The sequence below is a fragment of the Chaetodon trifascialis genome, chromosome 19 (genome assembly GCF_039877785.1).
Source record: "Chaetodon trifascialis isolate fChaTrf1 chromosome 19, fChaTrf1.hap1, whole genome shotgun sequence".
In the NCBI taxonomy this organism is placed as follows: Eukaryota; Metazoa; Chordata; class Actinopteri; order Chaetodontiformes; family Chaetodontidae; genus Chaetodon; species Chaetodon trifascialis.
The window spans coordinates 13,611,028-13,681,849 of NC_092074.1; the positions used below are offsets into that span (position 1 = coordinate 13,611,028).

The 70,822-nt window shown below is 43.2% G+C and overlaps 4 protein-coding genes across 4 annotated transcripts; 3 read left to right on the top strand and 1 right to left on the bottom strand.

Annotated features, from left to right (window-relative positions):
- The first annotated feature begins 1,668 nt into the window (after window positions 1-1,668).
- LOC139347642 (angiopoietin-related protein 7) lies at window positions 1,669-7,922 on the top strand. The gene is made up of 9 exons (XM_070987373.1): window positions 1,669-1,804; window positions 2,230-2,476; window positions 3,716-3,931; window positions 5,681-5,800; window positions 5,902-6,016; window positions 6,133-6,270; window positions 6,426-6,642; window positions 6,771-6,966; window positions 7,040-7,922. The coding sequence occupies exons 2-9, from the start codon at window positions 2,321-2,323 to the stop codon at window positions 7,184-7,186; spliced, it is 1,305 nt and encodes a 434-aa protein (XP_070843474.1). The 5' UTR covers window positions 1,669-1,804; window positions 2,230-2,320; the 3' UTR covers window positions 7,187-7,922.
- A 746-nt stretch (window positions 7,923-8,668) lies between these two features.
- Window positions 8,669-25,106, bottom strand: snx9b (sorting nexin 9b). The gene is made up of 18 exons (XM_070986924.1): window positions 24,794-25,106; window positions 22,653-22,739; window positions 20,907-20,981; window positions 19,770-19,901; window positions 17,820-17,982; window positions 15,201-15,336; window positions 14,585-14,669; window positions 14,328-14,453; window positions 14,105-14,222; window positions 13,865-13,995; window positions 13,522-13,625; window positions 13,300-13,403; window positions 13,046-13,123; window positions 12,765-12,841; window positions 11,279-11,368; window positions 10,500-10,614; window positions 10,311-10,402; window positions 8,669-10,147 (listed from the first exon to the last, which is right to left on the bottom strand). The coding sequence occupies exons 1-18, from the start codon at window positions 24,803-24,805 to the stop codon at window positions 10,100-10,102; spliced, it is 1,773 nt and encodes a 590-aa protein (XP_070843025.1). The 5' UTR covers window positions 24,806-25,106; the 3' UTR covers window positions 8,669-10,099.
- Window positions 25,107-26,672: 1,566 nt separating this feature from the next.
- moxd1l (monooxygenase, DBH-like 1, like) lies at window positions 26,673-32,340 on the top strand. Its single transcript, XM_070987702.1, has 13 exons — window positions 26,673-26,930; window positions 27,079-27,225; window positions 28,104-28,256; window positions 28,491-28,574; window positions 29,426-29,581; window positions 29,673-29,775; window positions 30,048-30,220; window positions 30,343-30,431; window positions 30,693-30,789; window positions 30,924-30,983; window positions 31,238-31,359; window positions 31,470-31,569; window positions 31,794-32,340. Exons 1-13 carry the CDS (start codon window positions 26,673-26,675, stop codon window positions 31,950-31,952), a joined length of 1,701 nt encoding a protein of 566 aa, XP_070843803.1. The 3' UTR covers window positions 31,953-32,340.
- A 324-nt stretch (window positions 32,341-32,664) lies between these two features.
- Window positions 32,665-56,451, top strand: rps6kc1 (ribosomal protein S6 kinase polypeptide 1). Its single transcript, XM_070987230.1, has 16 exons — window positions 32,665-32,839; window positions 33,936-33,971; window positions 35,142-35,262; window positions 35,581-35,696; window positions 35,777-35,870; window positions 35,955-36,008; window positions 36,160-36,582; window positions 37,067-37,191; window positions 38,666-38,764; window positions 40,660-40,707; window positions 41,404-41,536; window positions 43,252-44,910; window positions 46,132-46,221; window positions 51,508-51,590; window positions 53,210-53,305; window positions 54,257-56,451. The coding sequence occupies exons 1-16, from the start codon at window positions 32,738-32,740 to the stop codon at window positions 54,356-54,358; spliced, it is 3,381 nt and encodes a 1,126-aa protein (XP_070843331.1). The 5' UTR covers window positions 32,665-32,737; the 3' UTR covers window positions 54,359-56,451.
- Window positions 56,452-70,822: the final 14,371 nt, after the last annotated feature.

The following is a 70,822-nucleotide window of genomic DNA, read 5'->3' on the forward strand; positions in this document are numbered from 1 at the left end:
CCAAAAGATCGACACTGTGTCACTTTTGAACGGTGAAGAAACACAAATCTTTCTCTTACAAATGTGAAGCAACTTATGTCCGCTAAGGTTAGCTAATGTTACCACTCTTTAGAAAGCTGCTGTTCTCAATATAGATCGTACTGTAGCTACCAATTGCTGTTCAGCAAAGTGGCCTAATTATTTGGTAATGTCACCTAAAAGTTTGTTTAAAGTTCCTTGCACAGTGATTTCTGATGACGCTTCAAACTGCGCCATCAGCAGCTGTTGATCCTTGAGCAGATGTCTTTATGTTAGTGGGTCTGAGCCCGTCAAATGTAACAGCAGTTAGTGCACTGATAAAATGCCTTCAAATGAATGATTGTAATATGGGATTAAATCGATCACCATTTCTTTTTCTGACACAAAAATGCCCAGTTAGCACAATAATTTAGAAATTTGCTTACCTCTTTAAACAGCCTTGGTTCTGGCACTAGAGGACCATCAGGTTAGCAGATTTTCTGCATTAATTCTGCTCTAGTTCTTACTTTAAGCATCCTGCCCATTTCTGGCATCCGTGTCTTCTGTTTGAAATGAGCAGCAAATCGTTTCCCTTCTGGCCATGTGATACAAGCACATGCAGGGAAAGTCGTTACCTGCAGTCAAGGCCAGCAGGTAATTAAGTTGTTCCATGGTGCCACCATGTGGCCTGAACCACACGGTTTCTCTCTCACGCACACAGCAGCAAAACTTTTTCATGAGGGATATTTTACACTCCTGAGAGTTAATATGTAGAATCCAGTTTGCATGCATTTTATCTGCACTGGCCAAGCAAAGCACAGCCCAGCCTTCTGTGTGATGTGCAGAATCCTTTGAAAATAGCAGGAGGGTGGATGCTCAGAAGTCTGTCTCTGTGGGGCCTCTTTAAGGACCAAGTACCGTGGGAAAGAGTTGCCAGGGGCAGTGTTGCAAGATGATTTGTACAGTACAGACATATTAGGAAATATTTATAACGGTGTCTTGAATAGCTTTTGCATTATAGTTCCATCAAATCAAATAATTGTGCTTTCAATAGCATTTAGTTTTTTCTTATAACAAGGAGACCATGCATGCTGAGCCACAGTCGAGGGCAGAAAGATGTAAAGAGCGGCTTGGCTGCTGTAATTGGATCAGCACCCCTCACACTCCCACTCACATCAGCCGTCATTACCACTAGCTTTGAGGAGGATTATTGTGCCTGTAGGTGATGCTTATTTACTGTAAGCGCTGATGTATGTTGATGTTTTGCTGATGCATATATTCAATTCTGCAGCTGGACTCTATCCTTTATTTCCTCTGTTTAAAAAAAAAAGTCTGACTCTTTTATTTCTATGTGTGTGTAAAATGATCAGTTTATTCCTTGCAATATTCAGTAAGAATCAAAAAGCTTTAGAAGCATGAAATCCACTTCAGTACATATTGTCACAGCATTTGACACAATCAATAAAGACTCCCATGAGAGCAGCAGATTTAATGGTAACATTAACAAAGAAATTGTTATTGCAGCATTTCCTCTTGTGTGTTTTACCAATAATTTTATTGTGCTTGCCTCTTTGTCTGCCTCCCTCCATCCCTCAGTCGTGAATCCTCTTAGAGGTGGATTATGGGACTAAGATGTCCACACTGAGAGGGAGAGAGAGGGAAAGAGTGAAGAAGAGCATGAGGCACACAGAGTGAGAGAGACAGCCATACAGGAAGAGAAGAAGACAGCGAGGAGGAGGAGAAAATGGAGAGAGCCCCTCAGCCTGAAATGGGCCGGGAATGGGGTAGAAGGTGGTCTGCAACTGGGGTGAGTACACCAACATTTCTACAAGTGCACGCACACTTCTGTTCCTCCACAGTCCCTCAGTTTGCTGCATGTTGTCATGCTTTGTGCGCTTACATGTGTGCTATGGAATGAGACGGTTATCTTAAGCTGAGCTGAAGTCAGAACATCAGTTTAAGAGCAGGTGACATGTGCAAGCTTGTGTGTGTGTTTGTGTTTATTGAGTTACCGGTGAACAAACTCCAGTAATGTGATAGCTGAGGGGATCACCGTCCTCCTAATTAATCTCACTTTCCTAAGTTTATGTCCTATTAGTTGCACTGAGACAAAGGTGTGTGACAGTGATACAGAGAAAGAGGACAACCGTGTGCTAAAAGGTGTCTTGTTGGCTTAATGAATTGGACAATTGGAGCATAATGCATTACTTTTCTCTGCTTTTCCTCTTGTAGGAAGAGCCAGCAGAGCCTCACATGGTGAAGCACACACTCCAGTGTCCCACCCCAGCTCTCAAGGCAGGAACAGACTAACTAGGCACCAGGCATGTCTCTCCTGTCCTTAACAAACCCTCCCGGCTGGAGCGTGTGCTCTGCTCTCTGTATCCTCATCGTGTTGCTTCCAGAGACCAAAGCAGACAGCCTGAACACTACCACTCAGAGCAATGGCGGGGGATCCCAGTGTGGGGAGTACACTAACCAGGTAATTACTGTAAACATCCAACAGCACAGCGGTGTGATGTTCTCTGAAGAAGCTGCTGCAGGAGAGACTTTTGTTTCCTCCTTTTTTCTCCAGAGATGTGTCATCTGTCCTCTGCAGGGATCAGAGTCATGGTTCAATTCCAACTAGTGCTGAAAAAGTAATGTCATGAATTTAGTGCTCTGCCATCATTAAACATGCAAGACAGCAGTGGAGGAAAACTCAAATAAAAATACCAAGAACCTAGAAGTACTCATGCTGCAGATGATTTGCCCCTGTGACAGATATATTATTATATATTACATTATTACATAGTTAATACTTTATGTACCAAGTAGCGTTTTACAGATGTATTTGGTCAGGATAAATCAGAGGGGTCTTGAGATAACTGATATGGTCCATCTATATTTTATACATTCCTATATTTGGAATTTCTCTAATATTTACTTTACATTTTTCAGTCATTAAAACATGTTCGTATCATAGCTGGTTGATGATGAGCTAATTCTAACTGCTTTATATACCTTTTGGCTGGTTTAGTCTATATCATACTGTACTTTATAAACTGATCATAGTATGTAAATGTAAATATAAATGGACCAATAATTATAGCTGTCAGAATAATGTATTGGAGTAAAAAGTACAATATTCCTTTTTATTATAATTATTTTTAGTATTTCAATACAATATTGCCAAAAAACATTCTTGTTTATAGATTTGCACGCTGGCCCTATACACACAGAGCTATCAAAGGGATGGCCTCTGCATTATCACAGTATGGCAAAGTCTCTGACAGTTCAGGAATCAATAAAGATATATGTACTGTCCTATCGCCAACTGTCCTATTGCACATGATGAATTGTCAGGAGCAAAAATGTTTGGCAGCTTCACTTGAACAAAGAGTGCACAGCCGTGATGCTACTTCGACACAGTGGTGCTTTGAGCTAAATGCTATTAACAAAACTTACATGCCGACTTTATTGGGGGACATGAACATCTGCACCAAATTTTAATGCAATATGTACAATTTCAGTCAAAATCAAAAATGGTGGAACTACAGAAAAACCAAATGGTGATGATGACCAAAGTCAGTCAGACTCGTCCTGTGAGACACATGAATGTCTGCAAACATGACACTGAAGAGAGAAACAATTTGCTTTGGTTAGACTTTGACTCTGGCAGATTCAATTAAATGTATTCATTTCCAAGAAGAAAGTTAAGAAGTCGTTCTCCATCTGACAGGTGATGGAGGATGGGATGTGTCGGCTGGTGGCCACGCTGCCTCAGCTCGATGAGCAGAAGTGCCCGGATATGTTTCGCTGCACAGACGAGGTGTCCTACTGGCTGCACGAGAACGAGGAGAGGAAACAGCAGATCGTGGCGCTGAAGGAGACCATCTCCGAGCTGCAGGAGGAGCTGAGGAACCACCGGCACCGCATCAAGGTCCTCGAGCTGCAGGTGACATTTCCATATGGACTTAGCAGACCTGGGTCAACTATCAGCAGCAATCCTGTCAACTGCTTTGAGTGCTGGCTTTAGTCTTGCCGGAGCTCTGGATGTTCTGTTTCTTTTTAATTGACTAGACATGTAACAGAACTCACTTTTTTGCTCATTTGGAGAGTAAACTCATTCTGCTCCTCTGAGTCAGCGGCATTAAATCAGACTTTTCAAAGCCAGACTTTTACTAGAATATTTGCTTCTTTCATGTATTTACTCTGCTTGAGGAGATGGTTCAGATGAGACAGAAATATTTGATCAGCCTTGAACATCCTTTGATTTAATATTTACTTTCGGTATTCATTTGAAATGAAGGAGTCAACACTCCTAAAACTGTTCTCTGTGTACTCTGGCTGTTAAAAAATGATGGTTTGCAGTTTGGTGGAGCACTCTGTGATTAAAAACACTCTCCTGTGCTGTATTTCAGTGCAGGAAACACATGACTTTAGCTGCGTAGTGTGCTGCACTCTAACGTCATGCCTGGTCATCAAGCTGGCTTCCCCCCAGCATGTCCTTGACCTTAGTCACTAACAGGATTAGCCTGCTACTCTTCCACGTGTTGCCTCATGCGTCTCAAGCAGTGAGCCTCTGCAGACTATCAGCTGGAGCAGCCAGTGGCCAAAGGTTGATGGTGGAAAGGGCACATGTGTTATGTGTGTTGTACCTGGGGACAAGGCAGGGGGAGACGGCTCAAGGGTTTGAGGTAATGGGAGTTACTGTTATCCTCCATGTCCAGGCTAGGAATAGACCACACAGTGAAGAGACTGCCTTTAAATTTCATAAGAGAGGATTCGCCCTTTCTGTACCGAGTGTGTGCACAGAGATGGACTAGAAAAAATGAAGAGTCAATTGTTGGACAAGTGGCTCAAATCTACAAAGACCCTTTACACCAGTGGTCCCAGAGTGGGTCCCAACACACTCATGGGGTTCCTTAAAGAGGAGATTTAGATTTAGAGGAGTAGCAGATTAAAGTAGCATAAAATGGACATACCCCACTAAAGTATCTCAAAACTGCACTGAAGTAAATAATCATTTCACTACCGCATATGAGCACATAACAGAATGTGAAAAGCAGTGAGAAGCTGTCAGAAGCTGCAGCTGGCAGAGTGCATCAGTGCTGCAACATTTAAAGCAGCCAAGAGAGCGAAATGAAACACAGAGTGAATTCATGTCCGTGTTCATTTTAAAATGTAAGATCATTTTATTTTTAAACAAAACTCAAGAAGCACTTTTGACCATTTAGCATATTCATCGTTTATTCCCTTTTTATTTTAAGTTTAGTGTTATTTGCTAATGTGCACAGCAAAATTGCCAAAAACTGCTACTTTTTTATGAATGAATTATTTCACTAAAACTGATGATGGTTCATGTCTTATATGTTACATATGTTACATTAGTGTTACATGTTTGGCTAGATTCTTAAAATCAGTTCTTAGAATGTATCCATTGTGTCATTTATAGCTGTTGTGCAGATGGGTAATAATCTAACTATTTAAGTATTAGAGTAGTACTCTGATTAAATTATTTTTAGATATTAAGGAATAGATGCTTAAACTTATCCAGGGCATCGCCTAATTTAAATACAGGAGAAAGTTTTCTACCCTAACTACATTACTTTAAATGGCATTAAAGCATTTCTTACACAGATCTTAGTTGTTGCCTGTGCTTTTGTGTGTGTGCATGCTTGTGTATTTACATGTATGCTGTCAGAGTGAAGAGAGGAATCATTTGAATATCTCTTTGGAGCATCGTTTCCATGAGCTGGAGGTTCACTATGCTGAAGCCACCACCCTGCTTCACCTACAGGGCACTCTGATCCTTGACCTCCAGGTATACCCATCAGAAGCACTGTTTCATTTTCAGTGTTTTCAGCATGTAAAAACCTGTGTTCACTGGGTGGTTTTGATAGTTTTCTCTTTTTTTCTGTTCAGAACCAACTCCATAATCTGACCCTCTTGGTGGATAAAGTGAAAAGAAGCCCTGGGTGCTTGATAAACATCGTCCGTCCCAACCCTCTGATGAATGCTCAAGAGGCTCTGCACCCAGGTACACTCCCACAGACACACATGCAAGCTCACATACTGCATTCGGCCAGCAGATGGCGCCAAAGTCCTGCTGTTGATTTACTTCCTCTCACCCTGGCTCACACCTTCTTCCCTCAGAGATCCAGCATGTGAGGAACTGTCCCATAGACTGTGCTTCCATCTACTACAATGGAGTGAGGAGATCAGGCCTCTACAGGGTGGTGCCATCACTGGCTGGCACGCCTGTGGAAGTCTACTGTGATATGGACACAGATGGTAAGTCACACACATGCACACAAAAACAAGCTGGCAAGCATACACTCAGCTTTGTGCTCAGCAGCTGTACTCCTCCTTTGGCCAGATGGGAACAAGTAGATATTAGACATGGCATATGCTTCCCCTTCCAGTATGATGCCTTCTTTTTGCTTCAGGTGGTGGCTGGACTGTGATCCAGAGGCGTGTTGACGGCTCAGTGAGCTTTGATCGCAGCTGGAGGGACTACAGAGACGGTTTCGGTGACCTTCACTCAGAGTTCTGGCTGGGCAACGAACACATACATGACCTGAGCACCCAGGGAGACTACAGCCTCCGCATCCACCTGGAGGACTGGAGCAACAAGCACAAACATGCCCTCTACCAGAGCTTCAGGTTGTTGTCACGCACCAGTGCACAAATGGTTGACAAGCACATGAACTTATTTGCACGTCGCAGCAAAACATGCACACCCAGCTGTATCTCTTGCATAATTTCTACTGTTCGTGTATGTGTGTGTGCAGTGTGGAAGATGAGGAGCATCAGTACCGTCTCCATGTGTCTGGCTTCAGTGGGACAGTGCAGGACTCTTTCAGCTGGTACCACGACAAGCAGGGCTTCAGCACCCCCGACAGTGGCAACATCTGCGCAGAGATCTCCCATGGCGGGTGGTGGTACAACCAGTGCTTCTATGCAAACCTCAATGGAGTCTACTACAGGGTAAGTGTGCACTGGCAGCCCTTCAATTTCATCTTTTAAAGCCATGAGTGTTTACTACTTCCTAACCCTGCAGGGAGGCCATTACACCCCTAAAGGCCGGGGGCCGCTTGGTCCTGATGGGATTGTTTGGTACTCCTGGAAAGACTCTGACTATTACTCCCTACGGAAGGTCAGCATGATGATCCGGCCTCGCAACTTCCGAACCCGTTTGTCACCCTGACCCACTGCACCACCAAGGACACAGGAGCATGTGAGCATCTCACCGGGACAGTCCAGTGGTCTTTTTATTGGCTGAGCTCATCAGTAATGTCAGCTGGGACTGTTTTTTTTTTTTTTTAATGAGTGAACCTCCATAGAAACTTGAACATATCCTGTGTGTGACTGGTACGCTCAAACTAGGGACTCATTTTCTCCTGCATATTCTTGAAGAGGCCACCTTTATACTGTTGAGTTCTTTTTGGGACACAGACTTTTTTCATTCAGTCACAGGAAGTGAGTTCTTCCTTATTTTCTACATATATTTTGTACCTTTTAGTTTGATACCTTGAAACACCCAGCCAAAAAAAAAAAAAAAAAAGGGTATGATGTGTTGACAGAGGAGTGAAGGGACTCACAGTCTCTTCTGACCACTGAGAGGAGGCGCGTGCAGCTGGCAGGCAGATCACGTGACTCTTTATTGAATGCTCGGCGTGTGGTGCGTGTGCTCATTGCATATTTATGATTATTATCCAATATTTTGTTTGAATTTCAGCCAACACTGAATTGTGTGAGCTTTAAATTGAATTTTAACTTTTAATATTATTATGCAAACAAGCCAGGACACAAAAACAATTATATTAGACATAAATCCAAAAATTTTAAGTGCAACTGTCTCACAGTCTAGGGTCAGGCAAATATGTGCTACTTGAGGACTGAGTATACATAAATTCTGTATGAAGTGCAGAATAAACAGCATATGTACAAACTGTGACACTTTCATATAAAGACAACGGTTCAAGTTCTGCAAGAGCATTAAGCTGAGAACTAATATTTGACTGGCAGGTGGAAACAAGAGATAACTCTTATCAGACCGTATTCTGTTTATCTGTGGCATCCAGTATGTGTTACTTGCATTCAAATGACTTCACGCTTGGGTTTCCACTGACCTTTAGCCTGTTGCAGGTTTGTGTCAATATGCTGTAGCAGGCATGTGTTGAGCTGCAGTGAAGTCTGCAGGCCAAAGGACACATAAAAAAGGCTGCAGGTTTGCTCTTCAAGTATAAAATCAGAAAATAAAATGATCGTTTCATTGGCAAGAATTTATGGGTGTAGTATGGGAGGAACTATTAAACGGAACTATTATTGCTACTAGCTCCACTGAAGCCCTAAAACAACTGACAAACATGGGACTGAATGTGCCGTCTGCTGTGTAGGACCTCCTCGCCTGGCTACTTCACGTGGTCTGCACATCCAGCTGCACCTGATGGGGGCCAGAGCTGAATGTGGGGTAAAAGGGCTCTTTCACCTCCTCCACAAACACACTCTTTGACCCTTCGCACAGGCTACCAACTCATTCTCATTCCAGTCCTTCTCTACGCAAGAATCTGCTGAGGCAAATAAGGGCTTTACTGTGAGTAAGTCAGAGAGTGCGTCGTGTGTCCTACACCATGCACAGAACAAGACAAGGTTTCTTTCAAACACACACAAAGACACAAAGTCCTGATGAGTACAAATCATTATTTAATAAATCAAACAGAATTTCTGCTCTTCTTTGAGTTACACTGTATTGCAAATACTTCTATACATAAAATAGTATCTCAATGACAAGAAGCACCTGATAGGTCTGATAGAATATATATGTATATATATCTTTCATGTATCAAGTGATAAGAAAACAAAGAGCGAACAAGATTAGAGACTGATTGAAAACTGTGTGGTGAAAAGCAAAATCAAAACTGCATATATTATATACTCCATGGCTCCATCCCAAACTCCTCTTATAGTACAGATTCTCACATTGGTGTTACACCTTCATATAAAACACCAAAACCTGGTCAAAAAAGGGACAAATATTCTTCAGGAGAGTTGGGACAGAAGAGTCACGTTTGGCACCGCCAGCAGGGAGGTATGAATTCACCAAGGCTTAAAATATCATTCATCACACATTTCGCCTTCTCTCCTGAAATGTAAACTGCAGTGTCATGATATACAGGCCGGGGGCCAACTTAGTCAACCATTACTATTTTCCTCAAAGGGCCAAAGGCACGTGAGCGAGTCAGGAAGGAGGTGGAGCTTCCTGTGAGCCTTTGGGGAAGTGCAGGATGAAAAGGGGGCTATGGACTGCCAGCAGTGGACATACAGAGGACACACACTCTGCCTTTGCCAATTCTTCCAAGCCTAGTTCATAAAGGAACGCTGCACTGAAGATGTAAGGACTCTCTCAAATGTTAACGGGACTAATACGATTAATAAAAGGGGCCTAATGTTGGCAGAGAAAAAGAAAGTAAAGCTCTGGTTTGTTGTCAGTGCTGGATTCAGAAATCAACCCCCCCGCTGCCGTCGCTGACTGACAGAGGGGAGGATGGCTTTGGTTTTCGGTGTCAGTACATCACTGCGCAGCCAGCAGTATTGCAACACGTGTAAATCCTTTCATAACATGGAAAAACAGCAGAGTATTGCTTTAAAATAGGCAGATAAAATGCAAGCACGGGTTTGCAGCCATAGCTGAAAAACTGCATCACGTTAGAGAAACTCTGGGGTTTTGACGCATGCAATGTCACGATTCACAGCCACAGACTGCGACTCTGTGATGCCAACTTCCTGTATTACAAGCTGCGGACCTTGGACAGAGGAAAGGGTGTGTGTATATAGTGTGCCTTGTTCTGCTATCATTGCTGGCCCTAAAGAAAAAGCAAACACTGGTGTCAAAGCCTCTTCAGCTGCTGCACAGTAGTTGTTCACAGCCTTCTGAGAGCAGCGGGCGTGAGCTGGCACTGTTGGCATGAGCAGAAGGAAGGAAGAGATGAGGTAAGAGCGAGAGGAAGACAGAAGTGAAGTTTAAATTAAAGGGAGGGAAAAGAATGCAGTGTAAGCAAGAATATTTGGGTGGCTTAACTCTCCTCGTCTTGTAGTGCGAGACTGAAGGTCGTTGCTTTCACATTGTAGTGAACTGACTGTGTGCTTGCCTCAGTTTCTCAGCAATCTGTCGATGCAGAAGGAGAAAAACTCGCATGAGTACAAAAGCAGAGGACGGTCATGTGATGGTTGAGTATCTAAGCGCTGTGCGACTGCTCCCCAGGTAATAAGGCAACGAAAAGGACAGACCGCAATTTACTGTGACAGAGGGTTGATAAAAATGCCTTTACCGTCTCGTAAAACTTGACTTGCTCCTCCAAGTACAACTGCATGATCCTGTTGTAGTCATAGATGCGGTTGCTATGAAAGTGGTTCATCTCAGCTGTGGGAGACAAAGGTGGTGGTGGTGGGGGGGGGGCGTGTGAAACAGATATCACACTAAAATAAAGTCAACACTTGTTTCTGAGTGAGTGTGTTACCTTGTAAAGAGTAAGACATGGTGCTAACTCGTTTAGCCATGGTGACTTTGTCCTGAGGGGTAATTTTACCGGTGGCCACCAGCTTGTCAGCCTCCTTCACCTTGTCTATGGCTGCCTGTGACAATTAAACAACGCAATGAACAACACAGGAGGTCTCAGTCACGCTGTATGAAGACAAAACACTGTTTGGCTCATCTGCATCCAGATAAGGTGAAGGAGTTTAAAAAGAAGCTAAACGAAAACCTGACATTCACAATATTTTGTCTCTTCTGGAGTCTGGTCTCAGCAACTGCTAGCTAGTTTCTAAACTGATTTACTAATCGAGTTGGACTAATAAGACTTCAGGAACGTCTTCAGGAAACATCAGTACTGGTGACAAATCGAATGCCATCAATGTAAACAGGAACTCACTGTAGCAGGATTAGCTAGGACACAACATCGTAGTACAACAGCTTTAGTGCCAAATGATTAAACTTAGCTGTTGATGTTGACAGTCTTTATTTATAAATGCACACATAGAGAAATGTATGTGTGGTTATTAGTTAGTGCAGTTTAGCGTTTTACTCACGTGCCGGGTCAAATATGTTCAATATGTCACATTATCTTTGCTTTGCTTAAGAGGGGACTAAAGGGTCACATGTGTAAGGTGTACATATCCTCTATGTATTAACTGGTTTGTGTGGTGTGACCCCTTTAAATTAGTAATGCATAAATCTCCACTCGGTAAAAGCTTTACAATTAGGCTAGAACAGCAACTTCAAGACTATTTCCTGATGTACCTTATGGACTCCAATGGTGTCTGGGAAGCATCCGAGAAGACCTTTATATTCATTGTTGGTCTCTATGAGGGAGTGGAGGTCTTTCTTGGGCTGTACAGGGAGCAAAGACAGAAACGTAAAAGATAACGCAACCTAAACTTGGAACAAAGTTAAATTCGAGACAGGAAATAACACAGTGATTGGAAAGTGATAAGAGAGAATTCATGGAAACATGACATCACGGGAGCAACTTTTCAAGGTTTGATTTTAACAGCAGCATAATTGAAACAGAAGAAAAACTCAAGTTAATAATAGTGCAGATTCTCATGAAGAGACACGGATTCAGCTGAGCATCACTAAACAAAGAGTTGCTGTAGCACTACAAACAACTGGTACAGTAATTAAGGAGGCAATAATATTTAGCTGATACGGTATATCCACATATCCTGCAGATCATCTGATATTTATAATAGCCACCATTCTTCCCTTACGCCTAAATGTATCCATAGAAAGCTTATGGTTGATGCAACAGATATACTGCTTTGTTTTAGACTCCTAAGATGCACCCATGTGCAGACAGTGGCTCTCATATCACTCTACCATTACCATTCACAGTCATCGCTACACTGAAGCCAAGGACGCTACTGACAAAAAGTGTCTGGAGCAGCACGAGCTTACCAGACGAATCCTCCCTCTGGAAGCTGCCAGGATATCAAAAAAGGCCAAAGTTTGATTTTATTACAAATTGCAAATCAACACGAGCTTCAGGAAACACAAGAGGAAAGTTTTCCTGTAGCTTCTTCCTCCACAGATACAGACTTCGCGAGCAGGACGCCGGGTTAAAGGGCTCATTAAAACACCACAACTGGGACGTAAACACTGACTGCAGGAAGGAAATGTTCACAGACATGGTGAGATATTATTATTACTGTCAGAGTGAACGCACAACAATGTGGTTGATAAACGGGTCTAAAAATAAGACCTTTGAAAAAAAAAACTGTGTAGCATATCCAACACTCCTGCAAGGACCTTTGCTGCATGTTGAGGCAGTGATATTAGGGGCCTCCACAGTATTTTCTACAGCTAAAAATGTGCTCTTCCAAAAACACTGCGAGTACCTAATTACTCAGATAGTTTGTGTTGTAGAGTAGAGTAGGTAGGTAGGTAGAGTACTCGCTCCGGATGAAGGGAAGGCTGGGAGAGAGGGCGCACCCGCTGGACAACGAGGGTTCATGACATTTTGTGGCGAGGAAACATCTCGGTAAGAGCCATTGTGGAGATCGGTTCAAAGAGAACTTTTTGTGTTGCACTACATGTCCCGCCTCTCCTTCACTGTGATTGGACAGCCAAGTGATGGTGACGAGTGCAGCGTTTTAACCAAAGTTGAACATTTTTCTTGGCCACCACGAAAAAAAATAGACATTACTGTAAAGACGCTGCGCTCCCCTTGCAAACAATTAAAAGACACAGGCCCCCTCACAGTATGTTGCACCAGGCTGGTACCCACCTGCTCGGCCACCATCTGAGCGATCTCCTCATATGTCTTTCCTGCTGCTGTCATGGCATCGGTCAGGGTTGACTCGCCTACAGCAGGAGAGCGATTAAAGCATTTTATCACTGTGTTTATTAGCAGTATCTGTGTGTCACTTTGTTTCAAAACAGATATCCACATAACGAATGACTGTGTAGTTCATTGCATCTACTTCAGCTACTACAATCATGAATACATGTGTGTTTTGAACTCCCTCAAAATAACTTCTGATGTCATATCTGTATTCATTGCTGTACCTTGGTATCCGCTGCTGGTGAAGACGGAGGAGAGGTTTTGAAAGGCTTTGCCAATTCTCTGATACTCCTTTGGCAAAGCTGTGGAGGAAACATGAGACATGAACACAAGCGCTCGCACACTGTGTGAATAAATACTTCTTGAGTTGACAAAATACTCGACATAATAAAGCATTCTTTGATACAAACAGTTATTACAGCACTAAGTGAAGGTGTGGCCTGCGTGTGGTAAAACATCATTTAGCTTCAGTACGTACGGCCTGTGCATCTCTTCCAGTGCTCGTGGCCCACGGTGAGGATTTCCTTTACCCCGTCATCCATGGCTTTGGTAAACCTGCTGAACTGCTCACATTTCTGTTCCCTGTCACACAGCAAACCACAAGCAGGTGAACAAACAGCTACTGGCCGCATGATTAATGCCTCTGCTTTCTGAGCCAGGCTCTTCTCTCCCCAGTTTAGAGTAGTTCCATTAAACTCACACTTCCACAGGATCCAGGTCCGCAGCTTCAGGCTCTATTGTGGTGAAGATCATCACTCCCACCGTCTCGTCTTTCTCTGCTTTTCTCTTCCCCGTCTTCCAGTCCTGCATCAATGAATCACTCATTTTAATTAAGCAATAATAAAACTCCCCAACCTGAGCCTCAGTAAGTACAAATCATCTTTACTATATACAGCTGTTGAAGAATAAATCAAATGTGCTTTTCATCAAATGGCTGATTTTAGCAATAAAAGCAGGACCTATCAATCCTTCAGTGACACAATATTAAAAGCACACATTATCCAAAAGCTCAAGGGAGAAGAAGTGGAGGAGGAGGAGCGCACCTTCTCATCCTTGTAGGTGAGGAAAGTCTGGAATACTTCACTGCTGGAAATAATTGGGTGCCTGCACATCCTGGTCATCCAGCCCTGCAACCGCTCCATACGCATCTTAATAAACTCTTCCTCAAATCGCCCTGGAGTGAACGACAGGATGCACAGAGTAGATTCATTTTTCATGTTGCAGCAGCGTTTGATTTTTTTTTTGCATCTTCACACCTGTTGGTCACAGAGTTGGGTGCTTACCTGTCACCTGCTTGTCTGGTAAAGAGGGGATGGGGATGGCTGACCCGAATTTGTCTAGCAGCCTCTCGTACAGCCAATCAAAGTGCTTGTATCTGTGATTGACGGGTCGGTTTGTGGTCTGCAACCCAATAATATGGTGTTATAGACATTGGGACACAACTCCAGCTCGGTTCATTCCTCAGTTAAAAATATCAACAATATAAAATTGCTCCTGAATACTTACACTGGGTGTGATTTGGTACTCGATGTAGCTCTTGAGGCCGTACATCTTTGAGCCTTTCTTGGGATCAGCCACCACACATTCTAGCTGAGTCTCTGGGTAAGACCACACCGGACCAACTTCTCCCACCTGAGCAGAAAACAACGCTGCATCATATGGCATACAAACATGGGTTCACACAAGCAAAGGGAGGAAACCATGTAAAACCACGCTGCGATACTACGACATTTAACATCTGCAAAAATCTAGAGGTAACCTACATAGATTGGCAGCTTCTCTTTGCCCTTAGCAGGCTGCTTGCATAGGAGGTAGAGCTCTGGACCAGACTTGGAGAACCCAGGAAACCTGTTAAAAGAGAGAAGACTTCTTAACTCTGCCTCTCTAGAGAGAGCTTTCTGAGTGGTTGTGGCCATTTATCAACCACAACTATCAAATTACTTCATCATTGTCACAATCATTAAAGGCTTCCTGTGGTTTTCGACTTCTAGTAGCGTTTTAGATTTCCTTATGTGAGGTGAAACACATCCTCGCCATTGCTTTCACACACAGGTTATACTGATGTTCCAAGATATGCAACAATGTGCCATCAAATGCAGGAAAGAATAAGCAAAGTAAACAATGATATTACTCTTGCAGGTTTTAAATTGGGAAAAAACACCTTTGAAAATGTTCAATGAGGAAGGAAATGCATTCAGCATGTTTATTTGACCTCAAGGAGACACACTGTAACACCACAGGGTGCCTTTTACAGTTTATGTAATCATGATTATAAAATATACTCAGCTTTAAAGTATAGCTTGGTCCAAACAAAGACAATTCACCATGTTGTTGTTGTTGTCCGTGAAATTGTGGGAGTGTACTGCCTTATTGTCTTACTTGTTGAGGGAGATTTTCATTGAAGCGTGAGCTCCTCCTCTCTGTATCGCTCCACTGTCTCCAGATTCTGACTCGGCGTAACCTCCAGTAGACTTCATGTCATCCCACTCATCATCCCACTCGTCATCCTCTGCTCCTGAGGGCAGATAGAGACACACATGGTTGTGATTGAAATCACAGACAGAGAAAGTCCATGTTCCGTTCTTTAATAACCTTCTGTGCAACATGTTAATGTACAGGCAAACTGTAGAAGATGAGTGAGAATTCACAGCTGCTGGGGAAGATTCGCTGATACAAATTCTGCTCTATTATATTGATAAAACACCAGCAGGGATGGACATTAAAAGCATTTAATAAAAAGTGTTTGTTAAGTCAATTCTTAAGTCAGACTGATATCATCTAAAGTAGATAATAATGGAGGAGTCTGACTCTGTAGTCCTAAATGCTGATTCGGAGGAGATTTTTCCTGCAGTAACAGATGCAGTTGCACTAGCTTGAGGGAACGCAGCACTCGCTATAAACTACCAGAAACATTCCATTCCTGTAATTTAATGGCGTGCACTGGCAGCAAATGTGTTGAGCATGCACAGAGCACTGCCGCCCATGCTAGAAACAAATGAGTCGCAAAGAGCAAACTTGCAAAATCATCTCCTGCATCTGTAAGTACAGAACAACATGATTCTCTCAACATGAGGCTTGAAAGCACACAGATGCAGTTTGTAGGCTGTGAGGCAGAAGCAGATACTTGGCCTGAAGCAATGAATGAAACTATTTCCACATACACAACAGGCAGGTTAGGAAATCATAAGTGTGTTGCTGCATCTGCCCGACGAAGCCACAATGCAATGACTGCACAGTTGGCCAAAAGTGAGTGAAGAGAATCAGATTTTCTAACATTTGTGTTACCAAATACAGAGAGATGTCAGAGAAAACAGCATGTTAAGTTGGCAAAACTACAAAACACATCATTAAGTTAAAGCTAGCTGGTGAGATATCTGCTTAGCCTTAGCTGAAGCTAAACATTAAATATACTTTCTACGTGTTTCCGGTTGCTGAAACCTGTTCTGTAGCTTAATACTGTATGTTGCATGTATCAAATGTACAATATAATCCTGTCACACATCACAATAACGTGCAAATATAGTGTTAATATCGAGATGCAGAGTGAAAGCCTCACACACATGCTTTTAAGACTCATTCCCTAAAACTATTTGCTGGAGCCTGTCTTCATGAGCACTTATTGCCAGTCCACACAGAAAATGAGGCGTCCACCGGGCGATGCATGCGATACCTGTGTAATCAATAAGGTAAGGATACGGGTAGATGTCTTTGGCAAGAGAGAAAGAAAGGAAAAGTCTGTTAATTCCTCTCGTTGACATTTATTCCCCCCAGTTCTCTTTCTACAATAACAACTGGAGAATTTAAAAAACAGGTCAAGTAATTTGTCCTTCTGAGTCATGCGTGAGGCTAACTTTTCCACAGTCTGGCAAAAACAGATCATGACTCGATCGTCCTGTCCACATGCTGGACCATCTGTTTGGAGGGACTGGCCAGGGACGGAGCAGAAGCACAAATCACTGCAAATCTGGAAGGCCGTGGGTGAAATATTAATAATAAATGCTGGATCAAACTACCTGGAGTTCCACATTAGAGGGTTTGCTATATATTCTGAAGGTATATCTCTTTAAGTATCAGCTTAAGGAGAAGGAGAGGAGACCATATTCTGACCTGAGTATTTTATTTTCTATTATGTAAGTCCCATCTGGAACTCTGAGGAGGTTTATTTCAAGTATATTTTGCCAGGACAACTTGGCCAATATTTCATTATGAGAAACATGGGTTTTGTAATCTTCAGGGCGAACATAAAATGTTGGTTTCGATCAAGATGTTTACGACAGTTGCAGCTAATCTTATTGTTGTCACACACTCAGGATGTCCTCCATTTTTCACCCAAACAGAGACCTCTTACCACTGAATGTGTAGCATCTACATGTGTGAGAATGCAGAACCAAGCATCCCAACAGAAACGCGATTCACAAGCCACATAATCTAACTGCTAATATGAGTTTGCTTAATTGGATTAATGGATGAATTACGCTCAAACCTCCAGAGGTCTGAGCAGGAAGTCTTTCCAGAACAACCCCAGCCATATATATCGACCACACTTACAGCTTAAACAGCAAATTATCTGCAAACAGTGAGCTCAACTGTTCAGCCACATAATGATGCCAGGAGCTAAAAACAGTGTGTGACCTTCGCGTGCCTGCAACAACATTAAGACATCACAGCGTAGAGCCTCTGTCATCTGTTTTTAGCACAACATTTTTTGTATTATCATATGGCACTTCAGAAATCTGGTATTCAAATAAACTTCTATGGTCCTGTTAAACAACATACGGTAAACAAATACAATAACTTGAAAGCAGAAGCACTCAGCAGCACAGACTTCATTTCCTAATTTAAATCGTCCTGAGGTTTTGAATAGCAGCAGTGAGAAGTGCAAGTACAACCACAAGAATGAAACTAAGAATTTCTAAATAACAGGCACTGATTGTACTGTACTGTCACACTAAGTTCCCAAAATCAATTATGGCTGCTAACTGAAAAGCTTTTTCTTACCTGGACCCTGGTAAGCCTGAGGATGGCCCTGTGATACGGAGCTCCAGGGGTCCGCAGCAGTCTTCCCAGTCTGGGTGCCCTCTGGATTGGACGCCCAGTTGTTTGTGGAGCCCCCCGAGGGGTCCGCGTTCCACACCGACCAGGGATCATTACCATTACTAGCCTGGAAGAGACGGAGAGTGAAGATGTGAGGTAGAGACATGAAACAGCGAGTGTGGAGCGGAGAGAGAGAAGAGGCCATCCAGTCTGTTTAATGAGAAGCTGACAGGCGTGTTAGAATAACATGCTTTTCCAAATACATGATGCAGACCTGGCGCCTAACCGGGAATCTGTTCAGACAAATCAACTCGACTCTGACAGTGTAGTAAATGCTGCTCAACATATGCAGTAACAGCAAACATCCGAAAAAAAACAAAAAACACATGCTTACAATAATGAGTGGACACAAACACAAACAAACATTACTGGTCTTAAATCCATACTGTTTTGTTTTTTTTTGAGTACTTACAAACTGAAAGTGCAGCTACATGCCATGCTTGCAAGGCAGATCTCATGTGTAGACTCCTATGAAAACTTGTGGGCATGGGCATGCAATAGAGTGTACGTGTGCCCTTTGTAACTTGCTGTTAGCTTAATGCTAACCAGCGTCACTGAATACACCACATAATGCAAAAAAGACATACAGGAAAATACTGTAAATGAACCAGTAGATTCACAGAAACTTGCTGCAAAGACATCGGCACAATGAACACAGCAGTGCACAAGAAACAGCGTCTTCCAGCACCTTCATATACAGACAGTGTTTACAACAACAGTCAGTAAAAATGTCATTGAGAAAAATTTTACGATTATTTGTGAGATTCTGATCATCATCTGGATGTTTGTACTCTGGTCTGATGATTCATCGTGTGATTAGTCAATTACGTGTGATAAACGAACATCTTTGTCTTTGATCTTCAAGCTTTTGAAGTCTCACTGTGGTGCTGATTCACGCAGTCGAAATAAAGGGTGTGGGAGTCGATTGGTGACATGTGAGCGTGCACGTGTGAACGGAGGTGAACGGAGAGGGTGAGATCATGCTGTCTGCAGGCAGTAGGAGTAGGAGGGGGATTTGTAGGCTTGGGGCAGAGAACGGGTGAGGGTGGAGGCCTCGGTTTCATGCAACTGGCCTCATCCACCAACCCCCCCGAAGTGATGGTTACCTCATCAGGGGACGAAAGGTAGGGGGAAACTGGGGTGTCGGGGGTGTCCGGCGGGGGCGGACTTACGCCTCCCGCATCCACCTTGAGGGGAAAAGAAGGTGACATCATCACAAAGCGCCGGCAGTGAAGGCTCACACTCAGCAGGGGATGGGTTAAGGTGATGTTGGATATACATGTGTGTGTGAGTGGGTGAAAAGAGACAGCATGAGGGATGATGGCTGACACATTTCCTGCTCTGACTCAAACACTTACTGTGCCCAAATTTCTACTGATCCAGCAGTACGCTCACATTCGTGGAACTTCCTGCCTGCTAACGACAGAAGATTTCGCTGCACTCGATTTCCTCTTGACTCTGTTTTGCTCGAGCTGAAGCCTGCGCCGGTTATAAATGACACGACCACGGTGGATATCTTCCACTGCAGCTGCTCTCACTTCTGCATCTCTCGGGTTCACACATGCTGCACGAACGTCAGTAAAACTCTGTCATCGCTCACTTCTGCTTTTGGCTTTTTCTTTAACATCACCGCGTCACACGTACTTTGGAGTGGGGGAACGGGAACATGGCAGACGCGTTGTTCTTGGTACTCCTGCAGGTGTTTACGGTTACTTCCCCAGCACCAGTTTGGGCTGCTGAATTTAAAGAACTTATGGTTGTATATTAACTTACTGTACTGACTAAAGGTCAGTAAACTGCTAACAAACAGGCATCTGATGTGAAACACACACCTTCATTAGCTGAGTGCATTACCTGGTTTTGTGCAGGTGCTGATTGAGGAGCGTAGGCATCAAAGATGGACAGGTCTGAAGACGCAACATTTCCTAAACTAGGGGTAGGTGCTGTTGTTCCTGCTCCTGGGAACGATGGAAACTGCTTACCGAGCTACACATGAAAGAATAAAAGACAAAGGGAGAGACAGAAAACAGTCGTATTAAGAGAACACATCCAGATATCCCAGCGTGATTTAATGGTGCATTCTTCTGTGGTAATGTGATCGTGTCTCCTTGGTATTCCCTGGCTTTGCAAACTGGCTTTTTAACATTCTCCATTTATCTATCTTAAGTGTTGATAGCACTGGCCGGTGACTCTTAAATTTACACTTTTAAATCTGCTTTAAAACTTCTCAATATGAGGACATACACATAATCCTTAATGCTATTTTTTTTTTATAGCTGAGCACCTTGTTTTTGCAGATCTTATTTTTGCCAGTAGAGTGCACTAAAATTGAAAGCAGTTGCATGAGAAACATGTGTCCTGGTGTTTTTCATTCAATATTACATAAGCTGCAAGTGCAATGGTCATCAGTGAGTTTTTATGACTTGGAAATCAAATCAAAACTGTCTGGGGGCAGCTGGAGGCAACTTAAGGTCAGACAAACACCCACAAGCAGATGGAGACGATCAACCTCTCTTGTACACAGAGACGCTAGTTTGTTAGCTGCTGCAGCAACTGTTGTTTAGAGCGACGCTGAACTGTTGGAACAGACTTCACTGACTATACTTTTAATCAAACTCTGGGTCTCTTTCTGAATGTCTTCAGAGTGAATCACATCCTCATGATGAAGTCAGAGTTTCTGGATCAAACTGGACACACACACACCCACACACACACAGACACACACAGACACACACACAAACACCCTCATCAGCAAAACCCTGAAGGAGGCGCATCCTGTTGTGATTTTAGTTTCAAGGCAGCGCCACAGTCTGCAGTGACTGCCGAAACATATCGCTGTCAGTGAAGACAAATATCTAGCTGATAGAGGCACTGAGAGGGTGAAAAGTTAAATATTTGGTTGTACTTTGATATAGACAGTGCATCTTGACCTCGAGGCCGATGGTCTGCGGGGTAATGTGATCGTCACCATAAACTCAGTGACTGTCTTACCTCGATGTAATCTTCTGGCACAAGTCCAACATCTCCTCTGGAGTTCTGTGCTTCAATCCAGCCGCCTCCAATATTCTGAAACACAGCGAGACCCAAGACAGCATGTTAGCACTGATGTCCAGGACTGCAGAGAGAAGGTGTCTGCTCCATATGCACACTAACTGCTTTGCTGTTTTTTGCTCTTTTACTGGTGCTACTGTAAATTGGAATTTCCCCTTGCGGGACAAATAAAGGTATACTGAACTGAATTGAATTAACAACCAGGCAACTGAGGAGAAAAACACATTAAAAGGAGAATGTATTTGAATGCATTGCAGAAACCTGATTAAACCCACATTGGTTATCAGATTTCTCCTCTTGTTTCTACAGTATTTTTACATGATGCTGCAAAAAAAAAATCAATAAATAAAATAAAAAAATCGAGCATTTGGATGATAGTGAGAGGATGGTAAAAATAAGAGAGCCAACTGTTTTTTGTTACTGTGTGCAAATTAGTTCTCCATGGAAACCCAGTTAAATAGACATTAAAAAAAGCAATACTGGTTCTAAGTATGTCCATTTAATTGATTTGTAACCATGCAGTGCAATCAGCTCTTCCATCACACGAACTGCTAAATTTCTCTGCAAACCATTAAATAAGAATTCAGTAAAACTACAACCCTCTGCAAGCACAGTGCATTCTCCAATCACATGAGCAGCCCACACTACTGCCAACACTACCGCACTGTCTGAGCCAAATTATATTATATCATTGGAATAAATATATTTCAGATTGTTATGATATTCTAGCAAACAGTAGCCGAAAGCAAAGCCCACAGTTTCTATGTTCTTCTGCTGGTTCTTGCTAGCTGTTGCCATGTGGGGTGCAGGTTGACTGAGCAGCTAACAGAGGAGTTTCAATTTATTTCCATTCGTTCTTGTTAAATGGGTTTTCAGCGATGCCTGCTTATAATATGATAAAAGGTTTGCTTCTATCTGCATTTGACAGAAACACAGGCTGAGCAAACAAGCCCTGTAGTTCCTCTGTATTCTAATGTATTTCTACCCTTAATATTTCTGTGATTTGCATCTCTAAGCAGTGTTACTGTAACTGTGCTCCTCTTCATTAGTTAATGAAGTTAAGAAAAGCATTCACAAGTCATTTAAGAATTGAGGTCAGAGCAAACAGCTGACAACAACCAGGTTACTCAAGTATCTGTAAACACACTGAAATCTCCCCGGACAAATTCCTCCTCAGTGTATTTAGTGCTGAAAAAAGATTCTGTTTCCCTCATACAGTAGGTCCTGATTGGCTTTAGACCGACGTTGATTAGAAAACTATGTAGGTCAGCACACAGTGAGTGACCTTTGAACCACTGGCGACTGGCTGTAATGACATCATGTTTGCTCCAAGTCTTTTTTTCCCCTTTCATCCTTCCTTCCTCTGTGTGAGTTCATGGCACTTTTTTATGGACAACCTGAGATCATGTGAGTTTTGGACTGTTAGTTTTCGAAGCTGAGGCTTTTTTTAGACAGAAAACAGCACCATTTAAAAATCTACCTTTTAGAAAAAAGATATAATCGTAGTAGGGCTGAACAATTAATCGAGATTATATCAAAATCACAGTATGGCCACGTGCAACATTCAAATCACAGGACCAATTGGGATCAGATTCATTCTGAATAATGCAAACCTCATCAATCCAAATACAAAAAAAAATGGAGCCTGAGATGGAGAGATCCTGCACAGAGCTGGTAGAGATTTACCTGATTGGTGATGGTGACCGTCTCGCCTTCTTTCACCGTCAACTCGTTGTTTCCGGGCTCAGCAGTGAAGTCATACAAAACTTTTGCCTGAACACAATCGAGAACAAAAACACACAAGCCTTGCTGCATGATCCACGGACACGTTCGTGAGACAAGACACACGTGCACACACATTCTCATGTGCACATACACACACAATAGCACCCTCAGTGTTATAAGTCTTATGGAGGGATATCAGTGCACGGTGAAACTGGCCAAACTAGTTCTTCTGGGTATTATGCTGACTCTTAACTAGGCACCAGTATCAAGTAAAAACAAGGCCAGAACCATCAGCTTACTTGGTTCAGTTTAACACAGGAGCAGTTATTCTGACCCACATCTACAAATCTGCCCCCCCCCCCGCCCCCTAAGGCACACACACACACACACACACACACACACACACACACACACACACACACACACACACACACATACATACATACAAATACACACAACACTGAAAGGCAGTAGAGTGAAAACTATTCTATATATGACTTCACCTTTCACAGTTCACTTCATGGCTGGTTTTTATTTGACTATCCAAATTCACTTGGATTGTCTGTTCTTATCAGCACGTCACGTGTTATCAAAACAGCGGCCAACTAACTATCTAACTAACTTGTTCATTAACCAGTGAGATGGAATGCAAGGTTTTCTTGTCCTTCCCTGAACAGAGATCTATTTTAGCGTTACCTCCCAGGAGGCAAGGAAGCTGGGGGACGATTTCAAACAGGAACTCGTGAATGTTTCTGGCCACAGCCTCTGCTCTGCTGGCTCAGATGTTATTTTTACGTAGTGAAAGCATTTTGTTTCTCTTGTGAAGTCAGCCAGGGCCAAGATGATCTACACCTTCCTCGATTGATGGCATGGTGTGGTGTGATCTGTCGTCTGCAGGAGGAGGAGTGGGGGGGGGGTTGTCTGTGGCCACCTGAATTTTGACTTTTGTGCACCAATGAGCATGATTTTGTGACATTAAAACAAGTCTGGAGGTCAATCATGGTCCAACACAGGGCCGCAACTACGATTATCTTCACTGTTGAATATTTCCTCGATTAATCGATTAGTTATTTGGTCTACAAAACGCCAGAAAAGTGTGATCAGTTTCTCAAAGCTGAAGAAGACTTGATCAAATCCTCAAATCAAATCCTCTTTAGTCCACAACCCAAAGACATTCAGTATACCGTAACAGTTGACAAGTAATTGATTAATCACTGCAGCTCTAATCCAGTATGGAAACTTAAAACCTCCAGTACGCATACACCGAGAACGCAGTTTCCAGTAAAGTAGGAGACATCTTGCGTGAAGCAGTGAAACATCTGACACGAACAATGTTTGCATATTCATAGATTCTGTATGTTTCAAAGACGGAGGAGGCGTGAAGGTAATTTTAAGAAAACATGTTTTTGTGTGTGGAAAAACCATGTCACACAAAAACTGGTATTGCAAACAGAATATTTTTACATGTCATAAAAACATGTTTGGAGGGGGATGTTAAACTTAAACGTGTAGGAATCTGGAAACACAAACACAAAATTAAATCACAATAAGCCTGAGACCCACCCACCTATTTCCTGTTACTATAATGGTAGTACTCATAGTTTGCTAGTAGCAATAAATACTACAGTAACTCATATTAAAACTATATGTATTAATAATGATTATTAATGAAGACAATTACTCGTGCACACCGTACTGTAGCAGCGAGCCGTGAACACTACATTTCCCAGCATTCCGCGGAGGTAGAGCTGACCCGCACTGGGAAAGGTAGTAAAATGTCACAAGACACTTTCTTAATGAGACACATTTTCCATGTACAAAACGAAAACACTCGTGTGACATTTACTGAATACGAATGACTTATAAGCGTCCGTAAAACGTCTCTGAAGCAGAGTATTAAATGTTTTTGACTCTTAATGTGAAGCTTTTCGAGCGAAGTGTTCACTGTGAACTTAACGTTACTGCGAGAGACTCTGAACTCCGTCCGAGCTCCTACAACCATAACCCGCATTATTCACAAAACAACAGCTGTCAGTGGAAACTGCTAGAGGTTAAACACCCAAGTAGACGTTAAATCGGCCTAGAAAAGCTGTGTGACTTACCTTTACCGCCATTGTAGAAGCATTGATCAATCATTACAAAAACAGGCCCTGCGGTTTTCAGGATTTCCAATCCTCAGCTGGACATTTCCCCCCGCTGCTTTTCCACTAAAAGCGAAGAAAACTCGGTAATAACTCCTCCCGCTGTAGAGCCGCCGAGCAGCGCACTTTAACACATCACTAAAAACGGTTTGCCACTTAAAAGCTGAAAAAAACAAACACACAAACAAACACAGCAGGAAAAGACTCTGCTCAAAAGAGGCGGTGGGAACAGACTAGCTCCAGTGCGACTGTAAGTTTGCGGCGCGTGAAGAGCCGCTGACAGCGCGGAGGGAGTGACCTCATCCGCGGGGAGAAACCGGAAAGGTAGGCTCGGTCCGGTACGGCCCTCCAAGACCTGACGAGTTATGGAGAAAAATAACATGGACTCAGAAACTTAATAATAAAAACTTAACTTAATAATAAAAAAAACGTAATAATAAAAAAAGTAAGAAAAAAAACCCCGCAATTAGGAAGTAATTTACTATTAACTAATCAATTTAATAAACCAGGAAAAAACACAGCTAGAAAACAGTTAATTATGATGATAATTACTGAAACAATAGCAGCAGTCAAGTCAAGCAATCAGTGCAAATATGCCTTGTCAAACAATATCAGTTTAACGAAACAAAAAAGTTTCACTTAAAATCCTAATCTTAAGATTTTTTTTTTTTTTTTTTAACTTTAATTAATCTCCTAATTATTTCTTTGATGGTTTGTCGGATGTTTTTCAAAGTACATAAACTACGGTCAGCGCGAGTTTTCGTCCACATTAGGCTTATTTGGTTTTATTTTGATGCCAAACAATAGTTAAAATGCCGGTGTATTATTCTAATTACAAGGCAGCTTCTGTGGTGTGTTTACTGACAACGTTGTTAACAACTGGCTGAAGGGAGTGACCCTGGGTTTATTTATTATGCTGCAGTCGGCCTCTGCTGGGATCAACGTGCTATTACATGACAAGCAAAGGCCCACACTGGCCAGGAGTGGATGCATGCACCTCTCAGTGTTGCTGATATCTTTCTAATAAACCTTAAAATGTTACTTGTTTGCATTTGAGAAACTAATGGAAGTTGAAGCACTCGGAGCAGTTCAAGCTGAAGCGCTTGAAAGTCACTGAAGTGCGATAATAATAATAATATATTACAGAAAATGAGTGTATCAATGAAGGCAATGCTGAATTACAAAAATCCTAGTTTTCCTTTTAGTGCTGAGCATCTGAGTAAAACGCTAATCACACTATTCACATTCCTATAAAATTGTTTTGGATGTGTTTGATATACGAGAAGGTGGCAAAGAGAGAGACAGGGGACAAGAGGTATTTCATTTTGGCTGGAGTCAATATATCGACAAGCTTGACTCTGGCCAGAATGAGAGGTACACCTTCATTCCTGCTCCCTCCTCGTGACCTCCTCATATATCAAACACCTGAAGCTGGCAGTGGTCTCACAAGAACCGGTGGAGCAGGTTGATCTCAATGGGGGGGGGGGCGTATGAATGTGTAATCATATGAAAATACTTTGAGTGGGAGACTGGAGGCTTCCTCTGCTCTCACATCAAGGACAGTGACTTTGCAGATTTAACACTGCGAATAAGCTTTTGAAGAAATCCTTGAATTTGAAAGCGGAGTTTAGCAGAAAAATGAACGTGATTAAGGTCACAGCAAAGTGATAAACGCTATTTGCTGCTCGACAAGGGCAAATGCTACATGACTGAGCACTTTTTGCCTGTATCACCTGAGTTCATCTAGCAACGCAGGTGTGTCGGTGGAGGGTGGGAGGGTATTTGGCTGCTCTGCAAACACTGAGCTCAGTTTGAAGATCTTCGCCTTCACAGAGACATCATGCGCTCTCTGATTCCTCTCCTCTACCTGTTCTTCTTTGCAGGTGCATCGGACCACGCCATGCCCTTCATGGAGTACCTGGACCAGAACCATTTGGTCTGCCTGAAGTGGGGCTTTGATAAGCTGGAAGGGAACATTACATTCAAGCTGACAGTCAACACAACAGGCTGGGTGGGCTTTGGCTTCAGTCCGAACGGAGGCATGAAGGGCTCAGATATCATCATGGGGGGACTTGGACCTGGTGGAACCTACTTCACAGTAAGCCATCACCAGATATTAACTACTACATGTGCAGCAGCTTGTTTAATGTCTCCCCCATACCTGCATTGCTTTAGATATAACACGAAAAATGTCTCGTGCTGAATTATTCTGTTTGACAGCAAACATGTGTCTCACTGTCCATAAGGATTATTATGCCACAGGGAACTCCATGCCTTTGGTGGACATGCAGCAGAGCTACACTCTCCTCTCTCTGAATGAAAGTGACGGTCAAACCATCGTGACCTTTCAGAGGGCCATCCAGTCCTGTGATGACCAAGACGTCCACATCACTGTAAGACATTCGGATAGTATCTCCCAACTTTTTACAGGATATTCTGTGGTATTATATGCAAAGCTGATGAGCAGCTGCAGCAGTATTGCACGCATAAAATATTAACTTCATTTTAAGTAAAGATAATTTAGCAGGAGTTACCACTGATACAAAAAATTACTTGAATATTCAGCATTATATCCAGTCTTTTATTTCACGCTAAATCAAGCTAAAAAATTAAGAGACTGGAAATTACTTCAATGTACAATGGCAGAAAAATCGATCTGGAAAACAAATGTTAAAACAAACAATATCAAACCGATGAACCGTGTCCTGTAAAAATGGTGGACCATCACCTCGTCTTGGTTGTTGATGTTGCCATGGCAACAATAACACACCTGTAGAATAACATCCCTCATCAATTCATCGCACCTCAATAAAACTCTGTTTGGCGTTTCACACCATGGAGCTTGGGCCTTAATCTTAATCCACTCTTCAGTGCATGGCTCATTATTTGTAATGCTACCGTCTTTTGTGTTGCTGATGTGATTCTCCACGCAAAGCTCATGTTTCCTGCTTGTATCCAGGTAAACTCTATTATTTGGATCTTTTGTTAGGGTCCTTTATCTTGAATTCAATTGTTTTCAGATATGAAGACAATGGAAGCAACAGAAAGAGGCACACGAGATTTTGTTTTGCATTGAACACCTGAAATGCTTTATGTTACTGGACATAAAACCCGACTAAGAACATTGAAGTTTAGGAAATAGCTAGTTTTTTAAAGTAAACAGTGGCCTGATTTTTCAGTTTTGGTAGTAGAGTAACATACATTTTCTTCCAATAAAGGCCCTTTCATGCTGTGTTTTGTATTCCATGAGTAAATATGTATTCTTTTATAGGCTCAGCCCATTAAACTGATCTATGCCTACGGACCAACAGATGACATCTCTTACCATCAGGCCCGTCGAGGCACCAAGGAAGTCAACCTGCTGAACTACATGACCAGGACGACCTTAACCAACTTCAGCTATCTCAATGCCACCGCGGACAATGTAAGAGTGACTCAAACCAATTATTACAGCATGTGTTTGTGGAAATTGGGGGAAAATTAATAGATTTTTTTATTTTTTCACCTAGTAGCTCACTCTGACAGGAGCTGGAACACCTTGTAGTTTTTAGTTTTATTGTTTTCAATGTACAGTTTGGATGAATGGATGGATGGAAAGAAATGTAAAGATTAACTCAATTCTGACACCTTTATTTAGTTTTCTGTCTATTTTTTACAGATCACTGTTCCTCCCAGTCATACCTACTACCACTGCAAGGTCATGAAGTTTCCGACCTTAAATACAAAACATCATATATATCTGGTAATCATCCTTTCTTCTAGTATCTTATTAACAGTCTGGTATGTTTATCAGAGGCTGTGGCTTAAAACTCTGTCTTGCATAGCTTGTGTATATTACTATTTTACAGACCCAAAACTACATCTTTCAACATTTTTAAAGAGTAGTGTAACAATTTATTTTTTTATTTTTTTAATTAATGCTACTGTTTATTGCTGCACTGCATGACCGTGGTGCTGAGCTGTGTGTTGCTCTATATGCTGAAATGGTGTTTGGTGTGTTACTGACCTGGTGTTTTACTGTGCCCTCTTGCTCTGCATGGTCTGTGTCCTGCCTTGAGAATTCCTGTCTTGCAGTTGTTGCTGTCTTTATGGCATCTTATTGTCTTTGTTATGCACGTTCTAGCACTTTATAGATTTCAGAACATCGCTCCGAACGACCAGTGCTGCAAATTAGCCAGCTGGCTGACACTGGCACAGTTACAGAAATGTGGATCATGTGTGTTGTCCTTATGAATAAATAAAAGCAAAGAAATAAAACCCTTTTTTTCTTTCGCTCTTCAGTCACCTTTAATCGAAAGCATTAAGTAAATGATTTTCCTTACATGGGATGTTTGATTTACACACCATAATACTGTCAGGTCTTGAGTGGATTGGGGTTTCTAAGAAAAGTACTTAGAACAAAAATCATTGATGCTGTAAATGTAAGGGTTATATATTAAAACAGAAGTAAGAATAATCTAATCCTAAACTAGTCCCATACCTAAAAAGTGAACGTAATAACGAACATGAGCATCGTGATTTTCATATTCATTTCAACCTTAATTCATCATTATTTAAGCCCTCTGTACCAACTCTCCTCTCACCTTCCCTCAGGTTGAACCGGTGATTGAGCACCACGACATTGTTCATCACATGCTTCTCTACCGCTGCCCTTCCTTTGTGACGCAGCCCTACGACAAGCCGTGCTACATGGGTGACATCGGGGATGCCTGCTTCAATGTGATTGCTGCGTGGGGAGTGGGAGGAGGGGTGAGGGAGAAAGCATCCACCTCTGTTGATTCATTTTGTTGTCTGTCATCTTCAGCGTGTATCCATGTCAGTGTTGTGCTTTAAACCTCAGGTGTTTGAGCTGCCAGAAAATGCAGGTGTTCCTGTCGGAGGTGAGGACAGCGATACCTTCTATAGGCTGGAAATCCACTACAATAATCCCAATATGGAAACAGGTAAATACTGTACATCCTTTTCATACTGTACCTCATATATATATGCACCTCTGTTTCTGGAATTGGGATATTATAAAGTATATAATATTGGTTAAAGTCTAGGCATTTATTCAAATTCTATGAGGGCTTTAACTGTTTAAGGAATGGCTCAAAATCAAAGGGATAATACCAACACAGTGTTACATACTGTATGAACAAAGTACTGGAGTATATGCATTCTTTTCTTTAGTCTGTACACTCTGTACATTCAGTATCTGTCTCTCTCTGTATAGGCAGAACAGACAGCTCAGGACTGAGACTGTACTATACAGCCCAACTCCGGCAGCATGATGTGGGCGTCATGTCCACAGGTCTGCTGCTATTCAATCATATGCAGTACAACATCCCTCCAAAAGCCTCTCAGTTCCACACCTATGGAGTGTGTAATACCAGTATGATTTCTCAGGTCTGTAGTGGTTCAGTATTGATTTCAAACTGCAGCAGTGGTGATTACAGAAAACTCAAGAGATCTTTTTATAATTGTTGTTTATGACTGTGTTCCTCATGGTCTTTGCTTTCCACCCCTAGTTTGTGAATCCTTTGCCTGACTTACAAGTATTCGCTGTGCTGTTGCATACTCACCTGGCTGGGAGGAAAGTCAGAGTTGGCCACTACAGGTAACAGAGGGATTGGGGATTTGGGGGCTCTTTCAAATATCTGGCCACTTTTTCCAAAATATGAATGTTGTTGTCCTTGAACGAGTGTCCCTTATCTTTCAAAGGGTAGGTAAACTGCTGAGTCTTGACCTGAGGGGTTGGCCCTCCTATGCTGAGCCATGCATTTCCTTAATGGTTGTTTAGTTTCAGCATTAGGGACTTCATACACTGGATTGCTTTTCTTGCTTTTGGTTGTTTATTTCATAAATCTTCTCTATGTAGAAATGGAACACAGATTGACTTCTTGAGCTACGATGAAAACTATGATTTTGAGATACAGCAGATCGTTAATTTGGGAAACATCAAGACCATCAAGCAGGTACATCTGCATTACCTCCATGCCCATATATTATACCCATATGTTACAAGGCTGTTGTTTGGGAACTTATGAGTTGTTTGGGCTCTATAGTGCTCTATAATTTATGATGCCACATTACCTGTCTCCCATTACAGGGTGATGAAATTGCAGTAGAGTGCACCTACGATACTACAGATCGCACTAAAGTCACCAGGGTGAGTAAATACTGTGTGATCTAATGTCATTGCACGTGTAATGTGCTTTAAATCAAATCAGCCCTGCCCAAGAAAAACCTAAAAAGAAATGCAAGTAACATGAAGACTGCTGAAGATGTGTGAAATTCAATGTAAACCTAATGGAGGTGGACACATTAACATAAGCGCTTGTATTGTTCAGTGTTATCCAACTGAGAAGACTTGAGAATCTTGTGTCTTTAATACCTGCCATGTTTCTTGTTTTCCTCCTTCAGATGGGGTTAGCGACCACTGATGAGATGTGCCTGGCCTTCCTCCTCTACTACCCTGCAATCAAGATCTCTTCATGTATTAGCCACCCAAATACAACGCACCCATTGTTGAACAAAAGCTCCCGGTAAGAACAGATGCAGCCCTCCATAGATTAGCATTATTATATCTGTGTTTCATACAGATATAGTGTCATAATATGCTCTCATGAAGTAGCTCTCTTCTAATCTGGGACAGGACATCTGTGGTGACCACCACATCAGACCAGGATGAAATTGCTGAGTATGAGAGTTTGTTGAAGGCCGTTCCACAAATCCAAATGGCCTGTGATGACAGTGTAAGTAAGACTTCGAGTTGTTTGATTGTGTACTTGCTTTTCTACCTCCAATCAACTTCACCATCTAGTTAAGCATCGTGGACACAAGGGTAAAGTATTTGTCTTTCGATGCAGTGTGTGACGTTTAAGCTCAAGTCAGTGACAACAAAAGAGGCTTTTCATTGTCTCATGCTTTGTTTCTGCAGTGTCATAAAAGACATTATGCCATCTTTTCTTTTTCACAGAGCCGCATCTTATTTTACGAAACTGGCTTTGTCAGGGAGATGATGAAGACACCCACTGTCACTTGTCAGAACAACAAAGCGTCAAGCACACTTGGCACCTCCTGGATTGTGAACCCAGCAGGAATCATACTTTTGCTGCTCTGGATTGCAGTAATGTAACGTGGTTGTAGTTGCATCAGATCCAAGCCACTGAAATCTTGATAAAGGGAGGCACAGTTGATAAAATCTCTGTTGAATCCAACTGGGTGCATTCAACTTTACAGGACCGGGTGTGTAATGTTTTTTATGTTATCATTTTCTCTAGTCATAGCATATCCTTTGTCTTTGCTATTAACTGTTAATCACAGATTGGATGTCATATTATTGAGCAACAGTCATCTTGATTATCACATTAAGATTTATGTTGCTGTCTTACTTTGAACTCATGAAAGCACAAAATGCTTGGTCATATGTGTTTGGAGACAAGTCAGCACACTCAATTTATACAGTCTCAAGGTAGTTTGATTTCAGCATATATAACCAAGTGTGAACCTTAATTATACCTTAGTACCTATAGCACTATAACTTGAACATAAAGATAGAAATTCAGATATCAGTAGCTTTATTATTTCCATGTTTGTTACAAAATGAAAGACTGTGATAGAGGATTTTATCAATATCGCCCTACTCTACATTAAATTATATATTTCTCATGTATTCTCTATGCATATTCCATGGTTATGTAATAAAGCATATATCACTCAATTTTTGTTGTATGGTGTTAATTGCATGCACTAAATAGAACTGGTGTTATCGATCTCAATCAAAGTGGTTGAGGCACGTAGTTTCACTGACTTTCCTCAAGGGGGAGCTCTAATACATTTGCTTACCTGTCATTGTGCTATCAGGGTATGAATGTGTACGGCTAGCCGGCTGGTATCTTTGGCAATGTTGTCATTATCAGAATGATATCGCAGCGGGACAGAGGAGAACTCGCTCGGTTTTATACTGTCACGGATCCTAAAAAGCACCAGAAAGGCTATACTGTGTACAAAGTCACCGCAAGGGTAAGTGAATGGAGGATGACAGCAAGGCTAATGCTAGATGTTGTTAGCTGTGGCTAGCTGTGTAGCTTGAGCTATGCTAACTAAGCTAATATGATGCAAACACAAGTAACGTTTTTTTTTACCTCTTGAGGATTAGCTGGCAATGGTAACAGCTTTTGTAAACGCCATAGACACATTCAGACTTGCTAATAGTTTTAAATGTTTTCTTTATTTTACCCACAGGGGTTGTCTTCCTGCTAACTTACATTAGCCAGATTAATTGAATCCGACCTAAACGCTGTGTTAACCTGGTGTTAACCACTAGATAGCTAACTAGCTAGCGTAGTTAGTCGCATATGTAGCGTTACGATAGACGAACATTAAGGGCGTAATGTTAAACATCTTTAAGTACGACAAAAATCTGTCCAAACTTTAACATTAAATAGAGAGCTGGTTCATATTGACATTCTGTTTTGAGGCAAGTTTCCCAGAGAAATGCCTTGAAGTAAGTAATGGAAGTTGTGAGGCATCCTAATGGCCAAATCAGACCGTTTAAGCTGGCATGGAGAAGTCTCAAAGCCTGGGTTAACTTCATAACCTAAGTTACACATCAGTGTCTTAAATACCCTTTATCTATCTCACAGGGTAAGGTGCTGCCAGAGTCTGAAAATAATTCAAGTTAGGCGAAAAAACCAAGACATATTCATCAGCGGTTTTGCATAATTAGGCTTAAATCTGTAAGCATGCCCCCCCGTTCCATTTTGATTATGAAATGAACAGACATATTCAATTATTCATCCACACTTCTGTCAGATCTCCAGTTAATCAGTGTGTGGAATGATTTTACAGATATATAGGAGCGCTCCAAGTTTCATAGGTCTGGATAGACAGACTGCTTGCCTTCCTGCCTGTTATGAATGTTGGTGATGTCTCGTTCTTACACTCAAGCCTTCCGTCATTCCCTGTATAATGCACTCATTGTCGCACTTGGAGCTGTGTCCCCGCTCATGCTTGTCCCAGCCTCACAAGAAAGTTTTTGCAGCAAAGCAGCATTAACATACTTTTAGATAGGAATCATTCACGTGTCCTTGAGTTTACTTCTCCCTCCTCCACACAGATCATCTCCAGGAAGAACCCAGAGGATGTCCAAGAGGTAAGACATGCAGCTGTTATTTTTATATCGTGACCTTGTGAGAGTGCAAAGCATTTGCAGACTTTTGATTTTGTTGAAAGAAAGGAGTTTGATGGAATATTTTGGAGTTTTTCCTGACAAGGTCAGAAGATAAACGCTGCTGTTATGTATATAGTGTAAGTTCTCTATTATCACAGACAAGTTGGTTTAGACCACCAACCACCAGTATAATTAGACACTTCAAAATATGCAGTTTTATAAATTGACTTATATATAAGTTGAAAGTGGCATATTAAATTTGTGGTAAGAGGCTGTGTGAGCTGTGTGTGACTCGATGTTTCTAAGATTTTATAAAGCAAAGCTTTGTTTTTCTTGTTCACTGTTTTTCTGTCAGAATACTGACACCGAGGTTTTTTATAAAAATCAATGCATGACTGTTGTATCTTCGCTCAAAACAAGCGTTTTGTCTTTTACAGAACATTTAACTATTCATATTTCACATAACTTACCCATGAACATGTGGTATTAAACACATGTATTGGACACACACTGAGGAATGCAGTGTAGCCTGGAAACAGCGCTAATGCAGAAAGGATGATGTCAATTACTGCATGTCTAAGAGACAGTTAAAGAGTTTGGCCTGGAAACACATACCTCCATTCTTGAGCAGTGCTCTTGCTTGGGAGTGGTGCTCAGTCCAGTTTTTCCAGCAGCAGCTGGCTTTTAGCAAACAGTTTGCATCTCAACATTGGGCCATTATGCTTTGCTTTATCCCACTGAGTAAGGAACTACTTCATCCAGGTTTGTGAGTGAATGTTGTGACTTATTGTAAGTTCTTATGCACAAGATGGCCTGACATGATTTAGCTTGTCATATAAGTAAGGTTGATGTATGTGTTGCATTAGAGCAAAAGCTAACATTTGACTCATGATAGTTTCAGGCTATGGAGCTCTATAGTTAAAGTTTTTAAGCCTTTAACAAAACCTAATGAACATTTGAACGATTCAGATATTTTAAGATGTAAAAAGTGATCGTGAGAATCTTTTACAGACAAGTACAAAATCAGGTGACTCCTTGAAGCAGTGTTTGTTCTGATCCATTTGGTGAAGCTTCATTCATCCTCAAACACTAAACAACAGATTCCCCATGTCTTCCTCCTCCCTATCTTCATCCGTCTCTCTCTTTCTGTAGATAACAGTATGGAAGAGGTACAGTGATTTCCGGAAGCTTCATCAAAACCTCTGGCAGCTGCACAAGAATGTTTGTAGCCAGTCGGAGCTGTTTCCTCCCTTTGCCAGGGCCAAAGTTTTTGGTAAGAAAGTGATTGATTCCCCCAAAACACATTTAATTGAAGCCCTGATAAAGATAAAGAGACCAAAGGCATGTCTTTTTTTTAGGTGTATTGAGCCTTCTCCCCTTGTTTGATTTATTCATATATTTAATGGTCTTCTGGTACTTTAACATGTGGCTGTTAGTGTTAAAAAAATCTTCTCTATAAGAGTAGAAATCCTTGACATTTGAACCCTGGAGAGGTAGTGATGACTCTGCCCTCTGAAGGCAGCTCAGTGTTACCGCTCAGTCACCTTGACTTGGTGTGTATGCATCTTTATGTCCACGTATGGATGTGCAGGACGTTTTGATGACTCAGTAATTGAGGAAAGAAGACAGTGCTCTGAGGATCTGCTGCAGTTTTCTGCCAATATCCCTGCTCTCTACAGTAGTCAGCACATCCAAGATTTCTTCAAGGTACCCTGACACACGCATACACAAACACAAACATACTCCCAGAGAGACTATGAGCTGCAGTGTTTTTAATTGCTTTCAAGGGGGGTGAGGTCCACGACGGCTCGGAGCTCATTGGACCAGCTGAGCCCTTTTCTGACTTCCTGGCAGACAGTTTATCAGACTGCAGCTCTGACGGTAATGTGACACAAAATCTCTTACCCTTAAATTACAATGACTGTTAATTTACACTCGCTCACAGATGTTCGCTTGTTTTTTCAGTTCAAAGAGACATCAGTGGTGCAGATGATTTGACGATCACTTCTGAGTATGGAGGTAAAGTTTGTTCATGCGTGAAACAACACCCAAATACATTAGCTCTTATATTTTACAAATCATATATAGACTTATTATGGGGTGAGTTTATTCTGTACTCTACTACTACTGTATCTGTGTGTTTTGACCCTAGTATTGTTTTTCTCTTCAGGCCCATCCAGTGACAGCGACCTGACCTCCCTGGCTGTGGATACAGACTCATTGGCTGGGCTGGATGATGGCATGGCCTCAGGCCGCACCTCCCCAAACCAGCCACAGGGGGGAGCCACCAACATTAGCAGCAGCTGCAGTCCTCGCTTGCCCTCCCTGCATGAACGCCGCACCCCATCTCCTGCCCCCGTCCCTGCCTCCTCAGCCCCTAACCCAGAGGTCAGCTGGCCAGGCCGAACGCCGCTCTTCTCTGGCAGCCTGAAGAAAGCCAGTGGTGGCAGTTCTAAGGACGTGAAGTCTGACTATCTAGACAGAGCAAGTGAGCTCATCCATTTGGCTGTACAGAAGGAGAAAGAGCAGGACTTCCAGGCAGCTTTCTCTTGCTACCGCAGCGGAGTGGATCTGCTGCTGCAAGGAGTGCAAGGTCAGTTTGGGACAGACTAATGTTTCTCTTAGGCCAGTCATCTCCACTTAAGTGCCATTTCAAGAATAAAACAAAAATACATCTATACCTACAAGAGCTGTTTTCAAATCTTTCTTTACTCTGGTTCCCAAAGTTAAAGAAAGGAGGGACAGTTTTTGTAAGTGCACATGCAGTATAGCCAGAATCATTCAGTTCTGTTTTAAAATTCCTATACTTGATGAAGTAAGCTAAAAATAAATACATTTAACTCCACCTCGAAAGTAAGCAGACTCCCTGGGTAGCTCAGTGTTTCACAGGCAATACATCTGTATGAGGTATGGGGTGGTGGAGGGAGTGGATAGATTATCAGATTATCAGCACCCCAATCTCTAAGAATCTCTGCCAGTGACCGGGACCTTGCACTTTATTACAGAAACTTTTAACCCCGCACTTATAAAAGCTGCTTCGTAAAGAAAAATCATTGATCTCGCCCACCACTTTTCAGGTGAGCCCAGTCCCACGCGGCGAGAGGCGGTGAAAAAGAAGACTGCAGAGTATCTGATGCGTGCAGAACAGATATCCAGTCAGCATCTGAGAAGCAACATGGGTCAAGGATCAACACAGACAGTGGTGAGTGGGAGGGAAATGTTGTTGGCCTGCATGCTGTCTGTGTTAGATTATGCAAATGTACTTTATACATATGGATCCACCAGGGTCCTCAAACCACTTGAGGCCGTATATCAGGGTGCTTTTGTGTTTATTGCTGATGAAAACATCACAGCAAGCCTGCACTGAAAACTGTTAAACCTATCTTTTCATCATGGACTTGGCAGTCCAAAGTAATTGATATTTTTATAATACAATTTATAAAATGACACTGAGAACAATGTAAAAGTGTGATTAACCTACAGAGACTTATCATCTGAATCTGCAGCTCCGCTCTTCTTCACAGAGCTTTATTGTGCCTTTCAGCTTATTGTTTAGCTGTCTGGCCTGCAACTTTACTGTTCTGGTTCACTCTCACCCCAAATGGTAGTGAAAGTTGTGGAGCATTTAGCAGCTAAAAACCCAGATGTGTTCTCAGACCCCGTTTACATTTAGGGAAAATGCATATGTTTTCATGCGGTTTGGCCTCTTGTTTACACGCAAACAGTTTTTTTTTTTTTTTAATTTTTAAAAACTCCGGCCAAAGTGGAGATTTTATTTGTCGGAGTGTAAACTGGGTTACACGGCGTTTTAGGTTCCGAAACGTCACAACATGCGACGGAATACTTAACATCATGTGAGCGACCTTGTTTATGCTCGTGCTCATAGGTTTGGCATAGTTATGATGCGCTCAACGGCGTGTTTATCTGGGTTCATGTAAACGACAACATTTTTGAAAACGATGTTGTGTGCACGATGTTATTTTTGAAAATGGAGGGGCCAAAATATCCGTTTTCCAAAATACCCTGCTACGTGTAAACGTAGGCTTGTGTTTACCACTATATGGTACCACAATATGGTAATTTGGTGTGTAGCTTTGCCGATTTGATTCCCGGGTCGGGCCTTTCTGTGTGAAGTTTGCATGTTCTTCCCGTGCATGCGTGGGTTCTCTCTGGGCACTCCAGCTTCCTCCCACAGACCAAAAACATGCTCATTAGGTTAATTGGTGACTGTAAAATTGCCCCTAGGTGTGAGTGTGAGTGTGAATGGTTGTGTGTTTGTGCCCTGCGATTGACTGGCGACCGGTCCAGGGTGTAGCCCGCCTCTTGCCCGTTGACGGCTGGGATAGGCTCCAGCACCCCCCGCAACCCCGAAAGGGATACGCGGTATCAAAAATGGATGGATGGATGGTGTGTAGCTTGTGTCTGCTGCCCTTAGGTGGCCAATAAAAGGCTATTGTAGGTTTAGAGAAACAGATGTGAGTTAGTGCTTTCCTGAAAGAACAATTTAGTTCTTAGTTTGTATGAAACATCATCTGCCTGGTGATAGTCAGACTGTTTTGACTATTACACAGACTGTTGCTCTTTTTCACGTGTTCCTTGGGTCACATGTTTTAAGAGGTCACAACACATACAATAATGAATATGATCATATTTTAATGATGCTTTTTTCCTCCAAGGCTTTGGGGGCGCAGTGCTGTCCGTCCACCAGCAGAGGAGGCCAGCAGAGTCCATCTGAGGAGCTGAGAGCTTACAGAGTGTTGGGGGTCATAGATAAGGTAAGTTGACTGTTGAAAAGTCTGGAAGTTCTTAAATGTATTACATTTATAATCATAATCAATATTTTGTCTTTTTTGCTGAGAGTGAGTAAAAGATATGAGAAGACAAAAATTGATCAGTGTTAAATTTTTCACCTTATTTGATCAGAATTTTCCCCTTGAATGCTATAGTACATTCAGAAAAGAAGAATCCTTCAGATAAAACCTTCATTTAATCAGGGTCCTATCAAATAGTTCCACTTAGGTCCGACAGGCACTCGTTTATTTAATGATTGCCCTGGACCAGATAAATGCGGACAGCATTCATCTTCAGATTTCTCCTCCTTGTGTCCTTTCCTTCTTCAACCATCTCGTTTATCTGAGGCAATAAAAACATAATGGATTTACTGGATGGTATGGTAAGGGCTGAGTGTGTGTATGTTTAGCGTCAGTTATGACTACCACAAGGTCAGTTTAGGTTGCTGGTCCTCTCAACCAGCTGCCGGCGAAGCAACTTCACCACTCAGCCATGAAATGACTTGGCAAGCAGCTCATAGAGCGGCACACAACATTGAATCGATGATGCTCGTCCTCCACACACACACAAAACCCCAAGGAAAATGTTGACACCATACCAGCATGTGTTACTCCGCAGAGGTGCGTACAAAATCCGCAATATGTCAGAAACAAATCAGACACAGCAAAAAAAAAAAAAAAAATACACAGAAGCTATGCTATCCAGAAATGACCCGCCTCTCCTCTCCTGTCTCCTCCTCCTCCTCCTCCTTCCTCCTTTCACTTTTAATGGGGACAGAGGGGACAGATGGAGAGAGATCCTCACCCTACTGCCCCCCCTCTGCCCCTCTTCCCCACCTCCCCCCTTCCCTGATGTTTGTGTCTTAATTATATTAGCGCCCTGGCTAGCACTGCCACTCTGTTTACTCACAGCTCCATTCATATCCATTTAGCCTGCACCTGTTTGGTCCCTGCCAGGGTCACATGGAGAGAATGCACCCACAAAACGTACGCAGTACGCACAAACACAGCCTGGCTCGCACACACATATGCTCAAGCTCTCCCCTGAGACGGGGGGGGAGCAGAAGAGCAATGGAGATGTCAGAGGGAAGGAGGGAGGAAATAAAGATATTAGGAAGAGCCAGAGGGAGAAAGTAAACAAAAGTGAAATGAGCAATGGTAGGAGCTTACAGATGAGTAGGGATTGGGACTTCCTGTAGGGATGCCACACCAGCAATTACTGTGTCCATTATGAAGCATGGCGCGGCTGTGTAGTGACATACTTTTCACGTGCTCCAAACTAAAAATTTCTCAGCACATTAAAGAAATTTTAGCATCTGATAAATGATCAAAAATGTGATTGACGAGCCATGTGATTGGCAGATTGCCCATATGCAAGGAAAGCAATCTCTTCAGACTCTAAAGATACTACTTTGTTAAATTAAAAAAAAAAAAAAAAGAGGAAAAGCAGAAAATCTCTATATCAGAGAAAATTTAATGTAATTGATAAATTACGTAATGATGAGATTAACAAAAATTGTTTTGGTTTAATTTTCTATCAATCAACCCATCCATTAATGAACTCATGAATTCAGGTGAAAGGTGTTTTTTTCTGTAGCTTGTATTGCCTTTTCCCATTTTTTTACCGTCACACTGCTGTATATTCCCTTCAGTCATTGTTATGTGGCTGGGACTTGGTTTGGTCGACACAGCAGGATCCAACCTGTTAATGCCAATTTCTCTAGTATAATTTAGGGACCTACATTTATCTTGCAGTGACCCTCATGTGTGCCCTGACCCAGTCGTTGAAAAACACTGCTCTGGAGGACATAACCACTACATCATCTTAGGCTGTGTCTGTCTGTTCATACTTGGCAATTAATGGCACTCTTCCATCACAGGTTCTTCTGGTCATGGACAAGAGAACACAAGAGACGTTCATCCTCAAAGTAAGTGTAGTGTGTGTGTGTGTGTGTGTGTGTGTGTGTGTGTGTGTGTGTGTGTGTGTGTGTGTGTGTGTGTGTGTGTGTGTGTGTGTGTGTGTGTGTGTGTGCGTGTGCGTGTGCGTGTGCATGAGCGCCCACCCTCGTTGTCCTGACTGTAAGTGTAAGTGTGAAGTGTGCCAGAAGCCCCTGTGTGTGACCGGTGTAATTGATTCTAATGGGCCTGTCCCTGTCAGCTCCTCTGCTCTCAGGTGTGAGACGTGTGCCAGATGCCAACGCACAGCACAGGCACAGATGACTACACACACGTGCACACCGCACCACACCACACACACACACACACACCCCTATACCTACACACATACGCAGCCCATGTGAACTTAACGTGTAGCGCTGATAGATTTGTGTGGCTCTGTTAAAGTCACGCGCTGTATGTGGCTTGATGAATCCAGTGACTTTGGGTTGCCATGGGGCATAGCTGGCACCTCTTTAATGAGAGGTTTCTCCTTTGCCACACTCCCTTCCTCTTTTTTTTTTTTTTTTTACGCTTATTCTACACAAACTCAAACACTCACCTTCCTTGTCCCCCTCTCATGCCCTCCTTATTTAGGTTAATTTTCCTTTTCACCTCTTGTCCTTAAATGCACATTTTTTTTCCACCTTTAATTACTCACCTCCTCCTCCCCTCCCTTCTTATTGCAGGGTCTAAGGAAGAGCAGTGACTGTGGGCGGACCAAGAGGACCATCATGCCTCACTCTGTGCCCCACATGGTGCAGCTGAGGAAGTTCATCGTCTCTGAAGATTCAGTTTTCCTTTTGCTGCAGTATGCTGAAGGTAAGCCACACACATCTCGTGCTCATCAGTTTCATCCTCCCTCTTTTGTCTTTTTTTGTCTCCCAACTGTCTTTTCCCCTCCTTTGCCTGATCCCTCTTCCTCTCCTCTCCCACCCCTCTCTCTGCCCTTGTTCCAGACAGATGTTTGATAGAGATGGGTGTGTGTCACAGGTCATTATTCTGAATACCAGGTGGCGCCATGCTTCATTAGCTATGCCAACACCTGGGCCTCCTTACATCCCACTCACTCTAGAATGTGTGTGTGTAGCTCATGTGTGGGTGAGTGCGTACAATGAAATGCAGCCATATTTTTTAATGCCCTGTAACCTATTCAATCTGGCGCACTCTATAACCACCCTGTGCTACTATTAGTGGACAGTATTGACTATCATATGGGGCTGTTCGACATGATCTAATAAAGCTAATCAAATGCCAGAAAAGGCATAGTTTCACCACAGTTGCATCTGATTTCTGTGATTCAGAAACTCCAGCGTTGCCCCTTATGATTCTATAGTATGCTCTTAGCAACTGATGGGCTGAATGAGGATAGACAGGCAGACGGAGGGAGGCAGTGACCTGAGTGACATTGGACAAAACAACATGTGGATGGTTTTACTTTCTAAGCCATCGAGCTGCCCCGCTATCATTATCATCACTGTGAACTCCCTATCCATTCTCATCACACACAACAGATGCTGGCTTCCAATTGCTCACACTACAGCTGTGTGTGTATCTGCGTCTGTGTGTGTGTGTGTCTGTAAGACAGAAACAAGTCAAAAAGCTAACATTACACTGGGAACCTAAAATGCCCACCAACCCCGTTGATCCAAATTGGCTCCATGATGGCTGTTTTTATTTGCCTTGGTTACTTGTTCCTAAGTGGAAACTAATGACCCTTTTTCCAAAGCATCCCAGTAACTAAGGAGCCCTAGGAACCAAAGTCAGGCGCTAAAAGTCTCTTCTGTGTTTTAACACCATCTGAAGAACTGTGAATATTAGCAGGAAGTCATCCACCTTGGAAATGGTGACAAGTGGTTCCTGCGTATTCATTAAGTATTCAGTCAGTTACCAAAAGCAGACAACTAAGCATTGGTCCCAAGTTGCCGATTACCAATACTGCAATTACAATTACAAATTAATTTGGTGTTTTGCACCACTAAAGCATCATTAAAGACTGAAATTATCGGGGCCTAAAAGATGACTCCTGTGCTTTTTTTCCCCCAATAGGGGCTATTCTGAATAGGGGCCATTCTTGCTACAGGCACATTCAACATAGCAGGTTAATTTGATCCTGTTTCTGTCGTAGAATATAATTGCATTTAAATAACTTTCATCGTGGTTTAAATATCAAAACACAATCCTCGTCCCTTTTATTGGTGCGACTTGCACCCAGTGCTTGCTTATTGTGTGAATGAATGTTGTACACAAACTGTAGCAGCCTGGAGACTTGTATTTGACCAGTCAGCAACTTTTACTGCTGCTACACCCAGAGCAGGAGCTTTTTGGATGATGGAAACTGTGGCCTGTTCTAAATTTAGACCAAGGTTCACTCAGTTGAAACACAGGTGAAATTGCTGAGTTCCTAAAAACATTACTGGAAAAGTTCCTGCTGTGGGAATGTGCTGTAATTATCCACAAATTGCGCAGCTTTCTCTCTTAATTTCCCCTTTCCCTTTTTTCTTGGTGTTTTCTACTTCTGTTTCTTTCATGTTTAGGCGGGAAGCTGTGGTCTCACATTGGAAAGTACCTTCGGAATTCCAGCCCAGAGGAGAGCTTTGACATCCCTTTCATCCAGAAGAGCCACACTGTGGCTGTACACTCGCCACAACATGCCATACCACAACTGGATGTAGATTCAGCCAGTTCTGGTTCTGGACCGGTTGCTTGTTCTGATTCTGTTTCAGAGCTGCAGAAGGAAGGGGAGGACCTCATCACGTCTCCTCAGAAAACTGTTCTCCTTCCAAGGCTTATTGAACAAATTGGGGCCCAGTCAGACTCTGGAGCCACCTCTGAGGAAGAGTGCACCAACAGTTATTTGGCACTTTGCAACGAGTATGAACAAGACAAAGTAGAACCAGATGCACTAGAGGAGGAGGAAGAGAGGAGCGAACAGGAAATGCTGTCACTGGATGTGCCCATTGAGACGACCACCACTTCCTCGCGTAGCCGCTCACTGCTTAGCAACGACAGCCTCTCTTCACCCATCAGCTCTCAGGAACTTGGCTTTTTCACCGAGTCGTCCGAGAAAAGTGGCAACACCCTTGACATTGAGCAATACCGCGGCGAGGGACAGGAGCACAGTGACGTCTTCAGTCCTTTGCCCTCCCCTGCTGTGCCTCTGTCTTTGGATCAGTCCAAACACACGCCTATGGAGTTTTTCCGTATTGACAGCAAAGACAGTGCAAGTGAGGTGACCTGTCTCGACTTGGGAGAGCAGCGGCCCCCTCACAAGCCGGTCCCCGTCTTTTCTACATCCGACCTGGGCTCGGACGTCACTGAGGATCTTCCCGAGCTGGCTCAGGAGGTCAAAGGCCACAGCTCGGAGCTTTGGAGGTTCGACTGTAGTGATAAAGACTCCAATGAATCAGTGCCTGTCATCTCATTTAAAGAGGCAGCAGTTGAGGATGAGGGTCACCCACCAGACCTTTTGGTCAACCTCCCTGTAATGGGTGGGACTGTAGACTGTTTACAGGAGGAATTAGAGACGTCGGGCGTGTGTCTGGGCCTCGAGGCCACAGCCTCTCCTCAGAAGTTTATCCAGCCTGATGTTTTACAGCTTCACAGCCAGTCTGAGGAAGGGGAGGAGCAGCCGCTGGAGCAGGAGCTGTCATCTTTACGTACAGCCCCTGCAACATGTGACACCAGTGCTGCATCTTCCTCTCCCTTCAACTCACTGTGGGATGACTGCAGCTTGGTGTTTGGGCAAGAGGCCTCTGACAAAATGGTGGTTCACCCTGCATGCCAAAATAATGACCTTCCCCTTGATCTTCCAGTTACTGACTCGCTTAATGAGAAACTAGAGGCCAGTACAAGAGTAAATACAGACTTGGCTCCAACCTCCTGTGGCAACAGCGCAGCCTCTGTCCCAGCCACAAACGGGACTGAGGCCTGTGCGGTGGTTGAGAGTTTATTAGGTCTCAATGGTGAATCATCAAGAGTTATTAGAAATACAGGTGGCAGCGAATTTGATAAAGAAGTGTCGCGGCTGTTTGCAGAGCTGGACGAGCTGTCGTTGGCTGCGTCCCAAGCTCGTATCCCGGAGGAGTTTGTACGATGCTGGGCCGTGGAGATGGTGGCAGCGCTGGATTCTCTGCACCAAGAGGGCATCATCTGTCGAGACCTGAACCCCAGCAACATCCTGCTCAACCACCAAGGTTAGACCTCCACAGCTTTTTTCATGGCACAGCGCTGGTCACAAGAATATTTTGTTCTGTAAAATTCCACTGTTTTGTCGTCTGTCACATAGATCTCCTAAACTTAAAAAAAAAAAAAAAAGACTCTTCTTACAATTTTAGCTGGAATATTGTAAGCTACATATAAATTCAGAGCAGCATTACAGTACAGTTTAAATTCAGACAGTTAAGGCTGAGTTTCCTCTATCATGAATGGGCTGAGGGACTGCAAACATCTGCTCAGAAATCTTAAACAAGGGATTCATATATTTAACAACAAAAACATGCACCCAATGACAAAAATAGGGACCTTCTAAGTAAATCTTGTTATGCTTTGTGAAGATTTTGATGTCACCTTCCAAGAAACTTGATTTAGAAACGTCATGCACTGAACAGAGGCTGCAGGAGGAGCAATGATTTACAGGTGGTCTATTGAGAGTTTTTTTATTTACTTATTCTTTATCATTATATTTGTTCTGCTCATATTTCTCTTACAGCAAGCATAAAATCACATCTGTCTGAAGCTGCTGTACTCTGTGCATGTCATATTTTTTGGCTTGTTTTCTCCAGCAAAAATGGAAGAACTTGAATGACATCAAGAATTTATTCCTGTCTTAGAGCAGATAGTCTTTGACTGAGGGAGTGTCTCTGTAGTCAACCATGATGTTTTCTATCTGCTAAAATGAAGACTCTTCCAGAGGCGAAAGTGTTGGTTTACCGGGAGGTCACAGTTTCCCCCTCAACTTCTTCTTTTGTCGTCCTACAATCATCTCTCTCAACCTTGTTATCAACAAGCGTCTAATTAGCTGAGTGGCTGTTTTCGTCTCCCTGGTGGTAATTATTGTTCTAAAGGGCCCATCAACGGCGTAGTGTGGTGCATCAGTCTGGCTAGCCCAGGCTAATGGCCACGGCTACCTAATGACACCATTAGTTCTAATGATAGCGTTAACGGGTAGCCGCTAAACAGGAGTAATCGCAGGGGCTGCGTGCTTGAAAAGCTCGCGGAGGGATGTAGGGAGGCAGAAAGGAACGGAGGAAGGAAGTGCTCGAAAGGTGAGTAAACAATTTGAAAAGTAGCGAGTCAAAGTGACAAGTAGCCAGTCAGAGTGACACTTGACTGTGTGGGGTTGACGAGAGGCAGAGCACGATATGAATGTTATACACTTTGAGCTGAACACTTTCCGTCTCTTCCTTTCTCCTCAGGGCACGTTCAGCTTACCTACTTTTGTAGCTGGAGTGACGTGGAGGAGTCCTGTGACAAAGAGGCCATTGCCAATATGTACTGTGCACCAGGTGAGATATACATATACATGCTGCATACGCTTTATTTCTATGATGTCTCTTATGCACTCATTCTATACTTAATTCATGAGGAACCTCGTTTTGTGTGTGTGTTTGTGTGTCAGTTCGGAGATTTGTGTGGGGTTAATTCTATGCAGGCATGTGGGGCCATAAGTAGGCCACTTTCCCATGGTCACAAAACCCTCATTCATAGCCAAGCATGAATAATCCAAGTGTACAGAGACCACTCTCGACAGTGGAAACACATGAGCACTGGTTCTTCTTGACTCTCTGAGATCGACAGAAATCCATATGCAAAGGTGCTTTTTCCAATTTTCGCCTAAAAGAACGTCATCTAAAGGTTTCATCCGGAAATCCTTGTGGCAGTGTTATTTTACATTTCATGCACACAGTGGTTAATATATTGAGGCTGAATTAGAAATATCTTGTTTTCCTTGCATCACTGTTTCAAGAAGCAGGATCTTGTTGCAGTCCTGTCGTTGTCCTGTAGAGTGTGCTGTTGTGCAACAGTGAGCCAGTTGTGCGGTAACCTCGTGTGTTGCCCCCAGCAGGCTTGTGGCAGCTCTGGCATGCTGTTTACAAGCTGCCTAAAACAAACTGCTGCTAGACTACAGCACCATGTCCCTACTTAGCACTTCTGTATGTGTGGTGGGGGTGTGTGTTTGCGTTTGTTTGTGTGCGCATGCATTTGACATCTATAGGCGGATGCGTTTTCCAATATGTTGCTGCTTTAAGCACATGGCTTCACACTCCGGCTGTTGGATGGATTATGCCTGATGTGTTTAATTACATCTTTCTTAAATATGCAGGGTGGATAAGTGTTAGCTTGAAGCACTGGACACACTCTGAGACGTACACAATGGCCCTCACACCCATTCACTCTCCCACGCACTTATATTATCACTCATATTCATCCTCTCTCTCAAGCCACGAAGGTCACTTCAGATTTAAATCCTCCTTGTGACTAGAACATAACAGTATGCCACTGTTGTAATAAATCTGAAAGCAACAAATGCTCTGTCTAATATCCAAAGTGTGCATTTTTATTCCCTTAGCAACAGCATGTTTAAAAGCCTACTAATGGAAGTAGAAGCACATAGAGGCATATAGTGGCTGGCAGTAGATGACCTAAAGACACAGCAGTAAAGCTCAGCACAAGGAGCTTTATGCATAATGTGGCTCAGAATCTAAGTGCTAAACCGAGACATGTTTGCCACTCAAGTCATTGTGTAATTAATGCTGTAATTTTCTTGTTAATATATGTAGTGAGAGTTTTTTTTACACTTGTCTAAGAGCATGGATGTTTGGTTTGAAAGGTGACATTTAATGTGCTGGACAGTCTTGTCTATTTAAAAATGAATTGGGTTTTCAAATTAATTTTTTTTAAAAATGTGCACTTGACTTACAGTTAGTTATTACAGCACTGTTAAGACAGTCCTGGATAATAGTTGTTTTCCCCATCAAATCATTTATTGATTATTTTTTAAAAAACTTCTGTCCTCAAATGTCATACATACACATACTCAGAGGTGAGAAGCTGTATATGTGTTACTTTATAAATGATAGAAATGATTCATTTAATTTCATAGCTGTTGAGGTTGATCAATGAATGCGTTCAGCGCTGTAAAATTGAGATGCCGAAGCTGGGGGAGACAATCAACTCAGAAACTCGGCTTTATGTATGAGTTGCGTGTCATCTGCAGAAGCTCCTGTCGCAATTGGATATTTAAATGACATTTGGGTGGTGTTTATATTCAGCCCACACTAGTATTAAAAACAGGTTTATGACTAAAGATGCCCAGTAAAAACTGTGACATGTCAGGGAGAAAAGCCAGGAACTGGAATGACCTCAGCCCAGGTGTGAAAGGTCTTGTCAGTTAAACGACCGCTGCTCCCATGTGGATCAATGGATGTAATACATACAAGCAGCCAGCAGGGGGTGTGTTAAGCTGTTGTTAAGTGATAGTGCCACTTCAATATCCACTGACTGTCCTACTCAGCCACTGGCAACTTTTTCTCTTTTTCTTATGTGTCTCTTATGTCCACCTTTCTTTGTTGTTGTTGTAAATGTGGGTACACACTTATTACAAAGCAGTGGCATTCACTTATTCTGCTTGCTTGTATTTAGCTGCTAACCCTACATTTGGTCCACGCACATATCTGTAAATGTATGTGCTTGTGAACACACACACACACTAACGCAGAGGTTAGTGAGTGTGTGTCTCTCCTGCCCTTGTTATGTATTGCTGTTTATCCAGACAGGGTCAGCTCTAGCGATGGCTTCATTCCTGATGACAGATTTATGACTGTTTGCCAGAAAGCTAGCAGGGCGCCTGCTGTGACCGTATGCGTGTGTGTATGTGTGTGTGCGTGCAAGAAGAAGGGAAACATGTTTTTTAAAACGCACACATTCACACCCAAATAACACGGGAGTGGTCTTGGAAAATAATGTGGCGGGGTATTCATCTATTTATTCTGCACTTCTGCTTATTGACTTTCTCACCATTTCATCACTATTCACAAACATCTGATGGCTAATGTTTTCTTGTCTAATAAGGGAAGAAAAAATGCTGTCGAGTGACCGTGACGCAACCTAATTTGAGCAGAAATGGGAATTGTTTATTGTTCTGTTGAGAGGGAAACAAGGCCGAAACCGATTATCTTCAGTGTTTAAGAAAAGGGAAATTCAGTATTCTTCCCCTCTGAGGTAACTGAGGACTCCATCATCATACTTGTGTTTTGTTTTTTTTTTTACCTGCTCTGCTACGGCACGATCTAATGGAAGATAAAGTCTAGTTCCCCTTTCGACGCCGAGCTGTCATCTCATTGTTTGAAAAGCTTTTCAAGTAAGAAACTGCGCCCTGAAAGCTTCTATTTTATGATTTTATTATTTTTATCTTCCCTCGTAGTGAAGATGAGTCATTGTTTTAGTGTTTAAATACAGAACCTTTTGGTTTTATCAACAGTTGGCACCATTTCAACCGAGCCTCCCCAGCTCATAAGACACACACGCATACACACAGTCTTGGAACATTGCACACCAATCCCTCCTTACTTCCTACCTGCGCACACTTTACTTCCTCTTTCAACAATGACTGTCGGTTAAGTTTTTAGGGAAGTCGGTCTAAGAGGAGAAGAGAGAAAGTTCCTTATGGCCCCCAGGAGAGAGGAGATGGAGTGTGATTAAGATACAAAGCAAGGGGGAACTGCATTGTTGAGGGGAAAGGGAAGAAGAAGAGGCCGTGAGGTGAACACGCCGTATTGTTGTATCTGAACTTCTCAGTATCCCTTTGTTTTCTTAGAATTCCCATGATTCATTTTAAAGTTTTTCATGTGCTGTTCAAGAAGGCACGTTAGTGGAGGTGTGGTCGGATTTGAAAATGTACACATGGCACAGTGTAACAGTGGGGTATGAATGACCCATGGCCTGTGGTGTGGATCCAGTTAATTCTGCCTTCCCATCCTCTTTCTCTCTATCTCCCTTTCTCCCTGCCTCGCTCTGACAGAGCGGTAAGTGTAGCCAGCTCCACTGTACTCTCCCTGCAGCTCCTTAGACATTAATCCATTGTGATGACATCGACCTTGCTCTGAGACGTGTGCGTGAGTGTGTGCGTGTCCAGTATTTCCCCTCCAGCACATAACTACGCAGGTATCACTGGTCCGTTCAATGACGATCTTCTCTCCTTGGCTGTCAAAACAGTAGTCCTGGGGAGCCCTGAAGACTGGTTGCTCAGTTGGCTGTGTGTGTATGTATATATGTGTGTGTGTGTGTGTGTGTGTGTGTGTGTGTGTGTGTGTGTGTGTGTATACGAAACGTGCAACTCGTATCATAGCCCTCTCTAACCTTAGCTGCAAGAGAGCCGCGCAGACCCCTGGAGTTCCCAGCAGCCTCCAGGAGATGAGGGTCTTTGTCTCTTATGCTCCCTCAGCTGAGGAGCCTGGTCTCTGGGCACACACAGCCGTGACCCCGGGTCCCGGCCCTGTGGAGAGAGCAGAGGGAAGCTGAGCGGCACAAGAGGCCATCTGGTACCCAGTGGAGCTAGCGCGCACACACTCTCACCAACACACTTTTGACTGTGGCATCACTCTTGGTTTCTGTGTCTTACTTAAAGCGCACACACAGTCCCAGTAGCCCTCCATGGAGCTGGCTGTCAGACTGGCTGTGGATCAGTCTGGGGAACGTGCAGCCGAACTGAAGGTGGACAGACCTCTTAAGAAATGCTCATCTTGAGATGGTGTTTGTGGTCTCTATGTGTGTGTAGTTTATGTGTTTTTAAGTGCGTTTAGACCAAAGAGGGAGGATTTTAGAAAAGGAAGAGGTGGTAAATGATTAAGAGCCTTTCATAAGTTTTGGTTGTCAAGACAAAACCCTTAATGACAGACTGCTATCAGGGTCTGTGGTAACAATTTGTCTATTTGATAATTGTTTATTTGTTACTTTTTTCAATAGTTTTTAACAGTGTTTTCAAGCAAAAGGTTTGCTGCTTTTCTTTTTTTTTAATTGTCAGCTAAAAATCAGTTTGGACTGCTCAACAGCTAAAAAAAGATATTTGATAAGATTACTTTAAGCTTCAGTAAATTGTGACATTTTTGATTCATTCTTCCTGACAACGAGGAATCGATCAGCAGATCAATTGAAGATGAAAGCGAGTCTGCCGGGTAGATTATTTTCAGGAGCGAGAAAAAACATACTATTTGTTTTCAGTTGTTCCTGCTTTACATTTCTTGGTGTGTGTGTGTGTGTGTGTGTGTGTGTGTGTGTGTGTGTGTGTGTGTGTGTGTGTGTGTGTGTGTGTGTGTGTGTGTGTGTGTGTGTGTGTGCGCGTGCGTGCGTGCGTGCGTGTGTGTTTGAGGTCAGGTCATGCAGATGGTGTGAAGTTGCAGCAGACGGTTTCCTCAATTTAACTGCTTTTTTATTATGCAAATCACCCTTTTATGAGACACACACTTGTTTGTGTGTGTCTGTGTGTGACTGTGTCCATGTTTTTGTGCTCATTTTGAATTGGTTGTGTCAATTCAACGAAACATTAAATAATCCAAGATGTCAGTCTGATGCTGTGTTTAATGTCGAGCGTTTAAAAGCAAGACACCTAAAATGATGTAATCACCTAAGGGCTCCTCTGCGTTTAGCCTCGAAGCTTCAGATCAGTCAGTGATTTTGATTGTTTTATTATTCACTAGTTTGCTATTCCTCCCCGTGTTCATCCCCAACACACAAGCCATATCTCTGCTTGTTAATTCATTGATTAATTCAGTGTCCTCCTGCTCTTCTTTCAGAGGTGGGAGGTATCAGCGAGGAGACGGCAGCGTGCGATTGGTGGAGTCTGGGCGCCATCCTGTTTGAGCTCCTGACAGGCACGGTGAGTCAAAAAGTACACAAAAAAAACTATCTTTGTTGCTAAGGTGTTGTGGGATGTCTGTAGGTGTCTTGGCTTTCAACTCTCTCACACTCTTTATGGTCGTGCCAGGTTGTGTGTGATTCTGTGCGCGTGTCTGTATGTGTTTGAGTAGAGTAGAGTTTGTTGTTTGTGGCGTGGGAGTGTGTGTGAGGTGCGTCTTGGCTGCTGTCTCTTACCCTGGTTCCTGGGGAGTGCCAGGGGTGTCGGTGTGACTTTCTCCCCCAGCCTGAGCTCCATCTGCTGGGCCAGGGGGTCAGCTCTCCCTGGGCCTCTTTGCTGGCTCCTGGAGCAGCGCTGGGCTTTGAGCACGCCAATCCGAGGTCGGCGTGGAAGGTGAAGACCAGCGCAGCTCTCAAGGCGCTGGAACTCGGCTGGTCCTGGATCAGGGCTATCTGAGGGACAGTCTTTTAAGATGGGGGGAAGAGAAGAGCCTTTTGATGCTTTACATGCACACACGCTGATTTTATCTTGCTGTTCTCTTGAAGGACAAATACGCTCACAATGGCACACACACGACACCCATTGCAGGTGCAGGAGCATCCCGTCAATTTTTCATCGTCTATTAAATTTGAATAAATTCTAACTGATTGCCAGTGGGCATATTTTCATATCAGCTATCAGTGATTCCCATCAATGGCCCAAACATGAGTCGGGGTGTTAGGTTAGTGCTATTATGTTGAACAATACACACCCACTTACCTGGGAAAAAAAAAGTCAGTCACACAGATGTCTCCTTTGATGATTATGTCTGGGTACAGTGCTGGCAAGTATACACACACACAGGCACACATAGTGTCTCTTGATCCTTGCAGGATAAGATCTTGCCTGGAGCAGTCTTGACTGGGGCTAGGAAGCCAGCCAGAACTCCCGCAGCACGTATCGAGAGAGAGAGAGGGAGAGGGAGAGGCAACCGGCCTAACTGATGGAGGAAACACACAGGGTCTCCCAACACAAACAGTTTTCTCTCGCCGCACACGTTCGGCTCCAGCATTTTCACTTTGTAGGTGTTGATGCACTGAAAGATGTTCCGTTGCAACATGTAGTGATTACGGTCATTATTGTCAATTATTTTAACGATTGGGCTGCAGTCTGTGGTTAGAAAAAGCACATGCAGGTCTTGCGCTCCCTTTCTCTCACTTAGGAGATTTTTTGGGGGGATTTTTTTCATTCCTCTGTGAGTGCATCAATTCCTTGTAATTGACAGTTTGACCTGCTTATATTTTACTCTAAAAACAAATACAAACGGCTTCATGCTTACTGCTGCTTGACTGTTGGCCCTTCCAGTAACGTCGCTCAGTGTAAATGATGTATAATGTATAAACATGTCATTCTTTCTGTGACACACACAGCAGTTCCAAGAAAGAGCAACAGTAGTTGAGTCACTGCCTTGTTGTAGTTGGTGTGATCAGTGTTGTTTCAGTTGCTCGGGCTCTTTGGTCTCCTCCTATTTGTCCAGTCCTGGTGCTCTCGCAGTGACCTTTGCTCCACGGGTGTCAGCGTATCTGTCCCTTTAGCACTCGGTTGTCTTTGTTTTCACTGATAGTTATCTCTTCTTTCCACCCCTCCTTCCCTTTGTATAGTCTCTGCTGCGGTGCCATCCAGCAGGAATCGGTCGCCACACCGCTCTCAACATCCCCGAGTCTGTTTCAGAGGAGGCCAGATCTCTGCTGGAGCAGGTGAGAGTCTGCTGGGCTGCTGCCAGTGTGTGTGTTGATATTTCAACTTTTCAAGAACAGAATATAATTTAGTGGCTCACTCATATCGAATTTTTTATTTTTTTTTTTAAATCTATTGTATGCAAAAGTCACATGACAAAAAATGAACATGAGTAATTCACTGCTGTTCCTAAATGGGGAGTTTGTGATTCTTGCATGAGGCACGCTATTATTAAAGTAATAATCATTTAGATTTGTAGATAAATTAAAGTTACTTCTCTGGTTGGTAAACAAAATAATAATTCAATTTTGACAGAGCTTAGCAAAATATATATATGTGATATATCTAAAATTACCCAGCTTTGGCAGAAGATGCACAGTAAGTAATTTCCTACAACAGCCATAGTGATTTGTTTGAAATTAACACACTCGAAGACCATTGCCATGACCTTCTACAGTGGCTCAACAGGCCAAAAAAAAAGGGTGTTGCTTCCAAAAAACTGTATCTTCATCAACAAAACTCGCGAGTAAGAGATGTCACAGTCCTATTAAGATAGATGAGTGATGTCTGGGAAGTGCAGCACGGACATGACAGCAGTGAGACCTCCTCACCAAAGATGCTAACAACCAGACCTCACTGTAACTATGTGAACTGACAAAGAGTGGATGTATTTTTCTGACAGATAATAACAGATAAGCGCACATCCTACACATAGAGCTTGACCCAAGCTAATGTCTTAAAGCCAATTGCAAATCCTCAGCACTGGTAATCTTTAGATGTATATTAATGTGGTTAGCATGGATTTGTTTCTGCCTGATGTGGCACAAATCTGCCATGAATCCGGTGTGGTGGTGCTGCAGACGCTATGGCATCACTTATTATTCCTTAAAAAAGTATTTTGAGTGCATGATGACTGAATTTGTATACACTTAATTATTCTCTTTTGGTCTCTGTCTTGTCCTCCCATGTAGTTGCTCCAATACAACCCAATGGAAAGGCTGGGGGCGGGTGTGGGAGGTGTGGACGATATCAAATCCCACCCTTTTTTTGCCAGAGTGGACTGGTCCAAATAGACGCCATGCATTGTGGGACTGCAGAAACTAGAGTTGCATGCTGGGAGACTGGCTGTCCCAAATGAACTCATACAGTAAATACAGATACTGCATTTCTGCACACATCTCCCATTTTGTGTACTTGTCTGTGTGCGTGCGTGTGTGTGTGTGCGTGTGTGGAATTTGCCAAGAAGCAGTATTACCTTCCTTGTAAATTGCTCATTTCTTTATCACATAAAGGGTTTACTGTGCAACCTTTTTGGTGCAGGGAAGTTAAAACAGTGTGGTGCAATAATTTCTACAGCAAGTGCTGGTACCGAGTGATGATCCACTACAACACTGTTGCTTTTACACTCCTCGTACAGTAGCTGTAAGCCAAAATGACACGACGGAGAGCGCGAGGTGACGTTTTTGTGTTTTCATTAAGCATTGCATGTCTGCCATTCAAACTGACACAGACCTAAGTCACCTCTCCTGAAGACCCCCGTGCAATACACTCAGTTTATCGCCATGTATAACACTTAGATCATTCCTCATGGAGCCCGCTGAGATTAGCTGTGAATGAGACAGGTTGAGCTTTTCATTTGATGCAGAGATTGTGTTTCTCTGATCTACACACAGATATGACATCTCATTTCCAAAACACTGACTGCGTTTACATGTACAGTAATATTCCACTATTATTCCGAATCTGACAATATTCCCAGTTTTACGTGCGTCATGTAAACAGCTAGTCGGATCCTCTAAATCGGGCCTTTTTCTTAATGAAGCTTTTCCAATTAAGACACGTAGGTTATGCCGATATTATTTGGGTTTTAGGAGCATTCCTTGGACATGTATACAGAGCATGCAGAATACTTAACTGCAGTTTGCAACACACAGCGTCTTCCCTGTTTACAGTCAGCTCTGTGCGTCACATAGCCAACAGTTTGCACGGCTGTGGTAAAGACGCATGCACAAAAGGAGAAATGCAGCGACTTTTAAATGTCATGAAAGACTTTGATATCACCTGGCAGCTTTCAAGAAGGCGGTTGACTCAGAGTATGCACAGCTGCATGTAAAATATTAGTGGAATATTCTTTTTCATGAGCCATGTAAACGTAGTCGTGAACCCCACGCCCCACCTTAACCCCAACCCCTTTTACTGCCAACCAACCCACATATGCAGTAATAGAGATGGACACTATGCAAGGTAAATGAACAAAATACTATGAGGTAGGAGGTTTTTGTTGTTTAGTGAAGAATTTAGTTGTATTGAAATTGAATTATTTAATAGATCATAGCTGGAAAAAGGGCAAGTTTAACAGAGAGTGTAATCTTTCTCCCCGTGTGGACAGTGAGTGTGTGTCATTCATTCATTCATTCAAGAAGGAATAAAGAAGGATGAGGCTTGGACCTCACATTTGAAACCAGCCCTTTTACAGATAGTACTTGTTTTTATGAATATCAGAGGAAACTCTGCACTGTACAACACTGCATTTTCTGCATGTAAGAACATGATTTATGTAATATATTTAATACAATGAAAAATCTATGGAACAATTAATAACATGTCCTGTACATATACCTTTGAATAGATGAGCTGAGTGAAAGGTACACCCAGGTCTTGAAGCCTTTACCATGTCCAACATGTCAATCACTTACTGCCTCACCAATCAAATCTTTTCATTTGATTCTGTTTGTTTTGCTAACTTGCCACACAGACCTTAATGCTGATTTTGTAATATGAAAAATGACTGAATCATGTGGTAAACATTTGCGTGGTCACACTACATGCCATGTATCACTTCTTGTATAATGGGATGAGACTTATTGGAGCCTATAGTAACAAATGCATTGTTATACATTTCTCTGACAATACACAGATAATCACTCTGTTTTACACCACTGCACTGCAGATTAATACATGTTAACTGGCAGGTACTTTAAATTACCAGGTCCATGTTTCACATATTAACCCTCTTTATCAGACATAAACATCACAGTGGAATCAGATTTTTTTTTTTTCTTTTCTGTTTCCTATTGAATGCTCACTCTTGTCTGTGCTGTATGTCCGTACTAGTCTGTCAGTGCACTCTGGATAACAATAAACACACCTGGATCAGTACATCTAGTGATGCTTGTTTTGTAGATTCACTGCAGAAGGAGGCGGGAGTGTGTGTGTTCTGAGGCTACAGCCGCTCTTATCAGCAGTACTGATAATACTCCTAGAAAGCCACTGTCACTCCTGCTGAGTGTCACCGTGACAATAATATGAGCCAGCACACATGCACACACACACACACGCATAGCATGATAAATCTCAAGCACTCATTGATACACATGCAGTAATGGTATGACCAGTTTCCAGTCTTAAAAATGTTTGGATTATTTGAGAATAAGTTTGAGAAACATAACAAAGCAGTTTTTCTGCTCTATTTCTACTTGCCTATTTAATGAGCAGTTTTCGTCATGATTGACGTCCGTTGACTCCCCTCATGTTACATCGTTGTAAACACCGAAACAACTTGAAGAAGATTTGTATTTCTGGCAAAATTCTAAATGTTGGCCCGCTTGGTAGCTGGAGCTAGCAACTGGTTAGCTTAGCATAAACACTTTTTATTTGTATTTTGTTAAAACTATAGAAAAAACTTAAGTATAAAACAACAATTCACCATTTTCTGGAGGGGTTATGTGCTAGTCTTATTATTCTAGTTCTGGCTCTCCAGCAGAGACTCCAGAGACTTACTGTTCCTGGCAAAGAAGTATTCCAACACGTAAATGAAATAAACAACCACAACAGAGTTTTAGAGATTTTGTTACTGTTGGGCAGAGCCAGGCTAGCTGTTTCAAGTCTTACTGCTAAGCTAAGCTAACTGGCTGCTAGCTGTAGCTTCGTAGTTAGTATACAGACTTGTGGACTGTTGAACCCTGAGAAAATTTCCAAATTTTTAAAAAAAATATTCACATCTTGCGTGATTGAGCTGAATGTGAAGTCATTCGTGGGATGTTTCCATCACCTGAAATGACACATGCTCATCTACAAACACACACATACACACACACACACACACACAGGTCAGGGGAGCTATTAGCAGTGTCGGGGTGTATCCCCTCGTGTCAGCCTCACCGCCACAGGGTCAAGAGTCTGGGCTGATTAGTGCTTGTCATAAGACCTGTCTCTCATTACACACACACTCAGGGCGAGAGGTTCACTTCAGCTCAGAGAAGAAACCTGTCAATCTTACTCAGCGTTCATGTGAGATGTGCCTACACTGTGTTCCCAACAGCCGCAGAATCCCTCCAAGCTTATTTTCTGCTGCTGCACATGAAGAAGTTCTTCCACTCGTCATTCAAATTTGTCTGATATGCACTTAAACAGCATGTGATACAAGCCTTGAATCTATTTCCTTGTGTAATGCTGCTTTGTTATATCTAAAACTCTCAAAAGTGGTCATTGGTAAATATACTCAGGTAGTGTGTCTAGATACTTAATGCATAATTCAAAAGGGAATATTGTACTTTTTACTCCACTATATTTATCAGCTATAGTTACCTGCTATTCACAGATTACAACCTTACATAAAAAAGACACAATAAGCTCATAAATTAGCTTCAATACATTGTTAGATATTACACCAGGAGTTTAAAAAATTTATGTATGAAAAAATTTTGTAGCAAAACTTTTATTTTTTCTTCTTTCCTTTCCCATTCTAGTAGTAGTAGTAGTAGTTAAAGTATTAGTTTTACATTTATTTGCTTTCTGGTGGACAGAGGATGAGAAGATTGACAGGCAGATATTGTTAGCACTGAGCCATGCTAGCTGTTTTCCCCTTGTTTCCACTCTTTATGCGAGCTAACCAAGCTAGCCAGCTGCTAGCTGTAGCCTTAACTTTACAGATGCGAGAGTTGGATAAGCATATTTCCTGAAAAGTTGAAGTATTTCTTTAAAACTAGCTCATAATCAACTCGAGAATTATTTGCTAGTAATAATCCTGTACTTTTATGCTGCTGTACGAGTAGTTTTACTGAAGAGAAGGATCTGAGTACTTCCTCCACTGTCTATTTGGCGCCGCACACACAAAGAGCCAAGGTGCATGTATTTTATATACAGTGTGTGTGCGTGTGTACAAAGCCACAGGGAAGGATCCGTCTGGTCAGAGGCAAGATCAGGAGGACACGCCAAGGACTCCCATGATGCAATACAGGCCTCTCGTTCTGAGGCCTGAAAGCGTCACCCAGACCTGCAGGGTGAATTGACCCCTGAACCCCTTCCGCAACTTCCTGGACCTCCCTCTCTCTTTCTCTGTAGTCTTCTCCCACCTCTCTCTCTCTCTCTCTGTCTCTCTCTCTTCAAATGTGCCCCCCCCCCTCGCACCCATCGCTTTCACACACAGGCACCAGCAATCGGGCAGCAGCCAAATGGCCTGCCCTCTGCTTCATATTGCTGTTGGTCAGGTTTTGTTTTTGTCTTTGACGGTTTGACTTTCGTTCACAAAGCCCAGGAGGACTCCTATAGCCCAGGGACGGACACACACACACACACACACACACACACTCACACACACTTGCGCCAAGCTGAAGAGTTCCGCTCTGAGACCCCGGGCATCTTCTCCAGCTTCTGTCAGAGCCATGATGTCATTATGAAGAGACACAATGCCTCTTCACTATCCCCCCATACCCCGATACAGACACACACACATCTTTACCACTGCACACACACACACACACACACACACACACACACACACACACACACATGGTCAACAACATTAGAAGCAGCACATGGTAAGGTAGAGGTGAACAGCACTGCAAAACAGGCAAATGTGTAAAAAGATTCACAAGGATGGTTTACTCCAGTGGGGTTTTCTTTGAATCCAGGCTAGCTCATTGATGTCATCAGAAAAGTCAGAAAATACATTTTGTCCACTCTCCGCCCACTTCATATGGTGGGAAATGTGTGGTGTAACAGACAGGAGCAGCTGATGTCCAGTGTCATCCTCAGGGAAGAGACCATAACCAAACAATATCAATAAGCAGAGGAAGAACAGAGCCACAAATAAAAAAACACTGGTGTTACAAAAGCATCGCTCAGCTACGACTCATAGCACAAATGTGTATCTTCGAAATGCATCATCAAATCCGCTGACATTTGTGTTTAAGAAAAAGGAAAGTTTATGCAAAAATAGATCAAAATATTCCTCCCAAGTATCATCTGCTGTACCTACAGTAAAAAAAAATAAATTGATAAAAATCTATTATATCTTAGCAGAAGTGGTTCACCCCAGATAAAAATAAAGGTCTTATTAAATCTCCTCTTGGTCTGATTTTAATTAACTGCTGTAATACTACTTGTCACTGCCCCCTTGCCTTGGGCTGTCTCACGCCTTAATCTGATCAGATAGTACAAAGCAGCTCTGTCTCTTACCTCAGCTCCTGCACTACACTGAACCAAATGAGGCTCTGCAGCACTGATGAGGTAACTGTGAGAGACAGTTCACATGGAGTCACGGAGTCACTCTCAGTAAGTATCAGTGCCTGTAAGCGCAACCCCAAAATTAAGCTCAAATTTGCCTGAAGTGGTTTTACAAACAGGGCATTGACCTATGCTGGTGCAGCTTCATTAGCCGTATGGTTTCATACTGTGATGCTCTGCTTTCCTGCCTCAATGCAGCAGGGTCGCTGTGAGGTCACAGGAAACATAGGCTTTTGAGGTCACATGAAGTCACCCTAAAAATGTTGTATTTAACATGCGTGGCCTTTGACCCTTGAATAAGAGTGATGCATTAAAAAAACAAACAAACAAAAAAAACATGAAAATCGACTGTACCTTTTGAGGCATTTATTAGTCTGTGGTTGTTTTCCTCATAGATATTTAAGAAGTCCAGTGCATAGGGAAAAAAATCACCTTATTTCTTGATCTTTACCAATGATTTAATTCAACTGACTGACAAACCTGCTGACTCACTTCAGCAGAACATCTGTAGCATCGCTACGATTACACCTGAGAAGAGAATGATTGAGAAAAAAAAACCTGAAGGGAAAGAAAATCCAATTCAATCACATAAAATGGAATGGAAATTAAAATTAATGAGATAAAAATTAAATTGAATGAAATAATATAAGTAAAAATAAGTGAAATAAATTGAAGCACTATCAAGAGCATGGCAAACCAACAGGGGGCGCGTTGGCCAATCAGAAGTATGAAAAAAAGCTATTAGCTATTACCTGCAACCAGCCGTTCAAACCTGTCGACGTTGGTGATATTTCTTACGAGAGTGTTGGACTGTGCAGCGGTGACCTCTGCAGCACATTCTGACATGCAAAACATGTAAAAAGTCCCATCAACAAGGTTAACCACCATTGCACAAAATCAGCTCATGTAAGCAAAGAAGATAAGAGACCAAAGACTTGTCTACTCGTCAACACTGAAAAACAGATTAACTGCATTTGTGTGTAGACGAAAGGCCAAAACACTTCTAAAAAGCTCCATTTAAAAATACCCATGCTCGTGTGGACTAGGCTTAAGTGCATCCTAAATGCCTGCAAACCCTGAGAGACGTCTCAACTCCCCTTCGACTAAAATTACCCAAGGTGTCTCGCTGTGTAAAGCGTCCTCCATATACCTCGATCTGAAGTGCCGGTTATTTTTCCTGCTCTGAGCGTTGGTCTACCTCACCTTCAACGCCACATTGGATTTAGGGGTCTCTTTATATAACCCACACGCCTGCTCGTGAGTCATGACACGAGAGGCTCAGATGGTAAAGGAGTCCCAACCGGTGCCCAAAAGACGTGTCACTAGTAATACCTCCCCCCCAGACCTGAGGTGTCTCCTTTCGTTGCACTGTGGGCCTCCGTGATCCGTGTGGAAGGGCATCACGCCTGGGCCCAGGCATGCCGTTAGCAGCTCACTAACATAGCATTAGCTCCACGGTCATCTCAGTGGGCCTGTGCTGTCTCAACTGCTTCCTCACGCTCAGCTACACACACCTTCTGTGTCTCCACACCGCTTGTTAGCCGGCGACCCCCTCTGTCATAAGACCGCCCTCCCCTTCCCCCTGACCGTGTCTCCTCCTAGGCGTTTATTCTCCCTCTTTTTTCTCTCTTTCTCCCCCTTCGCTCGCTCCATCCGCACTGTCGAGGGCCGAAGAGGCCTCAGCAGGAGCTCCTGTTAGTGCCACGCACTAACGTCTCATGTTTGTGTTGAGTCTTGAAAGTTTGACTGTCCCGCTAAGAAGAGAGAGATAAGGAAAGCTAGCAGAGGGAGTGCCTTCAGATCACTTTCTCCTCTCCTTGCGTCTGGGGTTGTGGGGTTGCCGCAGGCGACCTGGAGGGGAATGTGATGCTTGTTAAGGAGACGTTCCTGCGAATGCAGCCTGAACGCCGCCCTGGGAGCGAGAATCTACCCGCTAATCTGTCTGTTCCTCCGAGGCGCAAGTCTTCCCGGTGATGAGACACATTCTGTTACCACACACACACACACACACACACACACACACAGCCCAAGTTACCGTCCCAGCCAGACGACATCTCGCCGCCCCTCGGGGAAGAGAGCAAAGGAGGTTCAGAGGGAGAAGAGGGAGGCGGCGGGGGGAGCAGATTAGGAAGGTAAATGACATACACATCCTGATGGGGGGCATCAGACGGAAACGAGGGGAGGACGGAGGGGTGTCAGGGAGGTGGAGAGGAGAAAGGTGGGGGCAGCTGAGACTGGGAAAGGGGTAACCAGGTGGGAGGAACTTTGATGGGAAGACCAAAGTGATGAGTGAGACAGACAGGGAGAGGATAGGAGAGCTAGTTTTGGGAAACCACAGAGTTAGCTGGACTTCATGATACCATGGCGTCTAGTGGTGAGAGAGCAGCGTCTGAGGCGAGGTGTGAAGGGGGTGAAAGGGGGCGAAGGGTGGGGTTAGCGGGGCGTAGAGCAGTGTTCTTGAGGGAGTGCAGAGGATCCTTGGAGTCCTGGCACCTTATGGCATGGCCTGCAGTCAAACAGATGCTGCAGGCCATGCCAGCCTTGAGCAGGGCACAGATGAGACCATTCAGAAGCAAAGGAGGGACGTGCCTCGTCTTACCGAGCAGTGCAGGAGCGTGCTTGTGTCTGTGTGTGTGCGTGTGTGTGTGTGTGTGTGTTTGTGTGGACCTGTCTCTCAAAGAAAAGAGAGCGTGAGTTGTTTGTTGAAGTTATGCTAATGCACATCAGTTGTCTTCAGTCGATTGTACATTCAGTGGGTCCAGATCACAGTGCCCTGACAGCCAGCTGCTAACAGGAAGTAGTGATCCTGTGTGTGTTTATTGTGTTAAAATGAGTCCACACCTGGGTTAATAGGCACACATTCATCTTGCTCAACTGATGCGTATCCTTTATTTTGGGAGGACGAGGCAACAGCAAGAACACAGCAGAGGAGAAAAACAGTGTCAAGATCCTCTTCCACTGACTTCTTGTTCTGCTTGCTGTGCTGTGCTAGTGCCATATCAGGACTACATCAGCAGCACAAACACGACTCAGAGGCACAACTGTTTCACACAAAGCAAGTTAAAGTCAAGAATGACGACAACAGGGCATGAGAGGGAAAAAAAAATACTTTCAGATGTGGGGAGGCGATGAGCATATGGTCTTAGCACCGGCAGAGAATGGGTGTCATTACGTCTGACTCTTTCCAGTCCTGTCTCTCTTTACAAATCACACCTGCCTGTTTAAGGATGGCAGACAGATTAGAGGAAAAAAAAAAAAAAAAAATGCTATATCTTTACTTGAGAATCTGTGCCTCTGTTGTGGAAAACTACCGACTCTAGTGGGTGGAAGCATGAAGTAAGTGGAAGAAGAGCAGCGCCAACTCTCTCCTCGCTGTCTATTCTCTCTCCTCCATCTCTATTTTTTCAAGTGTAAGTGATAATATTCTCCCTTTTTCTACCTCTCACCGGCTTGAGTGATTTGCTAAGGCGGTGTGTTCACGTGTGTGGACGTGTACATGTGTGTGTGCGTCTCACATTAGCCTTTTTCCATTAAAGCAATTTCGCCGCCCATTGTATTCCTGAAGAGGACCTGGGAAGTCACTAATGGTGCCTTGCGTCCACACTTGCGCGCTCGCACACACACCCGCCGCACATGCACACAGCAGAACATCTCTCAGCGCGTGCTATCATCACCTGTCGCCTGATTGCTGTAAAACACACACATTAGCATAGAATGAGACACATTATCACTCCTGATTATGGGACGCTAAGAGGTTTCACAGAAAAAAAAAGACCTCACACCTTTTCTCCACAATGCCTGCTGCTAGTGAGATAAATGCATGTTGTCCAACATCTCTGACGCTACCGAAACAGCCTGAAGACTGCTGATGGATTTAATGGCCTCTTGTTGTCCATGTTCATAACTGCTCAGATTTGTCATGTCAATACTAATTTTTTAAATTCAGACGGCGCTGTGATCCAGCTGCCACCATCAAAACATGTACTTTGTATGTTTCCGGCTGTTTTGAAAGAGGAGTGAAAAGCGCCTGGCTGGTGGTGATTTCAATAGGTTATTACTTACTTCAGTGGGAACAAACCTAAGTAGGAACGCGCACACACGCACGTACACACAAACCCATGCCGCATCCGCCATGACAGAGGTGACAGTGCATGGTTAGCAGGTGGCCCTCTCTTCCCTGTCTTGATGAGTACAGGAAGTGTCAGTCCTGTACAGCGGAGGCAGAGGACACTTGTCTGGGTCAAAGGTTGTCCCTCTCCTCTTTTAGCACTGTTTTCTTAAGTCTGGGGTCCCTGATGAGGTCCCACCACTGCTGAAAGCCCCCACTTTCAGGGGTGGAGGAGGAAGAGGAGGAAGGAGGGAAGACGCTGTCATTGATGAGTTTTAACTATTTTCTTTTACCCTTTCTGGGTTTTTTTTTTCTCACCAGCATCCTGGAAACAGAGGAAGGACCTTGTCTGGATCCCTGTATAGCCTGGCAGGGTCACAAGGTGACGGGTGGAAGAGACTTTAGGCTAAGATGGGAATTTCCCTGCGTTGCGTGAAAACTTTTGAGTTTAAGGGCTGACAAAAGCTTAACACTGGAAAAATTCTACTTTTTGGCATGAAATTATTCTACAAGAGAAGAAATGAAAGCACAAAGATTTTGAGGTTTTGAGTTAAGCTACAGCCGCTATTTAGCTTAGCTTAGCGTAAAGTCTGGTAACATCCACGATCTTTTAGTGAAAACAGTATGTTGTGGTTTTATCAGGGGTTACACGTGAACTAGCTGTTTTGCGGCACTTAATTAGACTCAAAACCTACACCCATAAATACTGGGGGTGTGCACATGACACAAGCTCATAGAACAGTATCGAAAAGCATCCTCACCGAGAAGCATTTCTACCCCGTGTGCACAAATGCGACCTCGTGAGCGCGGGGCTGTAACAAGTGCAAGTTCGGCCCTTGCAACCATTGAACACTTATTTGCTTGTCAAGTTAACATTTTTCTTTCTTTTTCCACTTTGAATACAGTCCTGGCAAGTAAGTCCTACACTCAGTGTACGTTAGTGTCAGACTTACTTCTTCCAACATGATGGTCCAATGAAAATGCTTGTTCTCTCAGCCTCTGTCTTTGCCATCCCTGCCTCCAAAGTCTCAAAAGTCAAGCTTACGCGCAAGAGTGATGCTGTTCTGTGCATTCGCCAGGTTTTGAGTCAAATTCAACACTGTAAACACTACTGTAAAAAATGTTCCATTAAGGTTGACAAAAGCCTTATGTGCTCTGCAGGGATTTCACATTTTGGGGAGAAATCAGGAAGAGTCACAACAAGTAAGATTTTGAGGTGAGTCAAAACTGAATAATTTAATAATAATTCAAATGTTAATCATTTCTGCGGAAACCTCAGGGACAGACAGAGCAGAACAGGGACGGCACATGCTGTTCAAAAAACAGCAGAGAAAGTGAAAGAGTTCAGATTTCCTTGGCACTTATAGCTTCGTTTGCCCACCTGTCACCCTGCACACGCACATAGAGAAAACATACACACACACACACACACACACACACACACACACACACACACAGAGGTCTGTGATAATGACATAATTGTCCCAGAGCACACAGCCATGCAAATAGGGAAGATGGCTTGTGTTGCCATCCGTAGGTCTCTGCCATCTATTTCCATTATTCTAATGCACTGCTACTGATGACCTGCTCTCACACAATTAACAGTCAGTGAGTGAGAGAGGCTGAAGCAGAGAGACAGAGAGAGAGAGAGAGAGAGAGAGAGAGAAAGAATGTGTGGTATTTGAGAAAAGCATTTTTCTGCCCTCATCTTTCGCCTCATCCTGGCCTGTTTTTTTTTTTTTTTTTAATGGCGTACCAGCTGTAACATACGGCAACTTTTCCTCTCTCGCTTTTTTGTTTGACTTTTGCCTGATCTCTTCATCCATCCCTGGAGGCAGAGTCGGCTCGGTTGAGAAAAAGAATTAAAGGTGAAAATATTCCTCACTTTCCCGTCCATACTCTCTGTGTCATTCTCTCCTCCATATTGTTTCCTGTGAGCGTGTGTGTGTGTGTGTGTGTGTGTGTGTGATCTTGAGAGAATGGGCTGTTGATTCTGGTCTGTTCCTTGGCTCCCCGTCTTATGGTCTTGGCCGAGGTCTGATCTCCACGATTGGATTGGGGGGGCTTTTGTGGTGGCTGATGGGACAGAATTAAGCCAAGTGGCACACACTGAGCACGCTCCGTGGCGGGCAGATGGACGGAAAGTGAAAGAGCTGTGATTTCTCATTGTGTCCCGCCGTCTTTTGGGGTGTGTGTGATACCCCCAGAGCACATCCTCCATCCAAGAGCTCTATTCTTCAATCAGTGGCCACCGCTTCCTGGGTCCAGAGACACGCCTCTCCAAGATTTCATCTCTGTATCAGTCCACAACTGGGTTGTAAGCTGCTTAGAGAAGAATAATGCAGGGCAAGATATAGCAGCTCAGTCTTTGTTTAAGGCTCTGTCAAAAGTGTGCAATACGCTGTCTTTTTTCACATTATTTCAAGAGCATAATTAAATATTCCTGATGTTTCTCTCGCAAAATTTTGTACTTTTTTTTAAGTGGATCTATTTGCAGCCATGCAAATTTTTAGGAAATGATGCTCAGCAGGTAATTTTAAAATATGGTGTTGTTATTTAAATTAAGTCTCTGGATCAGTGCACTTGCAGTTGTGTCCAGCTGTTGACAATGAGCTCATATGCTCCAGAGATTTGGGAAGTAAACAGATGCCCAAAATGTCTGTTTAAACATATTCTAAAACCGATTAAAAAGGTATAAAAGGGTTAAACGACTGAGGCGGTAAAAGTTCCCACAGATCATATTTAACCTCTTACCTTTGGAGCCACCCCCTGTGCCCGGCCCCTAAAGCTTAGCCTCAATGGGATTTACACCACGAGGGTGTGTAATAGTTATTTGACCCACTGCTTTTCTGTGCATACATATGTGAGTGTGTTTGGGTGAATGTGACGATTACAGCAGATTACTTACACCCATGTAAAAACAGGAATTAGTTCCCAATAAGAAGTGCTTACAGGGCCTAAAAACGTCAAAGATAATCATTAGGCCAAGGGGAACATCACTCATTGCATCACGCAAACACCCACTCTCACCATGTTACACCACCCTCTACATGTTAAAAAGGAGTAAATATGCCTACCCCGCCTTCCTCCACCCCCTCTGCCCCTCCCGAAACTTGCAAACTGAGCCGTCGGCGGCGGCGGTGCTTAACTGCTCCTCTGATCTGGACATTAGCGAGGGGGCTTTGGACCTTTATTTTGAGGGAGGAAATCATGTGAAAGGGCCCAAAAAGCTTGGAGTTCTAGCCAGTGCGGGTGGACAAAACGCTCTCCATCCATCCGGTCCTCTGTCTAGGACTGATTCAGGCAGAACCTTTTGTGTCCTGTTCTGAGAGCTGAGCAACAACAGGGAGAGGGAGAGAGAGAAAGAAAGAGAGACCATAGGAGATAACAGCGGTAACACGGCGTCCCCAGTAAAGGTTGAGTGATCTACTTAGAAGGGCCACGGCAGGCCTGGCCAGCAGAAGCCAGATAGATGCCTGAGCAGGCTGGCTGAAGACCAGACACCCCTTTAAATCTGCTACTATGGCTAATCTCTAATCTGGAGATTTACTATATCTGTTCCCCTCTCCCTCTGTTTCTGTTTCTCTCTCTGTTTCTACTTCTCCACATCTATAAATGGAGCAATCTGTGAGTATTTCAAAAATGCATTTATCCCCAAAATGTGTTATTAAAGACTGTCTAATTCCCTGCACATCCCTCAGCTACAGCAGCCCCACCCCTCTAACCAAGCACAACAACACACACACACACACACGCGCACACACACACTCAACATTTTTTGCAGATGGTCACATAATGCACAATCAGCCAAACAAGACGGCTGATTTCAGGGTGGAATGTTGGACTCCCTCTCCCTTGGAGGGCATCCTTGGTGGACATTGCTAGCTTGAAGCCATTAGATGTTAGCTGCACACTGTGAGCCAGCACCAGTCACAACCAATCCTGAATCTTCCCTTAACTGGACCAAGCTCCAGTCCAAAAACTGGAGCGGGGAAGAGCTCGCCTGCCTGAAACAATGTGGTGGGATTGCAGAAAGACGTGCTGGGTGCCATGCATATATCAGGTGACCACCACACATATCTTGCAACAAATAAAACCCTGAAAAGCACTTCTTTGCAAAGCTCTTGTTAACAGTCTTGCCGTCTTTTAATGGATGTTGCAGTCACGTGGTTTTTCTAAAAGATGGTTTCCTCTGCTGCCAACAAAAGCACCTTTCCCCCTCAAGCACTCAACACATGGCAGTCTTGAAACTTGCTTGATGAAGACATGATGTGTCATAATAATTAGGAGGTGGACAAAGGATCTGCTGTTTAACATGGAAATTTATGCAGTCCCCTGTGTTTTCTATGAAACAACAAAATTCTGGCTTTTTTCCGCCCCTCTAAGTCCAGATTCGCTCAGTTCATTGTCATCGCGCCTCCATCCAGGATAGGCGAATGTTCACTGACACTAATGTGGCACAGGTCAAGAGAGGAAGGGTGCATCTTCTTCCCTGCTCTCCTCCTCGCCGCCGCCAAAAAACAATGCTTCCCTCCTCCCTCGTTCCCGCTTCCCCATACTTAGGCCCTCGCAGCAATTATGCCCAATCACAGGGCCTCAATAGGAAGCAACTAGGGCTTGTTTGTGCCTCTGCGGTCATTAAGAGGGGGGCGAAGAAAGGAATTAATGACTTAATTGAGGAGGAGAGAAAAGGGGGAAATCACACAGACTCTGGGAGCGGAGGGGAGAGTATGAATGGGGCGCCTGGAACGCTCCTGGAGCAGGGGATTGTGGGATTGCTGAAGTGTGTCAAGATTTTGGTCGTCCTCCAGAGCAGATGGTGGCTTGTCGTTCGCATACCATCTATTCTCCTCTTTGTCAACCCAGAACGGCTTCTTTTGTTCCTCCCCATTGCTTTGCTGCAAAAGTTCATGAGCGAAGGGTGGAAAAAAAGCAAAAAAAAAAAAAAAAAAACCAACAACAACACAACAAAACTGAAACATTGGTCCAGTTTGCTCCAGATTAACAGTCTCAGCGTCTCTCTCTCTTTCTCTCTTTCCTAAAGTTTTGACCAAATCAGAAAGGATGCTGTGTCTAAAGTGCTGCTGTGCCAGGCTTTGGCACATTGCTATTCATTCCTCTCTAATGTGGCAGGGCCCCCTCACTGCCAAGCCTCCGCTCCTGCTCCACAGACTCCTGATTACTGTGGATAAACACGCAGGAGGAGATCCCCCTCCTCTGCTCCATCCACACCAACTGAGACTTGAGAGATATGCTACCTCCAGGAAATTCTGGCTCGGCTCGCTCTTGCAATTTCTCTTCCCATCCAAGATTTCAAACCGATAAAGTAATCAGGAGGAAGCTGAAAAACAGCTTGCTGACTATTCAACACTTGCCACACCTCTGAAAATGTCCTCTTTGATTGCTGCATAAAAAATGCGAAACGAGGGCAGACGTAGCTCCGTTAAGCCCAAGGGTCTACAGAGCTGATGATAGCAAGCTGAGGTGCTTTTAACAGTTTCCTTTTTTCTTTTTCATTTCATGTGTCCTGATTCCTGGAAGCATTCCTTCTGTAAACAGCAACTGAAAAAACAACTGAGGCTTATTTGGAAAATGGCTAGCACCTTTGCAGGGCTGAATAATTAATGTATGCTAATGCTAACAGTGTATTAGTTATTCAAATGTGATCCTTTTAGACAACAGCACTGTTTACCCCGTATTACTCCCTCTGATCGTCCACTCCAAAAGGGTAGCACATAAAGAGAAGAAAGCAAAGGAAGAGATGAGTGTATGTGACACTAGCAGACACCAGCCAACACAACAAAGAAACACAGTGAGATTAGCATGACAGAGAATACTAACGCTTCACACATTAATACACAACATGAACTATAGCCATAACCCTCAGGGGTCCAATGCAATATTCATCTCCTCTACCTCCTCCTTCAATCTTTCTCTTTTCACATCTCTGTCATTTTTTTTTTTAGCGTTTTCTCCCCTCTCTCTCTCTCGAGTCTTTTCTGTTCTTTGCTTGTCTCCTCTTCCTCTCTTTCCCACCCCTCTGCTCTTTCTCAGTAGACGTCTGAAGGGCCCTTCAGCCCAGAGGAGATGGGGACTGGTCTTACCCAGGGCAGGGGCCACTATGTGGGTGGAGGGGGGGGTGGTTGGCTCAGGAGGAGAGGAGAGGGCTCTCTGTCTCGACGATGGAAGGATGGTTATGTGTCTGAATGTTGGGAGAGGAGGGCCTCCCATTGATGGATTAAGGACCAGGTTGGCTGTACTTGAGAACTATGGTTCTCTATCGCAGGAGGTGAGACTCGAGAGCCAGGTCACACATTAGCATGTGTTTTGTTTGCAGCTCTGCTGTCCCAGAGTCCGTTACTCAGTTGTATCACTAACAGCCAGGGGTTGAAAGAGGAGGCTGAGCCCACCGTCTTGTTTGCTGAGCAGTATTTACACAGCATGTTAGGCTTATGTAAAGTATGTAAATCTTTCTAACACACATACTACGCAGACAGGGGATTGGTTAAAATGTCGTTAGCCCATCGCTACCTATAACTATACTGTGCAATGTCAAAGTTTGTCACTAATATTTTTGGCCACTACAATCACAGTGAGCAAACTCATTGATAAACTATTATCAATGAGGAAAAACAGTGCTGGATCTAAACCTGCATCATTTCCTGTGAAGCAATCTGGATGCAGCATAGAAATGGTGAGCTCTGCCAAAAACTGCTATATGAAAACGACTATACAGAGAGGTAATTACAAAATGTACATAGGCTGAATGGCCAACGTGTCAAAAACTGATTTTATTTAATTTATTTCAAATTTATGCTACGAAAGCATGAAGTTTGTTATTAATATAGATTGAATCTGATTCTCATTAACAAAAGTTCTGGATATCTTACATGGAGCCACAGGTGCTCAGTGATAAAGTAAT

Excerpts from the sequence above, each read along its gene's own strand:
- LOC139347642 (XM_070987373.1), top strand. The coding sequence starts at position 2,321 with ATGTCTCTCCTGTCCTTAACAAACCCTCCCGGCTGGAGCGTGTGCTCT. Across the intron at positions 6,643-6,770 it reads GCCCTCTACCAGAGCTTCAG|TGTGGAAGATGAGGAGCATC; the intron begins GTTGTTGTCACG and ends GTGTGTGTGCAG. Across the intron at positions 6,967-7,039 it reads TCAATGGAGTCTACTACAGG|GGAGGCCATTACACCCCTAA; the intron begins GTAAGTGTGCAC and ends CTAACCCTGCAG.
- snx9b (XM_070986924.1), bottom strand. Across the intron at positions 17,983-19,769 it reads CAGCACCTGCACAAAACCAG|GCTAGTAATGGTAATGATCC; the intron begins GTAATGCACTCA and ends CGTCTCTTCCAG. Across the intron at positions 14,454-14,584 it reads AAGAGAAGCTGCCAATCTAT|GTGGGAGAAGTTGGTCCGGT; the intron begins GTAGGTTACCTC and ends TTTTCTGCTCAG.
- moxd1l (XM_070987702.1), top strand. The coding sequence starts at position 26,673 with ATGCGCTCTCTGATTCCTCTCCTCTACCTGTTCTTCTTTGCAGGTGCA. Across the intron at positions 29,776-30,047 it reads TAATCCCAATATGGAAACAG|GCAGAACAGACAGCTCAGGA; the intron begins GTAAATACTGTA and ends CTCTCTGTATAG. Across the intron at positions 31,570-31,793 it reads AAATGGCCTGTGATGACAGT|AGCCGCATCTTATTTTACGA; the intron begins GTAAGTAAGACT and ends TCTTTTTCACAG.
- rps6kc1 (XM_070987230.1), top strand. The coding sequence starts at position 32,738 with ATGATATCGCAGCGGGACAGAGGAGAACTCGCTCGGTTTTATACTGTC. Across the intron at positions 33,972-35,141 it reads ACCCAGAGGATGTCCAAGAG|ATAACAGTATGGAAGAGGTA; the intron begins GTAAGACATGCA and ends CTCTTTCTGTAG. Across the intron at positions 35,697-35,776 it reads ACATCCAAGATTTCTTCAAG|GGGGGTGAGGTCCACGACGG; the intron begins GTACCCTGACAC and ends ATTGCTTTCAAG.